Source organism: Vitis vinifera, chromosome 9 (assembly GCF_030704535.1).
Source record: "Vitis vinifera cultivar Pinot Noir 40024 chromosome 9, ASM3070453v1".
In the NCBI taxonomy this organism is placed as follows: Eukaryota; Viridiplantae; Streptophyta; class Magnoliopsida; order Vitales; family Vitaceae; genus Vitis; species Vitis vinifera.
This window is the reverse complement of record NC_081813.1, coordinates 6,472,830-6,544,918: the sequence shown is the minus strand read 5'-3', so window position 1 is coordinate 6,544,918 and position 72,089 is coordinate 6,472,830. Positions and strand designations below refer to the sequence as shown.

At 30.9% G+C, this 72,089-nt stretch overlaps 3 protein-coding genes and 2 pseudogenes across 3 annotated transcripts; 4 read left to right on the top strand and 1 right to left on the bottom strand.

Annotated features, from left to right (window-relative positions):
* Positions 1–14,437: 14,437 nt before the first annotated feature.
* LOC100259292 (probable polygalacturonase At3g15720) lies at positions 14,438–17,207 on the top strand. The gene is made up of 9 exons (XM_002266507.3): positions 14,438–14,548; positions 14,646–14,780; positions 14,889–15,041; positions 15,129–15,152; positions 15,837–16,044; positions 16,142–16,223; positions 16,528–16,636; positions 16,738–16,851; positions 16,977–17,207. The coding sequence occupies exons 1-9, from the start codon at positions 14,438–14,440 to the stop codon at positions 17,205–17,207; spliced, it is 1,167 nt and encodes a 388-aa protein (XP_002266543.3).
* Positions 17,208–24,664: 7,457 nt separating this feature from the next.
* Positions 24,665–30,730, top strand: LOC104880316 (probable polygalacturonase At3g15720; annotated as a pseudogene).
* A 3,759-nt stretch (positions 30,731–34,489) lies between these two features.
* Positions 34,490–37,549, top strand: LOC100255950 (probable polygalacturonase At3g15720). The gene is made up of 10 exons (XM_010656477.3): positions 34,490–34,561; positions 34,691–34,828; positions 35,351–35,488; positions 35,643–35,825; positions 35,925–35,951; positions 36,105–36,312; positions 36,424–36,505; positions 36,704–36,812; positions 36,922–37,035; positions 37,254–37,549. Exons 1-10 carry the CDS (start codon positions 34,547–34,549, stop codon positions 37,482–37,484), a joined length of 1,245 nt encoding a protein of 414 aa, XP_010654779.1. The 5' UTR covers positions 34,490–34,546; the 3' UTR covers positions 37,485–37,549.
* Positions 37,550–39,588: 2,039 nt separating this feature from the next.
* LOC104880315 (uncharacterized) lies at positions 39,589–52,521 on the bottom strand. Its single transcript, XM_019222076.1, has 19 exons — positions 52,410–52,521; positions 48,078–48,112; positions 47,825–47,956; positions 47,446–47,580; positions 47,096–47,251; positions 46,826–47,004; positions 46,634–46,751; positions 46,434–46,553; positions 46,257–46,331; positions 46,109–46,191; positions 42,697–42,784; positions 42,325–42,459; positions 42,008–42,160; positions 41,679–41,886; positions 41,447–41,528; positions 41,255–41,372; positions 41,060–41,173; positions 40,749–40,955; positions 39,589–39,666 (listed from the first exon to the last, which is right to left on the bottom strand). Exons 1-19 carry the CDS (start codon positions 52,519–52,521, stop codon positions 39,589–39,591), a joined length of 2,328 nt encoding a protein of 775 aa, XP_019077621.1.
* Positions 52,522–58,302: 5,781 nt separating this feature from the next.
* On the top strand, positions 58,303–59,954 carry LOC100245657 (crocetin glucosyltransferase, chloroplastic-like; annotated as a pseudogene).
* Positions 59,955–72,089: the final 12,135 nt, after the last annotated feature.

Below are 72,089 nucleotides of genomic sequence, written 5' to 3'. Positions count from 1 at the left end.
ATTTTCACACTTTCTCTAGGTCTTGGGCCTAAATAGTGAATTTATATGGACCAAAACTTAACTTTTGAGCCCAACTAGGTCCCAAAGACAATGTCCCTAAAATCAATAGATTATTTTCATATTACTTCAAATTCATTTAATTTATTTAATTCTTTTATATAAATATTATATATTTTTTAAATATATCAATTTATTACTAATTTTAATTATATTTGACTTTATGGTTTTTTTTTTAATTATATTTTGTTCATGAAATACAAAATTTTTTTTTCCTAAAAAATTATACAACGTGCATAGGTAAAAATGTCATACAGAGGGTATATTACACCATCAAGCTATGATAAGTTTAATTGAAACCTAATAAGGGGTAAACTTGCCCCAATGATAAGTTTAACTGAAACCTAATATTGTTTTCATAGCCTTTGATACGTGATATATTGAGAAATTTTCATCTGTGGTTGTATGCCCTTGGAGTCTTGCAAGTAGCTGAACAAAATTGATGTGGGTGGTTTAAATAACATCGCAAATGTATTTCCAACAAAATATTTTTTCTATGTAAACGACTTGGTTTAAAGCTTAGGGTCATACCATAATTGGGTCTTTAAAGCATTGTAATATGTCGCCTTTTCCTGCAAAAAGTATAGTATGTGATCAACCAATTTCATACTATCCAAGGCTTTCCTGCTAGAAGTATGACATGTGGGCAGCCATTTTAATTTGGAAAGTAACATTCGAAATTATCATTCGTCATTTATTTTCCTATTATGTATATGGATAGTAGTTTGTTACGATTGACTTACATTTTCATCTAACTTAGATTCCTATTATTGCACATCAAATTTTACTGATAATCACAGATATATCGGTACTTCAATTTTACGGATATATGAGATATATTGGTAAATATTTTGAAAAAAAATTATCGATACATCTAAAATTGATCAAAATTCATAAAAATATAAAAAAAGCTTTATAAAAATGTAATTAGAAGTATAATAGATATTTTCAAGTTTTTTTATTAAAAGATTTGATATGTATAATATGGTTTATCATATTTGATAATAATATCGTATGCATCGATAAAAAAATATGTATATTTATTATTAAATTACATTAAATATTATTTCATAATAATATTGTGATATTAGATTATAATGTCTAATTTTAAAACATATTTAATATTAAATTATGATCCATTTAATTTAATTGTATTAAATGATATAAAATAAATTATGATATATGTATAATTTTTTTAATATTTAATTAATTTATTAATGATATTAAAAACACTATAAAGAAAATTATCATGATAATTTTTATATTTTTGATAATCAATTAAAAGAAATTTTTGTATTTAATTATAAAATAATTATAATTAATTTGTTCTTTAGAATATTCTTTTAATATTTTATTTATACGATGACTTTGAATATATATATTTGGTGTAATATATTTAATAAGGGGTAAACTTGCCCCAATGATAAGTTTAACTGAAACCTAATATCGTTTTCATAGCCTTTGATATGTGATATATAGAGAAATTTTCATCTGTGGTTGTATGACACTTCTCACGGTACCTGCTCGCCATTACACTTGATCTCGAGTACATATGCCCTTGGAGTCTTGCCAGTAGTTGAACAAAATTGATGTGGGTGGTTTAAATAACATCATAAATGTATTTTCAACAAAACATTTTTTCTAGGTAAACGACTTGGTTTAAAGCTTAGGGTCATACCATAATTGGGTCTTTAAAACATTGTAATATGTAGCCTTTTCCTGCAAAAAGTATAGTATGTGATCAACCAATTTCATACTATCCAAGGCTTCCTTGCTAGAAGTATGGCATGTGGGCAGCCATTTTAATTTGGAAAGTAACATTAGAAATTATCATTTGTCATTTATTTTCCCATTATGTATATGGATAGTAGTTTGTTACGATTGACTTCCATTTTCGTCTAACTTAGATTCTTATTATTGCACATCAAACGCACCCATAATATTTATAGATAATAATCCTTATTATGAATGATATAACATGGGTGTGGTGCTATGAAAATTTAAGTCTAAGGTTAGGGTGATAGGTGAGTGCATGTGATCTTAAGAAAGAAAACAAGTGGGTGTGTAGAGACATTAGACAATGTATTTAACCTTTCTCTTTGTTTTGATAAGATTTTTAGGTCTCTTACTTATGTGACTTGTATATGTGCACTTACTTGGAGATGATTGCATATGCTTGACCCTTGGGTTTTGCATTTGAATTAATCATCTTAAACTAAACTTTGTTGAAAGGACAATTTTAGGGAATTTTACTCTATTTATCTATGAGTTTTTCAAGTGAAAAACCAATTTTTTTTTGTGAGTGTGACAAAAAGCACCAAGAGGGAATTGGGAACTAAGTAAATAGTCCAAATTAATGATTTGAGACTTAATTTTTTGAAACCATAATTATTAATTAATTAAATTAACTTGTCCAATGTGTCTAGGAATATAAAAAAAATATGGATTATGAATAATCAACCATATAATAGATAGTAGATACATGTTGAAACTACCTACATAATTTCAATTCAAACCTTTGCAGATTTAAAAACATGGGTCTATGGAACATAAAATCAATCTACTAAATATGAAAGAAGGATTATGCACAAATTTACCTAATCCGAAGACTACCTATTCTCATGAGATATTTACTCGTTAATTCACACACTTCTTTACTTCTGCAACACAACACGCTTCGATACTCCTTAGGGATAATCTCAACATTGTATCAAGAGTTAAACAACTCAAATCTTTTTTCCTACTTGAAAAAGACTTTTAAGTTCTCAATTGAAAACTTTTTTTGAGAGTTTCATAAGAAGGATAAAGTAACAATAAATCTTCTATTTTTCTAAAGCTCTTTTAAAAGATTTTTTTTTTTAATTCCAAAACCCTAAATTTTTTTAGTCATGTTAGATTAGTTATTATTATTATTATTTTTAATTTTTTAAGAAAATATGATATTTTTCCATAATTTTCAAAATAAATTTTGGAGAAAGATTGTGTTGGGCACTTGAGTGCCTTCCAAGGTAATGCACAAGTGTCCAAGGGATTTTGAGCACTTGCCATTGGATGTTCGAGTATCTTGTTCTACTTGCTTTTGTGTCAAACTTTGCTTGATCACTCCCAATTGCTTTCAAGCATCCTTTGCATACATCTTTAGCTCAATTCAAGCTTGAAATATACTTATATACGGCTTTAACTATAGAGTCATTAACTTGATCATAAAATAAATTAGAACCTATTTAGGAGTGATTCTAGTTAGAGCATTTTTAGTATGTAATGCTTTTATTAACAAGGCTTCTAATAGTTGAGAAAACCATAAAATTCTATTGATTAGGAAAACCACCCTACCATGGAGGTAGAGCATAGCATACATATATAGAAAAATCATCATAAAAACATCAATATAAAATGGACACTTTGTACACCTTAAAAATTCTAAGAGGAAGACAAGGGATATAAGGAATAATAGAAAACAAAGAATATTCTTGTTGTTGTAGAATTTGTTGGTGAGGCTTGTGGACCACGTGAGAATGCTAAGCTAGAGAGAAGAGTGAGCCTTGTGGTTATATTCTAACAGGGATAAAAATAAAAAAGGTCCTTTAGTAGTGTTTTATATAATAATATATCTATATATATATATATATATATTTTAAAAATCACTTACTAAGTGATTATCTTTGAATCAATTATATCTATAATTTTTATAAGGAAGCATTTTAGGAAGTCTTTCCAACCCTCTCAAAATCATTTTTCAAACGAGATTTAAGAGTGCGTTAGGTAGTGATTTTATGAAGTGTTTTTAATATTTCTAATACTTGAAAAATAAAAAATTTCAAGTATTAAAAAAAATGGTAGAAACGCTTTTTAGAATCACTGTCAAACATAATATAAGTCTCATTGGAGGTGAATTATTTTCAAATTAGTGATTGTTGGAGCAAAAATGTCAAATTGACAATTACAATAACATTGTTTTATTAGGGAATAAATCTATTTTAGTTTTCCTTAAGCTTGACTAACATAAACCTAATTTGAAAAATTTCAGTTAAAATAAGGTAAAAAAGAAGTTGCTTAGTGAAATAGTTTGATAAATTTGCCTAGCCTCTTCCATAGAATGATTGATTTTCTATTCTAGAGAGACATTTACAAACTGCATGCCTTCAAATAGTTAATGGGTGGTTAACCGATTAAGTGACTAGGAGCTCCGAGGTTACTCTAAATGCTTTAGATGCCTATTCAAGTTGACTTGCTAGTTCTTCACAAACTTATTTCTAACACCTATTTTTGACCAAGACCATATAAATTCACTAGTTATTGCATTTAATGTTAGAAAAACTCAAAAAGAAAAAAAATTCATTGATAATGAAAATAACATTTACCCAATGATCTTCACATTAGAGGCATGAATTCATAAATAAGAAGTAAATTATTTGTTTTACCTCACTTTGGTTTCATAAGTGCAAAATCCTCCATAAACTAACATACATGCCATTCTAGCCTTGTACTAGAGAATAAGAATTTTCACTGAGGCAGAGAAAGAGATTGGGAGACTATCTTGCAACAATTAAAACTTAAAAGCATGATGCACTTTCATCTATTTATAGCCATATATAACAGTAAATTATGATACTTTATTAACTTTTGTCTTAATTAATTCATTATAAACTTATAATTTTTTGTAACTTTACAATTCATTGTATATTACAATATTTTAACTTTTAAAGTAAATGCCTATGATTGATAAACTCATTTGTATGTTATAAACTCTTCATATTTCAAAGTCAATTGTTTTTTCTCAATAAGCTAAGGTGAGGGCATATGACTTGGGACCTTTGTGAGATCTCTACATCTCTAGTAAGTTTGTTCCAAATAAACTTATAAATAGTAATTATATTAAAAACAAATTGCAATTTCACCCAAAGAATAAGAGATATATAAGTGAGTTCCCTTCTTAAATATTACTCCTTCTATTAACTAATATTCCTTACAAGTTTATTGGATTGGACCAAGATGATTGTTTGTACTTGACTTTCAAGGTGTATCACCTTTTATAATTAGACATTTTTAAGAAACGATTTAGAAATGCATAATATACAATATATTATATAAACACATCACTTTGTAAGAAAATCATTCTAAATTGATTGATTAGTATTTCAATCCAATTTATACGTGACACAATCTTAAACCTTCTCCTACTATAGGAGTAATGGATCCTTTATCAAATATCCCCTAGTTTTCATATATCATTTATAAAGTCCAACATGTCCTTATATAGTCTATTACTAGGCATCAACGGTTGACAATATTAAAGTTATATAAATTCAAATACAAAACTTACTGACATTATTAAGTCAAAGGACTTTATGTAATATTTCTTAGAACAAGTCTTAACAGGATAATAAGAGATCCAAGAGTTGTCTTCCAATGGTCCAATTATATGATTATTACTTTATGGTCGCCCATGGAGTTTGCTTAGAGTATTCATTGTAGTGATTGAGATTGATCACTCAATTACATATCGTAGTACAACTCATGACAACTTTTAATAAGGTTATTGATTATGACAAGCTTACAAGCTGTGAACATATTTTAAGATTATAAGGAAATTATAAATCATATCTCATTATTGATAATATCTATTATCAAGATGATTTCCATACAATATAATTAAAGGAAAAATTTAATCAATTATGACATATATAATTTGTATCCATGAAATGTATGAAAAAATTATTATCTATTGGCTTTAAAGATTATACAATTTTTTCATTTATGAGCTACAATACTTGCGAATTTTTATCTTAATCTCTAAGTACTTAAGACCTTTCTTTTCACTCCACAATTACATTTGCACAATTCTCATTACAATGCCCTTATAATAGAGCCTTAAAATACATGAAATCCACTATTTTAGTGCTTTCCTTCTTATAATCAATTTCTATCTCTTATGAGTTTGCTAAGAGTGTGAAGCATTTGAGCATTTTAAAGATTGATTGATACTTGAAGGTTAAGTGTATGATTGCAAGATTATTTGATTAAAGGATCCCTTGACTAATGGAGTAGTTATGATAAAACTTTGTTGGCAATATCTTTATTCTTATCTTCCTTTACATTTATGTCGTTTAATCAATGTTGTATATTGTCTCATCTTTGTATTTATTTTGGGAACAAAAAATTTCATACACCCAATTTACTTCCTTCTAGGTGTTTTCTACTTTTACATTTTCTTTTATTCATTTTTCAAATAATTTTATAAAAGTAGCTTTAGATGTGTATTTTATTTTGGTAATGTTCTAGAAGGTAATTTATTTATTGTAAATTTTTTGTTACACAATGTGTTGTTGTGTGTCCATAACAACTATGTTAAATTAACAAATCTATTCAAAGGAAACAATATTTTCATATATTTATATAGGTGCCACTTTAATGTAATTGTGCTATAGGCGTTAGCGACATGATCCTAACCTTAACAAGTGTCATTCAATTTTTTTTTTCATTTTGGACTCGTTTATGGAGAGATGTTGACTTTCAGGTTAGGCTATTTTTTTTAGTGATATGCCCTTTGTCCCTTCCTAAATTGCAACTTTTTAAGAAATAATAGTCCCTATCATAGTTAGGTCATTGTTTTTTGTTTTTTGTTTTTGTTTTTTTTTAGTGCATATGTAAGGAAACAAATCTAGGGTTCTTTAGGTAGAGTATTCAAGGTGACCTTATTTTTATCCTCTATAGTATAACCTTTAACTTTTTTTTTCCCCTCCAGAAAGCAACCTTCTTCTCTCTATTTTTTATTTTTTATTTTTAACTAAAGATGTGGTTTAAAGTTTTTAAAATTTGTGGCTTAGCAATGATGATTGGTAGGAGTTTCAAATGAAGCACATGTTTTGAGATTTTTTGGTGAACTTCCCTACATGTTTGGTGATTACTTGTCATTTTTTTAACCGCAATAGTGAAATCATTTTATGATAGACACAACTAGTCAAGTGTGTCATTCCTTGAGTACGATAATCTTGATACTGCAAGTCATGGAAATCCTCTCAGTTTTTCTTGGTTAGGATCACTACATATAGTTTTGATAGTGTTACTATTAGGATTTAATATCCTATTGGCTCCAAAGAGTAATGGAAGCATGATAAAAATAAAAACTTTGGCTCAATTGGGTGTGTTAGGAATCATACCTATGGTGCACTTGTGTAAAGTGACTACATACCTTGAAAGAAAAGAGAAAATGAGGCTAGGTATCTGGAAGACTACTAGTTTGAAAATTAGACTTTTAACTTTAAAATCTATGGGGTTTATACAGATTTTTTTGTGGGCTTAAGTGATTTTGACATAATTTGGGCTTAAGTTGCTTAATCTAACTAATTGAGTTCTAATTAATTAGTTAGCTATAATGAGACTAGGTAATTTATTAATCCAATCTAAATATCAAAATTAATTAATCATAAAATCCTGAGCAACCTTGCACTTTTACCAAAATACCCTTATGCACATAAATAATTAATTCTCCAAAAATTCTCATAACCTTTATGCATGCTAACAAAGAATATGAGCTCGAACAACGACTATTATGATCCATAGGAAAATGTTGACTTTCTCAAAATTCAATTTTGAATTTGACTCAATATTTCACTCAGAAGTAAACTACACTATTTAGTATCTTATGTTATTACACCGAGATAAAAATTGATTAAATCTAATTTAATTATTTCTTTGATCTGTGACCAATTATCCACTATATACAAACTTCCTATGAATTGACATATGTAATCTAATGAGATGAAAACTATCAACCTCTTAAAATTATCTTTAACATTGTTGAGTCTCAAATCCTCCTATTTTGTGATAAACTAATATACTCAAATCCATAAAGAACTGTCAAATCTCATTTAAGGAATTATTATGGTGCCACACATTTTATGATCACAAGTCTTTAAGATCATATAAGGGGACACATTATCTTAATTTAATAAGATATCATGATGCTTTTATTGAGAATATCTTTTACCCTTAATTAATAGTGACCCAATATATAGGGAATTATATGACCACTTTAGGTTCTTATTCGTAAGTCAAAACCATTGAAGACCTCAACACTACCCCAATATTCTCTCAAGGTTAAGAGTTCATACAAGTCATATGAAGAACTTTTTAACCAAACGACTTCCTTTGTTACTTTGGAAGTAGTAACAAATGTCACTTAAATGTACACATACCTAGAAGTAGATATGATACGGTCCTTATCAGAATGAAAGTCTGAATCCATATTGCAAAGACACTCAAACATATAATCTTTTGTTCTCCAAAGATACTTGACTATATGCTTGACATTTGTCCAAGGCTCTGTTGTTGGATTGAATTGATATTGACTGATGAGAATTGTTGGGATAAAGCCCTTAAAAGTAAAACACGATGCAATAAAGTTAGACTGGATTTTCCACTTTACCATTCTTGTTTGCATTGATGTTATGTTGAACATTTAAGTTTGCATCACTTGCATTGTATGTGACTTAGGTGCATTGGAAGTTGTACAAAAGATCCAAATCATGGGCTTATTGCAATATTGACTAGTTGTTCACAATTGGTTCATGGAATAAGGCAGTCCATATAAGGCCGTAGTACACTACCTCCTAATTGGAGGGATGATTAGTCTTGGTCATTAGGATGAATTCCTATGATGAATGCACTTGTATATATTATTACACATTGAATAGGACTTATGGAGAATCATTCATAAAGCTGCTATGCTGCATGAACCCTTAACCTTGAGAGGATATTAAGATTATGTTGAAATCAACTGAAGACTTTGATCTATAGGTGAGACCTTATGGTGGTCATATATTCCCTATTGATTTAGTTACTATTGATGAAGGCTGGTGGAAATGAGTATTCTCAATAGATGTACCATGATATTTTATGAGATTGAGACACCGTATCCCCTTGGGTGATTGTAAGGATGCGATCATGAAATCTATGACATCGTATTAATTTCTTAAGTGGAATTTGACATGGATTAGAGTATATTAGTTGATCACAAAATAGAAGGATTTGAGAATCAATAATGATAAAGATAATATTGAGAGGTTGATAGCTTTTACTTCATTAGATTACAAACGTTAGTTCATAGGAGTTTTCATGTAGTGGATAATTGGTTACAAGCCAAAAAATTGATTAAATTAGATTTAATCAATTTTTATTTCGATGTAATGACATAGGATATTGGAGAGTGTAGTTTACTCTTTTGTGAAATGTTGAGCCAAGTTCATAATTGAATTATGAGAGAGCTAGTATTTTCCATGGGTCTTCGTGGTCTCTTCTCGAGCTCATATTCTTTATTCACACAAAGGTTTTGAGAATTTATGGAAAATTAATCATTTATGTGCATAAGGGCTTTTTGATGAAAACACAAGATTGTACAATATTTTATGATTAATTAATTTTGATATTTAGATTAAGCTAATCAAATTAATTGAATCCCATTATGGTTAATTAATTAATAGAACGTAGTGGGCTAGATCAAGTGACTTAAGCCCAAGTTGGGTCAAAGTCACTTAAGTTCATAGGAGAGTCTATATACCTCATGGGTTTTAAAGTTCAACTAATTTTCAAACTAGTAGTCTTTGAGATACAATCTTATTCTTAAGAAAATTCATATTCTTTGATAAGGTCCACATCTCTTGATTCCTTGAACCAACCCATAGTTAATTTGGTGATGACCCAAATTAAGATGAGTTTGATCTTGAAGGTTGTGGTTTGTTTAAGGCCCTTTCCATTTGATCTTTTAATTTGATTAAGAGCTTTATAACTTTAATAATTACCTTAATGAATAAATTATCTTTTATGAGAATTTAAAAAAATATTATTTTATAATTGGAAGCCAGTGTAATAGGAGAATGACATATTGAAAAATTTAAAATTTCTATGAAAGTATTTTATCCACAAGTTAATTTGATAAGAATCTCTCATGTCAAATTTTAAAATTTATTTTCATAAAATTCTTCTTTGATTTCAATTAAATAAATATTTTATCTTAAAAAAGATTCAAAAAATATTTATTTCCATCAAATTACGAAGTTTATTTAAACTTTTTTTTAATAATAAATGTTCTCTTATGAAAATTTTCAAAATATTTATCCTTCAAACCAGAAACTTCAATTTATCATTGATGCAAATTTTGAAAATTTGAAAGCAACTTATACCATAAGAAAATATTTAATTCTTCAAAAGATTTTCATAAAATAAATTTAAGCAACATATTTTAAAATTCTTAGAATAATTTTACAAAAGAAAACTTTAACTCTTACAATTCGAAATTCCTCTTCCATAAAACTTACTTTCCTTATTTCACACTTTCCTATTGCAATTCAAATTTGATCCTTAATTATCTCAAAGAAATTTTAAAAGAAAAAAAATTGCTCTTAACCTTCAAAATATCTTTCCATCACTTTCCTCATTTCATGCATATTCCACAAATCATAGAACTATTTTAGAATAAATATTTGTAAACATATACTTTCACATTTGAAAATGACATGTAACTTACTGAATAATTTGAAGGTGTTATTTATTAGCTTGTCCTAACATGGAAGGGATTTGGAATTGGTCAGCGGCTTTGGGAATAATTTTTTTTTAAATTTTAAATTTTAAATTTTTGGTAAATAGATGATGATATTCTACGCATTCCATATGAAGGAACAAGATTTGAATGTATTAAGATTATAAAAAGAAATTTAATGGTTTGATTGTTCCTTTCATTCTTATAAAAATGGTATAGAAATAGAAAAAGAAATTCAATGATCGATTTGATTGTTCCTCTCATTCTCATAAAAGAATCTTCAATTATAAGGGAAGAAATGGTCTTTTTCTAAACTTGAGATGAAAATTAAATTGAAAAGTTATTGCATATAAAGTTATTTATCAAAACATTGATTCAATCATTTATCCATAATATTGGTATGACTTTGTTATAAATATATAATTTATAAATTATTAAATTTAAAAATCATTATAATTTATTTTACATAACCCAATATTGATTTAGTATACAATCAAAATGATATCCCTTAAAAGTACCAAAAAAAAACAAAAAAAAACACACACACACACACACACTCAATAGGTTTGAGATTTGGAATATTATATGGTTCAACAACTTTGGAAGGAAATTTTTTCAAATGGATTAATTTGAGGAGAAGGTTGATATGCTTGAGTTTTTCATAGGTTTAAAAATTTGGATTTTCTCATTAGTGAAGATTTGAAAAGAAAGAAACCTTTTCATGAACATAATTTTAGCATATGATATATGGAAAAATAAGATTTTGTACGTTATAGCTATAACTTCATAAATATCATCCATAGGTATCTACATATCCGTAAACTATATGGAGAGAAGGACATCATAAATAGATGTTTAAAAGAACATAAAGAAAAATAAAGAAAAATAGTATAAGGAAAGAAAAATTAAAAAAATGAAAAATTGATTTAAAATCAAGGGACAATTGTCTTTTGGACCCAACTGAATAAAAAAAAATAAGATTTGACCTATAAAAGTTGCATAATTGATGGAGAGGATATAAAATATGAAAAGACCTATCATAATGTTTGAGAAACTTTTTTATCTTAATTTTTTTTAATAATTATTCTGAAAATTCATTATTTTTAGAAAACTATTTTTTAAAAAAATATATCATTTAAAAAAAATAAATTTGACATATTTTTAGTTATTTTTTATATACACAATTTTAAAAATATATATTTTCTAAGATGTTTGATTTTTAAATAATAATAATTGATTTTTATTTTTTTGGAAAATGGTGTATTTTTTTCCAAATCACTAAATTATATTAAATTTTATTGAGGTTTGCAAAATAAATAAAATTTAAATTAATGTTTTTCTACTTTTTTTTTCATAGTTAATAAAAGTATTTTTTGCAAAGATAAAAAATTCATATTTTTCTTCTCAATTTTCACACTTTCTCTAGGTTTTGGCCTTAAATAGTGAATTTATATGGACAAAAACTTAATTTTTGGACCCTAGGTCTAAAACACAATGTCCCTAAAATCAATAGATTATTTCATATTACTTCAAATTCATTTAATTTATTTAATTCTTTTATATAAATATTATATATATTTTTAAATATATCAATTTATTACTAATTTTAATTATATTTGACTTTATGGTTTTTTTATATTATATTTTGTTCATGAAGTACACAATTTTTTTTCCCTAAAAATTATACAACGTGCATAGGTAAAAATGTCATATAGAGGATATATTACACCATCAAGCTATGCCTGCATCTCTACAAATGGAGGCATTTGAAGGCTATATATATACACATCATTAAAAAACTTTAAAATAAATATAGCTTTTTTATTTTATATTATAATATTTTAAATGTCAGAATAATACAAATAAAAGAGCTAAAATTTTTGGAGATAATAAAACAATAACAAATTAAAATAATCAAATCTTATTTCATCTTAACAATTAAAAGTTACATATTTAATAAGATTAAATATAGATGATTAAAATTTTTAATTATTTATTTGTTTTCTATTTTTTTTGTTATTATTTGTAATTTTAATAATTTATAATTTATATATTTATAATGTCATTGATTCAAATTGTTCAACTATGTTCGACCATTGAATTCTAAATCAATAACTTTTTTGATTCAATGATTGGTTCAATTCTAAATATATTGTCACTAACTCATGATAGTATTGCATTTCATTAACCATCATTAGGTTAAATTTAGGCTACTCTATTATTCTTCTTTTACTTTTGTCACTATTTCTATAGGGTCTTCTCTTTCGTTTAGGGTTACAACTTAGATGGGTTCGATTGATGGCTAATTAGAGCCATACTGTAGTTAAAAAATAATTAATCTGAGTCTAATTCAACCCTATCTCTTACACGAGGTACTCAATTCAACATCATCTTTTTACACTTGGATTGAGCTTAGGTAGGTCGGAATAGACTCAATCCTTGATCTAATTTTATTTTAAAATTCTATATATTTATACCAACACTTAAATAGTAAATGAGAGAAAATTTTAATATAATAACAAAAATATAAAAATAAATTTATATGTATTTCTAAAAAAATAAAAAATTATATTGTATAAAATTTGATATTTTTCTTCAAAATTAAAATAAACAAAATGAATGGGACAAAACTTAAGATAATAATAAAAATAAGTAAAAAAGAAATTTTTATATATTTCTAAAAAATGAAAAAATGTATAATATAATTATAATTTGAATTTTTTTTGAGAAGTTAAAAAAGAGAATAAAATGAATGGGACAAAATTTAAAATAACAACAAAAAAGTAAAAATAATATTTTATATATTTCTAAGAATTGAAAACGTATATAATATAATTATATAAAGTAACTTTATCTATATTTCTAAAAAAAACATATAATATAATTATACTTTAATATTTTCCTTAAAAATTCAAAAAGAAAATACATAAAAGGAATGGGACAAAGTTTCAAGATTGGTATAAAAAAAGTAAAAATAATTACATATATTTTTAAAAATGAAAAATATATAATATAATTATAATTTAATATTTTTTCTTAAAAATTTAAAAATAAAATAAATGTTGTTATATAGAATAATATAAATTGGGTTTGGATTAAACTTGGTTATTTAAACTTTGATTAGAGCCTAATCCCAATTGAGTTTGGATTAAAAAAACTTAACCCAAACCCAAACCAAATATTAAAAATAGTTGTCCAAGCTTGCCCAAAGGATTAATTCAACCTATTTTATAACGTTTTTGAATTGGATTTATATTTTCATGGCTAGCTGTTCTTTTTTCTCTAAAACAATATTTTAGGGCTGCGAAGTTTTGTATTAAATTCTGTATTGTTTCTCTTTTCCATTGATTTTGTTTTCCTTACATTTTTATAAAACAATATTTCAGGACTGATGAGTATTATATTAAATTCTATATTGTTTTTGTTTTGCGTTGATTTTGTTTTCCTTCCATTTCTTTTAGAACCAAACAAGGAAAATGAATTATTTGGTAATTTAATGTACCTCCTTTCTTTTTAATCTTGCTTCACAATATTTTCTTTCCTTATAATGTTTTTAGGAACCAAATATAGGCTAAATGAAATTAATTTAAGGAATTCATAAATAGACGTAAATACTTAACAATAAGATAAATTTAAAACGATTTGTATATAAATAAATAGATGATGGCTATATCATTTGTCTTGTGAAACTGCTTCTGATCTTGCTTTCCTTCTCGGATTGATAAAATGGTGAGAAGAATATCTCTCTTTTATCACTGTAGATCATGTTCTATTACTACTGTATTCACATTACATAGAGATTTTCTTATGCAGGAGCTTTTCACCATTTTCTTGGTCTTATGCATGGCTGCAATGGGAACCTGCCGTTCAGTCGATTTTAGCTTACTCCAGGGGGGTCAGACTAATGTGATGAATTATGGAGCTGTTGGAAATGGAGCTACAGATGATTCCCAAGTATATAAAATAATTTTTACTATTTTCTCTTGATTATTACTATTTTTTTTTTTGTTCAGAAATGAGAACTTTGGACTAATTTATGTGAAACGCACAGGCTTTTATGAGGGCATGGAGGGACATTTGTGCAGGTAAATCATATCCCAACCTCGTCATACCTGGAGGAAAGACGTTTTTGTTGAGGCCTGTGCAGTTCTACGGCCCATGCAAACCCTCTAAAATTTATGTTGAAGTATGTTAAATTTCTGAATTATTCTACTGTTCTCTCCCATCTTCCTAGTTCAATTTTACCTGAGGAACACTGACTGCAGAAGGTTTTCGATAATGTGGGGGATTACAGGTATATGGCCGTATCGTGGCACCGAAACTTTACGACTATGGTTCTAATAACTTAAATTGTTGGATTGGCTTCTGGCATGTGAATGGACTCACTGTCAAAGGAAATGGACAAATTAATGGCCGGGGTGCTGAGTGGTGGCAAGCTTATACATCTGTGAGTTAGCCCAACTGATTTCCTAGAAACTTCTTTAATTTCCTTCTTCATCAACTCTGGATTCTCATGCCTGATTTTGATGTTCAGGGGAAGATATATCAGAGACCTACTGTAAGTTGAATGCCTCAACACCTTCAATTGTTTTTCATGTATTGATTTTATCATTTGGCTTTTTCTAAATAATTATAGGATTGATTTTATTTTAGGCTATCCTTGATTCCTTCAAATTTTGATGGAAAAAACGTAAGGGGAAAAATTGTAATTTTTTTTTTTTCTAAATACATTTTTCTCTTTTCTTGATCAAACATGATTTATTATACATCATGCATTTTTCAAAAGGAAATTGTATGTAAATAGCAAAATTAAATCAAAAAAATTTCTTGATCATATCCCTTTATTTTAGCAATCTTGCATGGGATATATATTAGATGCATGGACGTCTCCTATGTCTTCAAGAAGTTTGTCATCTCAATATCTTCTTTATTGAGATCTCTCAAATGGTCCTTTTAATCAATATCATAGTTTTGAAACCTTTATTATTTAGAACTACATATGGTAGTAGCCATACTTTTAGAAGTAGACATACATGTATTAAAATATTGTATGTTCTTTCATATATATTACTACTGATTTCATTATGGAGTTTCAACACATTGTTAGTGAAATATTATTGAAATCAACACATACTCATACAAGTGTTCATTATATCATATGATTCAAGACCTGAATTTTATCATTTCAATTAATCTCTTAGCTTACTTATAGATTGATACATACTCCTACTGTGAATCATAGGCCATGGGATTCTATAGTTGCAACAACCTTTTACTCCAAGGATTAAACTTCATAAATAGCCAAAGAAACCATATCAGTGTATCAGGCAGCAATGGTGTTACCATCTCCCACCTCACCATAACTGCTCCTGATTCAAGCCCCAACACTGATGGCATTGATATTTCCCACTCAAAAAACGTTCGAGTTTCTGACTCCACCATTGGAACCGGTATAATTTCTTAAAGTTTTGCTCCCATTCCTCGTCTTCTTTTCGCCTAAGCCTTGCATGTTATTTATTTACGAGAACACTGTTACTGGATTTGTAGGTGATGATTGTATCGCTTTCGGTGATCAAACCTCCCAAGTTTTCGTCAAAGGTGTGGCATGTGGTCCCGGTCATGGTATAAGGTGTGTCACATATAATTAAGCTCTAACCTTTTCTAAACATGCTTAATAGGGAATATGATCCAAGCTACCCTATCATTGTCCAAGAAGGAACTGAAAAAGAAATGCATACAGTATTTGTAGAGAGTTAACATTCTTACTAAGGGGAAAAATGGAAGAACATCCCTCATTTCCAAATTTTTTATTCAAACTGTACTTGAGGCTCCATTACTTCTGAATTTTATCTCTTCCCCCATTTTATATGAAAAAAATCTAAAATATATTTAAAAGGCTGAATTGGGAAGATCAATATGTATACTTCTTGTAGTATTGGAAGCCTGGGCGTGGGTGGAGCAAGTGCCCAGGTGGAGGAAATACATGTGGACAGTTGCAGCTTTAAAGGAACTCAGAATGGAGCAAGGATCAAGACATGGCAGGTAATTAAACCATAATTGTTCTCATTGAGACAAGTAGCTTGATTCAAATTAGGGTGCATGTTTAATTCTTATTTAATTTTGTGGATCTTTTTCTTCACTAGGGAGGGTCTGGATATGCCAGGAAGATTACATTCAATAACATTAAGCTCGAAGATGCTGAGAATCCCATCATCATCGACCAGTATTACTGTCCCCATTCAGTATGCCAGACTACGGTAAGAGTAATCAGTACTTGTTGAATCTGGTAAACAATGAGCTTATTAGTTGATTTTTTCATTAAATATGATGGCAACTACAGACAGAGTGCTGACAAACATATTGGTTTCACAAACTATTGCAGACATCTGCAGTCCAAATAAGCGATGTATCATTTACTGGATTTTTGGGAACATCTGCAACAGATAATGCCATCAAGCTAAGCTGCAGTGAAACTGTGGGTTGCACCAACATTTCACTGGACTACATCAACATAAAATTAGCATCTGGGAATGGAAATACTTACTCCTCCTGTATCAATGCTCATGGAACAGCTCATAACACATTTCCTTCTCTGTTGTGTTTAAAAAACTAGCTTCACATTTCTTCCAGTAAACAGAAGTTGTTTATCAGAATAGTGAGGCAGCAACCTTTTGAACCAAATCAAAATTATGTTTTTATGAATTTTCTAGTATTTGATCAATCTCTTCTGTGGCTTTTTTGCTTGTTTTTTTTTTTTTTTTTTTGCCGTAGATTCTCTTTGTTTCAGTATTTGAAGAGTAATGTGCAAAAATAATATACTTATCCAATATTTCTTCTATTCATGGCAAGAACTTTATATATTATGATATATTTCATATATACTTTTGGTAACCACATTTACCCGAGTCTGAAGTAAATTTTTAATCCTAGCTTCTACCATCTATTGGTCTATCAAACTTTCAAAACAAGGGAAGCAGCCCATTGCTCACAATTATATCCCTTATGATCTCAAGCTTTTCACCCTCTTCACCAGCACTCAAATCTCCATCAGCAGGTAAAAGACCTGACACAGTGCACAAATATGGTGCCACACTGACAATTCTGGACAGATAATGAATTTCCAATGCTTCCTTCTGTTTCTGCTCTATTCCAAGAAACCAAGATCCCTAAGGTGCATTTCCCAATCGTTTTATGCACCTTGTCGAAATCATTGAACCTACAATATATATGGGCCAAAGCATTCCCAACGTACAAGTTTGAGCCAAAAACCAGCTCCAAAACAGGTTATGAACGCTCTTAGCTATCCCAAAATCAAAAGAACCCGACTCTAGTTGACTTAATACATGGGTTGATTTGAAACCACCAAGTTTTCGCAACACTGAATAATTTAAATTTGCATGGCTAATTGTGAAGTTTGAGTTTATATTATATAATTAATAAAGCAACCTTTCACCTTTATTGTGGAGATATAAAACAAGCTTACTTACTAATAAAGCAGCAACAGGCATCATCTTTCTCAAGGTCAAGTTTCTCTGCTTGACTTTAGTTTGAAATGAGGCTTGCGCAGGGGCGTTCATGTTTTTTGGCTCCTTCCCGCCTGGAAGTTAGCTTCTGGTGACTAGCTTCTATTGCTAGCGCTTGGACTTGGAAGCAAGCTACAACTACCTTGAATGAAAGAATGAAGAGGAACCGCTTACCGAGGAATAGAAAGGGGGGACAAGTTGGTTTGAGGACCCATTGGTCAAAGGAAAGGGAAGATCCTTCTTCTGGGATGGAGCCGTATGATGCGAGTGTCACGTACGATTCCTTTGAGAAAGGTGTGATACCACTGTTGGATTTTAAGGGTATGGAAACACAAGACTAGCCCAAAAGACACAAACAAAGAACAAAATGAATAAAAAGAAAAACTTATCGGTTGAGGCGTGACAAACACTGTCCTTGAAATAGATTTAGCCTCCTCGAAGACGAACTCGATGCACTAGGGTGCCAATGGTCTACCTTCAGGATTCAACAGTTAGATCTCGTCTTGGGTGCATTCTGTAAGCGAGATGTGTACAATTCAAGTTTTGAAAAAATTCATCCAAATAGATGTATGGAAATACTCCCTGAAAAATTCTCTGAAAAATTGGTATATTAGTATAGAGAGAGGTGATATGCTTTTATAAGCCATTAAGGCCCAATGAGAATCTACTTGTAACTAGAAGATGACACAAAGTAGAAGGCGATTCTACTTATAAAAGGAATGAGACTCCACTAGCTCAAAAAATATAATACTAATAAAATAAAATAAAATATAATAAAATAAAAAGTAATTCTCAATAGGACACTTCCCAAAAATATAAAACTAATAGAATAAAATAAAATAAATTAAAAGTAATTTCCAAAAATAAAAATAGAAATTATTTACACTCTTCCTACAACCACCACCTATCAAGCTTGATGAGCGGTCCACAGAGCTCCATCCTTACTCACCTTGTCCATGTACATTGCTATCTCTAGGATGTTTGCCGTGATAGAATAAATGTGGACCGACAATATATTAAACATTGTCCAGGATTAATCTATCTTTTCACATGCAATTTATGATTTAATCTTGAGTATGGGCCACGTAATGTGTAGAACCCAATGCCATCACGGGCTTTAGATGATGAGCCTAAGGCCCGTGAGGCCCAATAACCAATGGGTATGGTCCCTAAGGTAGGAGGGTATAAAAGGGCTTTGGCTTGTGTCTTTTGGTATAATCACATCTTTTGAAAAGATCTTAACCGCTTTCTCTCCCGCTCCCATTGCCTGAGAGAATCCAGAGGTGGTGCCCTCCATCAGTCTTAGAAGATTCATACCGTCTTCATCAAACACACAAATGGAATCAGGTTGGTACAATTTTAATAGTATTTATGACATAATTTCTTCATGTGATTCAACATATGATCCTGTATGATCATTGAATAAATAGAATATGAAATCTCACAATTGGTATCAGAGCACAATGTTGAATCACTTAGAATTGGCATATAAGGGCAATAAAATTGTACTGGCTTGTTTTTTCCTTTTAATTGGATTCAGACGCCATTTCAAGCGTCAATTTGCAGTGGCTTGTTTTTCCTTCTAATTGGATTCAGACACCATTTCAAGCGTCAATTTGCAGCGCCCCTGGAGGCGCACTTCAGGCGCCTTTAGAGGCGCCACTCAGACGCCTGTTTAGACGCCGTTAGGGCGCGCTTCAGCCAGCGCCATTGAGGCGTGGTTCAAGTGCGTTTCAGGCGCAGTTCAGGAACCACTCCAGCACCATTAAGGCGCCGTCTCCGGCGCGGTTCAGGGCGCTGCTTTAGGCGTCGTTTCTGACGCTGTTAAGGCACCAACGGAGGCGCCGTTATGGCGTCATTGCAGCGCCGTTTAGGCGCTTCAGGCGGCGCACTTCAGGCGGCGTGCTTCAGGTGTGGCCTATGCGCGCTGCAAGTGCGGTCTCCGACGCCGTTCCGAGGGGGCGCTTCAGGCTCGTTGGTGCGTCGTTTAGGCGCGCTGGTGGCTGTTGGTGCGCGCTGTAGGGGTGGCCTCTGACGCCGTTCCGGGGTCGTGCTCTAAGGCGCCACTTCTGGCATCGTCTCCAGCGCCGTTGAGGTGCGGTTCAGGCGACCCACTCTGGCGCCATTAGGGCGCTTTTCCAGGCGCCGTTGAGGCGCCATCTACAGCGCCGTTGAGGTGCCATCTACAACGCCGACAGAGTGTTCTCTGGGCACCATTCTCGGTGCCGTTAAGGCGTAGTCGTCGGTGCCGTTAAGGTGCAGTCTCCGGTGCCATTAAGAAGCCGTCTTAAGCGCCGTTAAGGGCGCACTTTAGGTGGCGTGCAGTTGCAGGCTCCCAACGCCATGAATGGCGTTTAAAAAAAAAAAAAAAAAAAGGTGGAAAAATAATAAGGCCACCAATGGGGCTCGAACCCACGACCACATGGTTGGAAGCCTTGTGCTCAACCAACTAAGCTATGAGAACTTTGTGTTTATATATGATTTTATACCATAAATGATCATGATTTTGATAAATTTTTGTATTCTCTTCTCTATACCATGTTAAATATAGAGAATTTACCATTTCTTATTACATTTGTGTTTTATATTTTAAAATAAATGAATTGTGTATGTCGGTTGCCAAAGTGACTTGTATTATATAATTTATTTATTTTATAATATGTAAACATATTATTGTTATTTAAAATAATCGGCCCAAAGGAAGATTATTTTGAAATAATAATAGATAAAGTAGTCATAAATATGTGATATATACTGTTTATCTTGCATTGATATGTTAGTCCAAAGACAAACATATTGTGTTTGATTTTATTGTCAATATTTATGTATTAATTTTGTATAAGGATACCAATTACAAGTTAATATTTTTGTCCAAAGACTGAATATTAATGTTTGTGCTAGGTATCTTGCATGATGTATATTTATTCATGTATGTATGATGCTTATGTGACTAATTGTGAGCTTTATTATTATGAATTCAACATCTTCTATATCTGCAAATGTTAATAACATTCCTGTGCTTAACGGCACAAATTTCAAAAAATGGAAAGAGCACGTTATAATTGTGCTCGGGTGTATGGATTTAGACTTTGCATTAAGGGAGGATCGCCCATCAGATCTTACTAGTGCCAGCACTGCTGAGCAAAGGTCTACTATGGAAAAATGGGAACGATCCAATCGCATGAGTCTAATGATTATGAAGCACTCAATTCCAGAAGCAATAAGGGGTGCAATACCTGAGGAAACCCAAGCCAAGGCATTCTTGGACCAGATAGCAAACCGATTCGCTGCAAACAAAAAGGTTGAGACAAGCACTATTCTTAGTAAGCTTGTCTCTATGCGGTATAAAGGGAAAGAGAATATCAGGGAGTACATTATGGAAATGTCTAATCTTGTGACGAGACTTAAGGCACTAAAGTTAGAGTTGTCGGAAGACATACTCGTGCACTTGGTCTTGATCTCTCTGCCTACACAATTCAGTCCATTCAAAATCAGTTACAATACACAAAAGGAAAAATGGACTTTGAATGAGCTTATTGCTCAATGTGTGCAAGAGGAAGAGAGATTGAAGCAAGAAAAGATAGAAAGTGCTCACTTGGCTTCCACATCTCAGGGATTTGGTACCAACAAAAAAAGAAAGATGGACAATAAAGGAAAACAAACTGCAGTTTCTAGGACATCAAAGCAAAAGGAGCAAAAGAAACAAGATAAGGAGATCACTTGTTTCTTTTGCAAGAAGGCTGGTCATATGAAGAAGACATGTACCAAATACGCTGCTTGGCGTGAAAAGAAAGGTACACTTCTCAACTTTGTTTGTTCAGAAATTAATTTAGCTGTAGTGCCTACTGACACTTGGTGGATAGATACGGGTGCAACTACTCACATAAGTGTCACTATGCAGGGTTGCCTAAGGAGTCGAATGCCAACTGATGGTGAAAGATACATCTATGTGGGAAATGGCAACAAGGCTGCAGTCAAGGCTATTGGTCTTTTCAGATTACAGTTAGACTCTGGATGTACATTGGATTTGGAAGAGACTTTTGTAGTACCGTTGTTTAGACGAAATTTAATTTCTGTTTCATGTTTGGACAAATTTGGATATTGTTGTTCATTTGAAAATGGAATGGTTAGTCTTTATCTAAATTCAAATATTATTGGTACAGGTAGTCTAACAGACAAACTATATAAATTGAACATAAAGACCACTAATGGAAATGAAACCTTGCATTCAAGTAATTATGGCATTAAGTGAAAATTAATGAATGAGAATTCATCAATGTTATGGCACAAGCGTTTGGGTCATATTTCAAATCAACGAATACAAAGACTTGTGTCAGATGGAATTCTCGATCCACTTGATTTCTCAGACTTTCAAGTCTGTATAGAGTGCATTAAAGGAAAACAAACAAATATGAAGAAAAAGAATGCCAATAGGTGCAGTGACGTCTTGGAATTGATACATACAGACATTTGTGGTCCATTTCCTACCCCTTCATGGAATGGACAACAATATTTTATCACTTTCATTGACGATTACTCGCGTTATGGCTATCTTTATTTGATTCATGAAAAGTCTCAGTCATTGGATGTATTCAAGAATTTCAAAGCTGAAGTTGAGAACCAACTAAGCAAGAAAATAAAAGCCGTCAGATCTGACCGTGGAGGTGAATATTATGGTAGATATGACGGATCCGGAGAACAACGTCCAGGGCCATTCGCCAAATATTTGATGGAGTGTGGTATCGTTCCTCAATACACCATGCCAGGGACTCCGAGCCAAAATGGTGTAGCAGAGAGGCGAAACCGTACTCTTAAGGATATGGTAAGAAGTATGATTAGTCATTCCACCTTACCAGAATCACTTTGGAGCGAAGCCATAAAAACTGCAGTTTATATTTTGAATAGAGTACTAAGCAAAGCAGTAGCCAAAACCCCATATGAGTTATGGACTAGCAAGAAACCTAGTATTAGGCACTTGCATGTCTGGGGTTGTCCAGCTGAAGCTAGGCCTTACAAACCAAATGAAAAGAAATTGGACTCCAGAACAGTGAGCTGCTACTTTGTAGGGTATTCTGAAAGGTCAAGAGGTTTCAAATTTTATGATCCCTCAACTAGATCCTTCTTTGAAACGGGCAATGCTAAGTTCATTGAGGATGTTGAGTTAAGTGGGAGAGAGCCATTAAGAAAGGTGGTCTTTGAAGAGGAATTTGTTAATATTCCTATTATTACGACTGGACATGGTCATATTATGTTTAATGACACTATTCAGAATGTACAGTCGATAACAGGGATTCAAGACACACCTGAGATTCCTCCTGCTCAAGTTATGGAACCAATTCAAGTTCATCAAGAGGTAACTCAACAACCTCAAGAACCTCAAGTACAAGTGCCACTAAGGAGATCCACTAGAGAAAGGAGAAGTACAATTTCAGATGATTATGTTGTATATCTCCAAGAACATGAGTTTGACATAGGTCTAGAAAACGATCCAATTTCAGTAAGTCAAGTCAAACAAAGTTCTAATTCTGAAAAGTGGATAGAAGCCATGAAGGATGAGATGAAATCAATGAAAGACAATGGTGTTTGGGACCTAGTAGAGTTGCCTAAAGGTGTAAAACCGATTGGTTGTAAATGGATTTTTAAAACCAAGCAGGATTCAAAAGGCAATATTGTTAGGTATAAGGCATGCCTAGTTGCAAAAGGTTTCACTCAAAAGGAAGGCATTGATTATAAGGAGACATTTTCACCAGTTTCATCAAAGGACTCCTTTAGAATCATCATGGCACTTGTAGCTCATTATGATTTAGAGCTACATCAAATGGACGTTAAAACTGCGTTTCTTAATGGCAACATTGATGAGACAATATACATGGTGCAATCGGAGAACTTTGAGTCTAAAGATTCAAAGCAACTTGTATGCAGATTAAAAAGGTCCATATATGGTTTAAAGCAAACATCCCGACAATGGTACCGAAAGTTTGATCAAGTGATTACTTCATTTGGTTTTAAAGAAAACATTATTGATCAATGCATATACCTTAAGTTCAGTGGGAGCAAATTCATTATCTTGGTGTTATATGTTGATGATATTCTACTTGCAAGCAGTGATGTGGGACTTTTGCATGAAACCAAGCGATTTTTGTCTAGTAAATTTGACATGAAGGATCTTGGTAATGCATCTTTTGTGCTGGGTATACAGATCCATAGGGATCGTTCTAGAGGTATACTTGGGTTATCACAAAAGGCCTACATCGATAAGGTGTTGAGTAGATTTGGCATGAGCAATTGTGCACCAGGAGACACGCCTGTAGCAAAAGGCGATAAGTTTAGTTTGCACCAATGTCCGAAAAATGAACTTGAGAAGAAAGATATGGAGAGATTTCCCTATGCCTCGGCAGTAGGAAGTCTCATGTATGCACAAGTTTGTACGCGTCCGGATATTGCGTACATTGTTGGAATGTTAGGCAGATATTTAAGTAACCCAGGTATGGATCATTGGAAAAAGGCAAAACGGGTTATGCGGTATTTACAAAGAACTAAAGATTACATGCTCACATACCGTAGATCAAGTCACTTAGAGATCGTGGGATATTCGGATTCCGATTTCGCGGGATGTCTTGATAGTAGGAGATCCACTTCAGACTACATTTTCATGTTAGCTGGAGGAGCAGTTTCATGGAAAAGTGTTAAACAAACACTTGTTGCTTCTTCCACCATGGAGGCAGAATTCATAGCCTGTTACGAAGCATCAAACCATGGGATATGGCTGCGGAATTTTGTCACTCAGTTACGAATAGTTGATGGGATTGAGAAACCATTGAGAATCAACTGTGATAATAAGGCTGCAGAATTATATTCTAAGAACAACCGAAGTTCGTCAAAGTCCAAACACATTGACATCAAGTTCTTGGTTGTGAAAGAGAGAGTTCAGAGTCTTCAAGTATCGATTGAACACATAAGCACAAACTCCATGATTGCGGATCCGCTCACTAAGGGTTTGCCACCCAAAGTATATCATGAGCACGTCACACATATGGGTGTTGTACATATTGATGATGTGTCAGAATAGTGGGAGTTTGTATTTAGATTTTGTGTTTATTTTCTTGATGTGATATTATGTTGTGTTATCTGTACAGACCTTGATTTTAAAGACTATTGTATTTGAACACTCTGAATTGAAATGATGACTTTCAGAAGCAGTTTAGCATCAAGTGTTGAAAGTGTTATTTGACTATTTTTTAGTCATAAAATAGGACCAATTGGAAATAGACATATTAAAGATCATATTCTATGTAATTTCCATGCTACACATCCATACTTGATCCATGTTGCTAATTTTGTTAATGTTGTGATTGATGATAGGTCAAGTTATAATTATGATTAACGAAGGCCTCTTTAATCCTATGTTAGCATAATTAGTAGACCGGATTGTTTAAGGATATTTTGAATAAGATAGCAAAGATGAGCTCAATAAAGTATTATCATGAACATTGTTTGTAATATATATGTGGTCCAAGTGGGAGATTGATAGAATAAATGTGGACCGACAATATATTAAACATTGTCCAGGATTAATCTATCTTTTCACATGCAATTTATGATTTAATCTTGAGTATGGGCCACCTAATGTGTAGAGCCCAATGCCATCACGGGCTTTAGATGATGGGCCTAAGGCCCGTGAGGCCCAATAACCAATGAGTATGGTCCCTAAGGCAGGAGGGTATAAAAGGGCTTTGGCTTGTGTCTTTTGGTATAATCACATCTTTTGAAAAGATCTTAACCGCTTTCTCTCCCGCTCCCATTGCCTGAAAGAATCCAGAGGTGGTGCCTTCCATCAGTCTTAGAAGATTCATACCGTCTTCATCAAACACACAAATGGAATCAGGTTGGTACAATTTTAATAGTATTTATGACATAATTTCTTCATGTGATTCAACATATGATCCTGTATGATCATTGAATAAATAGAATATGAAATCTCACATGCCGCCTATCCTAGATCTTCTCATTTCCAAGAAGATCTCGGGCTCGATCTGGTGTAGTATCAAGGTAATTCTGTTTCCGTTCCTATATATATATATATATATGGGTCCGTTCAGCATTTACATCAATTAATGGGACTTGGCCGGAAAGTGTTCTTGCCTCTATCATTAGCTCGGGTAGTCCCTGTTTCTGGTCTTTTAGTAACCTTTCAATGGCTCTCTTAATATGTGTGAGGATTTGCCCTCTTTAGTAATGGGAAGCAGGCTCGTCCCCGAAAATGCTTGTTCGTTTGTTGTGTCGTTTGGGGGTAAAAATCTTCCTTACTCGTGCCTAGGAACTCAGTAACGTGGCCAGTAAGTTAGCCGGCAGGGGGAGGAAGTGTGCAATTTGCAGTTTGCAATCCTGTAGTTTTCGTGCGTGTAAGCCTTAAGCATAGTTCCTTCCTTATTTGTAAGCGCTCTAAGGAGAGTGAGGTAGCCTTGAATGAGAGGACTTTAGTATTGTTGAAGTTTAGGCTCTCAGTTAACGCTTTCAGTTATGAGTAGAACTAGCTATAAGCCTTTATTTAACAAAAACGCGAGTTTATTGAAGTGGGAATGAGATATCACCCTTTGTTTACCGGAAAATTTTTAACATCTTCCATTATTGGAAACTAATAATATATTACATTTTCGTTTGGGGGATGGATTAGATACTGAAGTTTCTTCAGAAGTCATCCGCCCAGCCACCTTTTTTTATGATGCAACATGGAAGGTATATTTTTGTACCAGAAGAAGCTTTGATTTTTGAGAAAAATTAATGACAAGGGGCGAAGCATATTGCTAAAGAAAGCCAACCGTTGAGTTCAAAGTTCTCTAGACAGATTTTCCTGTTCCTATGTGGATATGGAAGCATACGGGAGAGATCTGTTCCAACATGTGGTTCCTGTAAGAGATTGGTATTTAAGCAGGGTATCATAAAGCCACGAACCCTCCGATGGAGAAGCTGACTGAACAAGAGGTTCAACGGATTTGGAAAGAAATGTGGAATCTTTTCAATCAGACATTCCACTGGGGTATCCAATATATTACCAGTAAGCAAAAAGAATGGAGGGATTAGTTTGTTTCTAGATTTAATAGATCTTAATAGACACGCGATCAGGCATCATCCTCCTCTCCCAGTGACAGATGGGCCTCTTGCATCTGTTAATGGAAGATAGCCATAGCCCATGTATTTCAGTTGCCAGATTACACTAATGAAGTACACATGCACACGGCAGACAGTTGAACTAGTAAGACTTTGAAGCCTTATGACTATATGAAGTGAGGAATTTTTGATTGCCATGTGAGAGTCACATTCGGATAACACATAGAGGGGGATGAATGAGTGTATTTAAAAAGATACGATATAAATTTTGAATATCATAACCAAATTTTGTCCTGTGAAATATCAGAGATAAATAATATAATCAAAATACTCAAGAGACACTAAGTTTAAAACCTTTAATCTAAATCCACTATATAAAATTAACTTATATATATATATATATATATTTATTTGACTCCTTTACTCTAAAGGCTTACTTTCCATGCCTATAACTTGATCCATATCTGCCATGCAACAAATTTCAATTGTTGTAATGAATACACTTTAGCCCTGTTCAAACAACCCTAGATTTAGCGCTTGAATCCTTTCATTAGAGATTGATCAGAATGGTGTGCTAAGGTAGACTTATTCCCATGAAAGTGTCCAACACTAAAAGGGTTATAATGGAGTAATATAGGCATAGAAGCTTTAGAGAATCAGTATCTCAAAGTTTCCAAACTCGATTTATATGAATAATTAAATTTTTTTGCCATATTCTAGCAGATTTTGCATGAGTGTGAGTGCACTTAACCACTTAAGCGTGTCGAGCACTTGAGTAGTCTTGCAAATTTTGAAAAATTAATTTTAAAGTTTTAATTCAATAAAAACTAAACTAATGTCCTTTGATCAACTACCTTGCCACAAGCTAAACCATTTTAGATATACTTATGACTTTCTGGTTGAATGAACAATAATCTTGAATCTTTAATGGAGAGTAAGTTATTATCTAAAAATATTCCTAAATTAGAAAATAATATGTGACAAAATCACCAACATGCAATAACGACTTGCTATCCTAACTTACAGGTTTTGAAATGTGAAAAAGTGCAAACGGTTTTTGATAATGAGGGGAATTGCAGGCGTGGGGACGTATTGTAGCACCTTCGAGAATGTCAGACTACGGTTCTAGTCACTTAGATTGTTGGATTCGCTTCTGGCGTGTGAATGGACTCACTGTCAGAGGAAATGGACAAATTGATGGCCAGGCTGCTAAGTGGTAGCAAGGTTTTACAGCTGTGAGTTTGCACAACTGATTTGCTTGAAACTTCTTTAGTTTCCTTCATCAACTTTGAATTATCATGCCTGCTTTTGATGTTCAGAGGAAGATACATGAGAGACCTACTGTAAGTTGAATGCCTCAACACCTTCAATTGTTTTTCATTTGGCTTTTTCTAAATAATTCTGGGATTTATTTTATTCTAGGCCATCCTTGATTCCTTGAAATTTTGATGGAAAAAAGGGGAAAAATTGTAACATTTTTCTCTATCTAATGGTTCATAAAATAGTTGAGAAAAAATTATGGATAAATACATTTTTTTTTTTGAGGAAATTGGAGAGGAAAAGCCTCTCAATATCTCTCATTCTTTGCTTCATCCACACCATTTTTTTTGTTATTAAAATTATTTTTCGAAATATATTTTTCTCCTTTCTTAACACCTTTTAGTGTTCAAACATAGTTTATCATGCATCAAGCATTTTTAAAAAGGAAATTGTATGTAAATAGCAGGATTAAATTAAAAAACCTTTTTCATCATATCCTTTTTTTTAGTGATCTTGCATGGGATATTTATTAGATGCATGGACATCTCCTATGTCTTCAAGAAGTTTGAGATCTCAATATATATCTTATTTATTGAGATTTCTCAAATGATCCTTTTAATCAACATAATAGTTTTGAAATCTTTACTATTTAGAACTAGATATGTTAGTAGCCAAATTTTTAGAACTTAAGTAGGCATGTATTAAAATATTGTATGGTGACTGCAAATCCACATTGTTTGTCAAATATTATTGAAATCAACACATACTCATAAAAGTTTTCATTATATCATACGATTCAAGATCTGAATTTTATCATTTCAATTAATCTCCTAACCTACGTATAGATTCGTACATAGTCATACTGTGAATCCTAGGCTATGGGATTCCTTAGTTGCAACAACCTTGTACTCCAAGGATTAAAACTTCATAAATAGCCAAAAAAACCATGTCAAGGTATCAGGCAGCAATGGTGCAACCATCTCCAACCTCACGATAACTGCTCCCGACTCAAGCCCCAACACTGATGGCATTGATATTTCCGACTCAACTAACATTCACATTTATGACTCTACCATTGGAACTGGTATAATTTCTTAAAGTTTTGCTCTCATTCCTTGTGTTTTTTCTCCTATGACTTGCATGTTATTTATTTATGAGAATAATCCATTACTGGATCTGTAGGCGATGATTGTATTGCTTAAGTAATCAAACCTCCCAAGTTTATGTCAAAGGTGTAGTATGTGGTCCCGGCCATGGTATAAGGTGTGTTACATATAATTAAGCTCCAACCTTTTCTAAAGATGCTTAATAGGGGTTTGATCCAAGCTACCCCACTATTGTCCTAGAAGGAACTGAAAAAGAAATGCATACAAGTATTTGTAGGGTAACATTCTTACTAAGGGGAAAAATGGAAGAACATCCCTCGATCGTTTCCAAATTTTTTATTCAAACTGTACTTGAAGCTCTATTACTTCTGAATTTCTTCTCCTTTCCTCCATTTTATATGAAAAAAAAAAAATCTAAAATACATTTAAAAGGCTGAATTGGGAAGATCAATATGTATACTTGTTGTAGTGTTGGAAGCCTGAGAATGAATGGAGGAAGTGCCCAGGTGGAAGAAATACATGTGGATACTTGCAGCTTTAAAGGAACTCAGAATGGAGCAAGGATCAAGGTATGGCAGGTAATTAAACCATAATTTTTCTCATTGAGACAAGTAACTTGATTCAAATTAGGGTACATGTTTAATTCTTATTTAATTTTGTGGATCTTTTTCTTCTCTAGGGAGGGTCTGGATATGTCAGGAAGATAACATTCAAAAAACATTAAGCTCGATAATATTGAGAATCCCATCATCATCGACCAGTATTACTGTCCCCATAAAACAGATTGCCAGTCTATGGTAAGAATAATCAGTACTTGTTGAATCTGGTAAACAATGAGCTTATTAGTTGATTCTTTTCATTAAATATGAAGACAACTTCAGACAGAGTGCTGACAAACATCTTGGTTTCGCAAATCATTGTAGAAATCTGCAGTCCAAATAAGCGACGTATCATTTACTGGATTTTGGGGAACATCTGCAACAGATGATGCCATCAAGCTAAGCTGCATTGAAACTGTGGGTTGCGCCAACATTACAGTGGACGATATCAGCATAAAATCAGCATCAGGGAATGGAGAGACCTACTCCTGTATCAATGCTCATGGAACAGTTAATAAAACATTTCCTCCTTTGACGTGATTGTTGAAATAGCTTCTAAACACCAAAATCTAATAGGCTGACACCAAGATATGGGTGAATGGGTGTACTGAAATTTTTTTATCAAATAAAGATTATTTGTTATACCTAATTTTTCCTTGTGAGATAGTAGGGATAAGCATACTATTCAATCAATCAATATAATCAAGAAATACTCAAGATAATCAAGAATATTGCTATGGACAAAGAGATTTTTATGTGGAAAACCTCCATACTAATTATGAAGATAAAAAAACCATGAGGTCTAAAACTGCCAATCTAAATCCACTATATGAGATCATGTTACAAAGATTTACCTGACCATTTTACCTTTAAGACTTATTTTCCAGTATTTACAACTTGATCCATGTCCATGATAAGGTAACCTCTAATTGCTCCAATGAATACTCTTTAGCCTCGTTGAAGGGATGTGGGTCTTTAATCCTAGATTTTTTAATGAAACATTCGAATGAGAGATTGAGAATGGTGTGACTTGTTAGGCTTTCTCTCAAGGAGACTCTCTATTAATCCCAACAATAATAAATATCTCCTTAACCCTAGAAGGGATATAATGGGGTATATATGTATAGGCCTAGAGACTGAAGAGGGTTGGTATTTCAAGGTTTCTAAATAGTATTTCCCAAAAAATCATAGGTGGGTGTCAGTAGATAGCGCAACTAGTTGAGTTTCGTAGTGGTGGCAACAACAAATTAATTTGTATTCAACATGTTAAAAATAGATGTTGCAATAACATTTATCTTCGATCTGGATGGATTCAAAGAAGAGACTAATGGCAAGCTAATATCTAGTGTTAATGATGGAAAAGTAGCATAGGAGCATATAATATTTCAGAACCTAATTCAACATATGGCACATGAGGCAAAGTAGAAGGTAGAGTTGAGGGCAGAGTTGATGGTGATAAAGAAGTAGAGAATAAAATAAGGGAACTGGTATTGGTAGAAAGCAAAGAAGAAGAATAATGGACATGAAGAAATAACAAAAGATAAAGTTTAACACATAATTAGCCAACCCAGTGAAAATATCATAAAAAAATATAAATATAAATGGAACTTTCAAATATAAACCTCAAAACTAAAAAAAGCAATGAAAATGAAAAAGAATAGCGATTGACAAGAATGACTTTGAAAATAGAAGTAGTATGGTTGGCAATGGTTTAAGATTAGAAGAAGAAAATTTTGGTAGGTTTGAACAAGATAGATTTGGAGTTTCTAGCTGTAAATATGCATTGGAACTAGGATATTACAATATTCACGGTGGTAAGGAAGGAGGCATTGATAGACTAGGTGGAGTTCGAAGCAAAGATTGTTGGTATAAATGAGGAAGCCTATTTGGTGGGCCATAGTATCCTTGCCAGTAATGGGCATAGCCAGACCTTTACCATTTGTGGCAGGGAAAGGCAATGTAGGGCCCCAAGATCCTCAATTTGCTTCATGTTATAATGACAAACTTCGATATCATATAGAGAAGGAAAGAGATTGAGAAAATATCTATATACAATTAACATTTGAGAGGATAAACCTCGTCTCCTACTCTAATTCAAACTAATAATAGTCTTCAACTCTAAGTTAAATTAATAATAAATAAATACTAATATTTAAATTAAGGATAAATATTAACTTTGGGATTTTAATGGTGATGACTACTTACCATATTTTTAGTTCATAGTTCATTCTCTAATGGTGAATTATGTTGGATAAGTAATAAGTTAGGATAAAGAGAAGAGTTATGTCGGGCTCATGAAATTACCCTTAAAGATTGGTTATACCATGACAAATTCAACTTATGACTTAGACTTTGTTATACTTGAATGGAAAACTCATCTTCGATCGATGCTTAGGAACTAGAGCTCAAGAATCCCTTATGGAGTATCTCAAGTCCTTAATGGACTAGATCAATTATCTTGACTTGAGACAACTCCCAGTAAGCTCCTAGTGCTATGGTTTAGCAAGCAAAGAGGATGCAAAGGATTTAGAGACTTGTATCCAGAGTACTAATTCGTAAGGGTGAGTCATTTGGAGATATTTGAGAAGGGCTTCTATTGAATACTCTCCATTTAAGAATACCTAGAAGTAATCTTGATTGTATCAAATTGAGTAGAGGACATGTAATGGAAAGAAGGGAGCTTAAGCCACCACCAATCCTCAACAATTTTTTTTTTCAAAATGTTTTTCATTCAGTTTTAACTTTAGTTTATTTCAATTTCTCCCATGTTTTCAACAAGATTAATTATCGCATTTTCAATAAACATTTAAATGAAGATTTTGTCCTAAGAATGTCCATGCATTCTTTTAACCTTTCCATTTCCTCCTATGCCCTTAAGGTCACCTCCCTGTGGGTGATACTTATTCATTGGGACATTAAACTACAATAGAGTCCTTATACTTGAGAATTTCATACCTTGACATACATACATACATACATACATACATACATACATTCATACATACATACATACATACATACATACATACATTCATACATACATACATACATACATATATATATATATATATATATATATATATATATATATATATATATATATATATATATATATATATATATGTATGTATGTATGTATGTATGTATGTATGTATGTATGTATGTATAAAGAATTAAATTAAAAGAAAATATTTGAAATGATTTTAAAAAATAAAAAATAAAATTTAACTAATGAAATTTAGCAACATATCAAATTTTAAACTATTAATTTCTTCTTAATAACTAGTTATATTTTAGTAAGAATTCAAATACTTTGTTTTCTTCTAATAAATGATTAATTTTATTTCCATTTATAATTTGAATTTGAATTAAGTTACTTAACCAAGAATTGCGTTTTTTGGGTACAAAATTCTTAATGCTACATTTTTGAACCATAAGAGATAATTAATGGCATAGTTATATTAGATGTTTTAAAAAAATTGAGGAAAGATAGGGGGAAATTAAGTGAGGAAAAAAAAAGACATGAAATAATTTACATAATTGACGATTCAAGATGTTAAAAATTTTTTAATTTGTTTTTAATTATTTAATTATTATTTTAAAATGTATTTTCACTCTTAATTACAATGTTTCATCAACAAAGTTTGTTTGAAATATTGGTAAATAAACAATAATGAGAGATGATGTGGATTCATACTAAATTGTAAAACAAAAAGTTAAGGGATGTGAAGTAAATTTGTGAGTAGGTATTGATTGATAGTGCATTGATAGAGTCAAGCTAGAAGAGGATTTTTTTCCATTTAAAGACAAGAAAATATATAATCCTTAAATGAGAGTTAAAGATATAGCCATGAATTAAATTTTATTAATTGCATAAAGATTAAATAAGCGACTAGAAATTAAAGATAAGAGTCAACTCTTAACATCATCACAGAAAAAGTAAATTTTTATCACAATTTTATGGCCTTTTTCGTCCATGTATTTTTTTAGTGAGCTGTGTGATACTCATCCATTACAAAGCAGTTTTCTTTAATAATTTGGCTATAAATGCAAATATTAAAATATATATGTGCTCACCAAAGAGGAAATGACTCATTTAATGGGAGATTACAGGCCAAATATCATGCATTTTTGTCTGTATTTTAAATGGAGGTAATAAAACTTTAAAAATCTTCAAATTTGGAAAGTAACATTAAATTTTTCAATTGGGAATCCAAGGTTTGACTGTAACAATATTATTTTAATTTGAAACTGCTGAAGTCAAACTTTTGAAATTTCTAAATCACCAATATATATAGAGAAGAGCATGCATTCACATAGATGTAGTCTTATCTTCTTAACTAACTCCCTTTCACTATGATTCACATCATGGTACGAAGGAATGCTTCTGTGCCTTGGCAGGCCAAAATTGGCCAAAATGTTTTATCTTTTACTTCTAACTAGTTGATTATCATTGATTTTTCCACTGGTGATTCTCACATTTGCAGATATGCTATGCAGGATTTTTCTATCTTGATTTGCTTAATTTTGAGCATGGCCTCATCTGGATCAAGCAATGTTGCACTTAATGGTAGAACCACTACTTTTAATGTGCTAGATTTTGGAGCAATTGGAGATGGAGTGACAGATGATTCTCAAGTAAGTTCTAGATCTCCACAACTAGCTATGCATTATAATTAAGGTTATGTTTGGTTCTTAAAAAATTTTAGGAAAAATGTAAGGAAAAGAAAATAAAGAGGAAAAGTTGAAAAAATAAAAAATAAAGAGAAAAAAATTGAAATTAATAAATCATCTTTATATGTTTCTTCAAAACCATTTTATTTTATTTTTTCATTATATAAAGGTTAAATAATTTTAAAATGTATAAATTTCCAACTAATTTTAAATATATGTGATTTTTTTTCTTCATATTTTTCATAGTAAAACAAAACATAAGAAAATCATTTTTTTTAATATTCTTTTCTTTCTTTAATACTTTATTTTTCGGGAACTAAACATAACCTAAATGTGAATGTAAAGCTAATTAATGACGCACTACACAAATTTTCAAGTATAGAAATTAATAGTTGACTATCTCTCTTTACGTGGGAAATAAATTTCATGTACTTTCAACACGTAAAAACAGTTACACATTAGCTTCTGTTTTCATTAAATGTTCAGGCTTTTCTGAAGGCATGGAACGCAGTTTGCACTGCCCGAACAACCAGTGCCATGCTTATAATTCAAAGGAAGAAGACATTCTTGTTGAGCCCTACGGTCTTCAGCGGCCCATGCAAACCTCCTCAAATACATGTTCTGGTACTTTATCATTAGAAACTGATGATTAATTAATCTATTTTGTTCAATGGTTCGCTCACCCTATGTTTAAGTTCTAGTAAGAAAAGAAAAAAAAAAAGTGGAAGCCAATTTTCCCATGACAAATTTTAACAATAATTTCCCATTTGAATGGCAGGTTTTAGGAGATATTACTGCACCTAAAACAAGATCAGCATGGGGACGCTCAAGTTATTGGCTCATTTTCCAGTACATAGATGGGTTTATTATCAATGGAAAGGGAACACTTGATGGGCAAGGGTCTAGTTGGTGGCCATCACTCTATTATAAACAGGAACTACTGAATGATACTAATTCATATGTGGGTTAACAGCAATGCATCAGCTACTTTCCCTTCTTTCAACATCATTATTTATTCTTTTTCTTTATTCATCTAACACTTATGTTTTTTCATGTCTAGGATATGGATGACGTAGCAAGACCCATTGTAAGTAGAGGCTTTGGCTCTTATCATTTACTTTTATCATCTTGCATCTGAAATGAATTTTCTGCTCTTGTTCATTATGTTGTACACAACACCAGCCCCAGCCCTAGGATATGTATGATTTTCCACAAATAATATATATTTGTTGGTGGACAGGCATTGGGATTCTCTTTCTGCAATAATCTTCAAATCTATGGACTAAATGTTATCAACAGCCCTAGTAAACATGTTAAACTATTCAGATGCAATGGTGCAATTCTCTCAAACCTTAACATAAAGGCCCCTAAAGAAAGCCCTAATACAGATGGTATTGTCATTGGCGAGTGTAGCCAAATTCAAGTGCATGACAACAACATTGGAACCGGTATTTATTCGTTCTTTCATTTTGTAATACAATTATAATTATCCTGCTTCTATAGTTAATTTATTTACTTTAGTTAATTCATTGATTCATTTATTGTGACAATGGTTATAGGTGATGACTGTGTTGCTATTCTTAAGGGGTCCTCCAATATAAACATTAGCCGTGTAGCATGTGGACCTGGCCATGGTATAAGGTTTGTCATATGCTCCTTATAGCCTCTAATTTAATGTGTTCGGCGGATTAGAATTTTACTCAAGTTATTTTCTTCATCATGGTCACTAGGCATACCAGTGGGTGAAATAGATAGTTTAGTTTTTTCATTTAGGACGCCTGATTGACTATTTTAATTTACCATTTTTCTTCTCTTGAACTGGAAAATGCTTTCATGCAGCATTGGAAGTTTAGGAATGAATGGAGCATATGATACTGTAGAAGAAATACATGTACAAGACTGTAGTTTCACCGGAACTCAGAATGGAATAAGGATCAAGACATGGCAGGTATGAGGCTTCAGTCCAAAACCATTTATTAGACTTTTCTCATGAATCAATTCAAGGGTACACATTTCCATTTTTTGTCTTTTTAATTTATTTTTTTATAATTGTTCAGGGAGGGTCTGGATATGCCAGGAAGATCTCATTCCAGGGTATTACACTCAATGCAGCCGAAAACCCTATCATCATCGACCAATATTATTGTCCTCAGCTTCACTGCCCAAACAAAGTAAGAACATTAAGTTTTGTCATGGATATTTAAACACAAAAATTGACATCAAAACCTTAAAATGGTTTCTATCGGCCCATACATTATGGCCTATTAACAGGGAACATAAAATTTAAACCTATGATCTTCAATTTGTTTATGTCCTATAGTAATTGAAAATTTATTGCCTTTGTTTATTAATTTATTTTACTTCACTGTCTTCATTTATAATACTGAAGACATCGGCAGTTAAGGTGAGCGACATTTCATACGCTGGAGTTCAAGGGACGTCAATGACGAAGACTGCCATAAATTTGAGATGTAGTCAAAGCATGGCTTGCACAAACATTGAGCTGAAACGAATCAACATAACATCAGTGGGGCAAAAATTTGTAACTTCTTCATTTTGTCTCAATGCCCATGGAAGAGCTAGTAGATCCATTCCGAATTTGCGTTGTCTAATGAAATAACTCTATATTTTGTTGATTCCAGCATGGATTTATAATAATACTTCATGGGTATTGTTTGGATGAAATTTTAAAACCTTTCATAGGTTTCATATCATATATATGGTGAGTGAAGCTTTATGTCATCAAAAATATGCTGCAATATGTCCTGTGGTTAACTTGTTTAATAACGAGAATAAACTTTCATTGTGGATCGAAGAAAAGTTGATTGCATAACTATGAAATCAATAATTAAGGTATTGTATATGCAATTTTATAAAAGAATTACTATAACTTTTTTGGCAACAAATTAATAAAACCGATATTCAATCGCTTATATTTTTTATTTGTTTTATTATTAAAACTACATATAAGTAGATTCTAAAAATTTAGAAGTTTTAAACATAAGAATAAAATTAAGAAAATTACAAAAATATTTCAGGTTTAAATTGATTTCATTTTTTTTTTTCTATTTCTTCCTCAAATGCCATTACCTTAGGATTAGAATGATAGTGTATACCTATATTGATACAAGTTTGTATTTCCTCCATGATATTGGTGTGCGCCCCCTAATACCTGCACGCACACTAAATGTGAGCTTTATCCCAAACCAACAAGTTCCCATACCCCATCCCACCACCTTAGAGGCACCCATTCTTAACATCTTGACTCTTTCTCTTTGTCCCCCCTTGAGTATCTTCCTCCATCAGTCAACTAAATAACCCCCTTTTCTGGCATTCCTTAATTTTTGGCCTAAAATCTCTTTTGATTTTCTTACTAATTAATTCTGTACTGATTTTCTCCCAAGCTTGGTCTTCTTTAACACACATGTTGTTGCGATGTCAAATGTTCTGTCTTAGTAATGGATTTTTTTATCGAAACAAATACCCCTAAATGCCTCTTAATGGTCCTTACATGAGAGGCTTATTTTTTGGTGTCATCTCCTTCATAACTAATGCCCATAACTATGCCTATAACTCTAGTAGCATAAGTCACGTACTTGCTGGTTTTTGGCCACATTTCCCCTTTGTTCGTCTTCCCAAGTATAAATTTAATTCATGGCTTCAGTAGCCCTCCCTCAATTGCCCTATGCTTTGCTGCCTCATTCTCCTTTAAATCTCATTGCCTTTGCTCTCGACAAAAAGAAATCTCATGTTAGCCCTAGCCTCTTTGCTACTCCAATAGACAAAATTGTGTTTCAATCTCTCTTTGGGTCTTTCTCTCCCTGATTATTTGATTGTTCACCCTTTCTCCCGACTAAAACCTAGGGATGGCAACGGGGTGGGCTTTTTCGGGTACCCGCCCTGCCCCGCCCCTAATGGGACAGAGTTTAAATTTAATAAACGGGTTTGGGACGGGTATGATATTTTTTTTTAAACTCGGGGCGGGTTCGGGTATTGCCTCATTCCGCCCCGTTTACATATAAAATTAATTTTAAAATTAAATTAAATTTTAAAATTAAAATTAATTTAATTTAAAATTTTATTTTGCTATTTTTAATATATAAAATGTTAAAATGTTCCAAATTTCACAAGATGTTCTTGATGAAGCAATAAAGGAACAGGATAAGTAAAAATAGTGTTTGCAATGACACTGAGAATTAATTAGTCTTGTCCAACACAAAAGGAATAATTTGGATTTGGAATTTACCATCAATGGTATTGATAGTTGAAGAGAGATAAGGATGATTTTTGTCATTGATTCCATACAATCATATCCTATAAGAATGGTATGAAATTGGAAGCACCATGATGATGGTAGAAGCGTTTATGGAGATAAGAGTGTTCAGGGCATTGACCATTTTAGAAAGATTGAAGATTGAGGAAAATGGGCTGATCCATTTTTTATTGAGAGAGAACATTACAATATTCAAGATTGACTTGAAGAGGAAAAGAATAATTTTCTAAGCACTAATTTTCTAAAGTAATGGAATTACCAAAGACTAAAATATTTACATAATATTGACAACTAACAAGAAAATATATTGAACTAGAATATAGAAATTACCCAAAAATAAAATATTTACATAATATTTTCTCAAATCATTGACTATCTATTTCCTTATTAGTTGACAGATCACTTTAGTACTTAAGCTGATCTTCATTCAGGACAACCACAAAAACCGCGATTAGCTTGAGCTGTAGTAATCTTCATTCAGGACAACCACAAAAACCGCGATTAGCTTGAGCTGTAGTAAAAGCATGGCCTGCACCAACATCTTATTGAATCATATCAACATAAAATCAACATGCTCAAAAGATATTGTTTATTCATATTGTATCAATACCAATGGAAGATTTAGCGAAGAGTCACGGTTGGATTTACAAAAAAGTTTTTTTTTATTTTTTTATTTTATTTAAGAAAAGTTTAGGCAAATGAGATTTTTAATTTTAATTTTATTCATATCTAAAATTAATTAGAAAAGCACTTGTTGGAATAACCACGCCCTAGATTTGTTTATGCGGCCAAAAAGTTTTTGCTACAAAAATTTTGTTCCTTGACTTGTATTTATTTTTATGTTGGGAACCAAGAGTTTTTGCTACTAAAGTGTTCTTCCTTCACTTATATTTATCTTTGTTTTAAGAACCAAAACACTAGCACAACTCTCTTAACAAAATGAATCTAATAAGTCATATATGAAGAGAATTGGAATTGGTTACACACATTTTAATTACGCCTACATTTTAGTTCTTTTATCTATTTTTTTTTCTTTTTCAATTTTGGAAAAACATTATAATTAATGGTATTGATTAAATATATAGCAGTTGAAATGTGTATAAAATTGAAAATTGTTTTTGTTGTAGTATATATTATCCTTAAGTGTTTATAAAATTAGAAATATTTATAAATTCACATTTTATCCTATATATATTCTTATAATTATTTCTATTTTTAATAATATAATCATATATCATAATTCGATTACTATACTTAAACCAAGTTGGACCAATAAATCATGACCCAATATTGTTTCCATTAATGAATTGTAACCCAATATCATTTTTGGTTCAATGAGTGGTTTGACTGTTGAAACAATATTAATGATTCCATAAATTTTATATAAATTAGAGAAATTTGTTTGCTTTTCTTTCATAAGAAGAGAACAAATAATTGTTGGATGAATCCAGCCGTCAAAACCTTATTATTTAGATACAACATAAGATTCACTGCATGAGACATGCAATAAATATCATGCGACAACTGGGCTAGCTCTAAATTAAAACTTAACTAAAACAGCTCAAGAAAGGTTGCTCAAGAACCCATGCAATTGAGAAGAGAAGGTTTTACATGGGATGATATTCCCTTAACATTGAGACAATCAGCAGAAGCCGGCTTCGTTGAATCCGAGTTCTTTATGTGGACATTATCAAGCACAATATTGTTGCAGGAATTTTTGTCACCGCAACGCAAAGATATCGCGGGGTCGTCTCCACTTGACGTCCCACCCATATTGGTGTATGATACATCGCTTATTGCCACTGCACTGGTACCCGTCTTCAACATTTTGAGACAATGACAAAAAAAAAGATCATCAGCAAATTATGTCTCAAACTCGATGGAATAAAATATTAAAAATTAGGAAGGGTTACGCTCCTTACATTGTTTTGGCAGGCATTGTTAGGACAGTAAAATTGATCAATGACGATTGGTCTAGCGATATCGTAGAATTTAATGTATTCATATGTTATATTCTTTACTTCTCCATGCCCTCCCTGTAGACAGACTCAAAATTATAAAAAAGTTAGTGCTTTCAGCTTTAAGTTGCCAATCAAGAACTATGTTGCAATAACAACCTGCCATGTCTTGATCCTAACTCCAGTAGTGTTCTTTCCTATAAAATCACAACTCCGCACATGTATTTCTGACACTGTGTCGTAGCCACCATCTACAGGATTTCCAAGTGATCCAATGCTGCAAAAACGTGAATTTTAGTTCTTAATCTGCACTTCATTATTCTAGAATTTGAATATATGTATTCCACCTACCTGATACCATGGCCTGGTCCGCACGTGACGTCTGTGATATTGATGAAGGAACAATTTGTACCAATAGCAATGCAGTCATCACCTACCAATTAAGATAATAATGATGAAAATGTTAATAAAGTGATTATTAGAAGAAAAAAAAAACTCTTGGTGGGTTAGAGTGGAGTGGGTGGGGGGATGAAGATGAACGACATAAATTGAAGTTGTAGAGCTAAAACAATTCCAAACGTACCTGTTCCAATTTTGGAATTCTGGATTTGAATGTGGCTTGAGTCACCAATATCAATGCCATCTGTGTTAGGGCTATCTTCAGGGGCGCTTATAGTGATGTTATTGATGTTTACTCCATTACAACCAGTCATAGAGATATGGGCTTTTTGGGGATTGGTATGTGTCAATCCGTTGATTTCAAGGTCTGTGATAGAAAACAATTGCAGTGCCTGTCCCAAGACATGCCAAATCTTATTGTTAAGCATTGTATATATAGAACTTTGATTTCTATACAACATTTTCTATCCCAGAAAATATGATTGGAAAATAATGAAAACGTCTTCTACTTACGGCTACTCCCTTTCGCTCTGGCCATGAACCTGCCCCTTGACCATCTATAGTTCCACTTCCAGTCAAAGTAAGCCCTCCCAAATACGCGAAGTGGAGCCAATAATTGTTCGAGTACAGGGATTGATCAGTGTTTGCAATAATTTGTCCTGCTACCTATGGAGAAATTCATGAAAAAAGAGAAGACCAATTTCCATCAATTATCTTCTAAATTCAGGTTTTGAATTCTATCATGCTGAAAATTATCAAAATGCATACCACACTTCATTAATTTGAATAAAACATTGTTTAGTTCTCTATAGTTTCAACAAATTAATAACCTGAATATTGATACGGGTTGGCACACATGGACCCCAAAATTTGGCAGGATTCACTAAGAATGTCTTTGCTGGTATATTCATGGTAGCATCCGGTGACTGAGCTTTGCACGTTTCATTCCACGCCTTCAGAAATGCCTGTACATTTATGGAACATAAATGATATCTTTTCTATCTTTTTATCCTCTATGGTGAAGTCTCCCATATAATACAAACAAAAAGAGCTCAAAGTGGAGTATCCATTTGTCTCCAAATTCTTCATAAATAGTACTAATGGGCATATAAAGATACGACGATATTGCTAACTAAAAGAATCATTTACCATCCTCTTCTAGCTAATTCTCAGTACCAACACAGAGAGAAAGGGATGATTACCTGAGAATCATCGGTTTTTCCATCACCAACAGCTCCATAATCCATCACATCAAAATAAGGCGAGGTTGCATTTGTAGAACTGCTCAAGCTGGATAATATTACCATGCATAAAATAAAGAAAGAGAAACGATCCTGCATGCATAAACCGTTAATATATATATATATATATATATATTCTCACTTGTAAGAATTCAAGTAGTCCTTGAAACATTTGAAATTTAGAAGCGGTAAAGATAAAACAGAGCTGAACATGTAAGGTCATTCTACTATGTACCTTCATATTGGTGAGAAAGATGCTCACCATTCTATCGTCACAGTAAACTACACAATCAGTAGTACTAGAAAGTTTTACGTTTGGGTTCTAACCCCTGATGTTCCTTTCTATATAATAGGTTTTCAAGTCGTATTTTCAGTATAAAAAGATTATGATATCCGAAATATATACAATGTTTTTTTAAGGCATGAAGTGTGGTATGGATGGATGATATTTCCATAAATATATGAACAAGATCAATGTATATAAGGACATTGAACAACATTTACTAATTTACATTTGTTACTTCCTTCCATTTTTATAAGATATTTGACACATTTCTGTCTACCCATTTACTACTTTTTGTTATTATTATTGATACCAATCATTTTTTTTAATTAGAGATTTTCTTTTAAATTGAAATAAAATGTCTTTATTTGGATCATTGAAAGTTTAAAGGAAAGAAATCCCCAAAAAGAAAAATAGAAAAAAAAAAGTACCAAAAGAAAAGAAAATATAATTTTTTTTTTCTTTAATTTGGTTGGGTAGAAAGTTTTTTTTTTTTTTTTTTTTTTATAGAAAAAAACAAAACTTGCATTCCCAAAGAATGCATTCTTCTTTACTAGATTTGTTGAAAGAAAAAAAAATTAAAAAGACATGAAATAATATAAAATGTACAAACACATTGAAATCACTAGGACATAAGCTGACCCTAACTTAACTAAGAAATAATCAACCTAAGCCCAGTCTAACTCAATCACTAACTTGAAATACACTCATTCCAAACCTAATCCATCATCATTTTTCTAAGCTCAGGTTGAATTTGGTTGATCAAGTTGGTCTTGTTGATCAAATTATATGATTCAAAATTCATTCATACAATTTTTTAAAAACCTTTTATATGCCAAAATTTTAGAATAGTAGAAAAAATGTACAACATTTTGAATATGTTTAAATCATAATATAAGGGCTTAAATTATTTAATTATGTGTCAATTAGTACTAGATTAATTCATAATAAGGACACTATACAAAATATTCAAAAAATACAACCAAAACAAAAGAATTTACAACATAAATCCAAAAGGTCAAATTATTTAATTTTGTCCCATTTAACACCAAATTAATTCACAATAAGGACATTATATAGAACAATCAACATATGACTGGAACAAAGGAACTTACAAAATAAATCTTAAAATAATATCTAGAAAAGGATTTTCATAATAACAAATTTGGACAATCTCCTATGTGTCACCAAGTTATGTAATTAGGTCCCATTTAATACCAAATTAATTCAAAACCACATTGGTAAGAAATAAAGCAAATTTCAATAACATATCAAAATGAATTTATTTGACTACCCTAGAAATATGATAAAATCAAGAAAAAAAATTATAAAATACATTCAGTATGTCTATATTACAAGAAAAAGAGTGACATGATTAAATTGTACAACGAGTATATTTAAAACAAGCTAAACCGCCCCTAACTATAGAACATGTTAATGTAGTAGGTGAAGGAAAAAAAAAATTCCACTTGGAAAAATGTTTTTTTAACAAAACATGGTCCTAAAACTAACTTTAAGAAGTGTAGATTAAAAGAAAAAACAAACAAAATTAATGAAGTTAAGAAAAAAATTTAATTTTGTAGAATCCATTCAAGTACCCAAAATAGGGTCAAAATGGAACCTATGTAAAAACTAATTTAGATCTCTTAATTGAACAATGATGTTAAGTCCAAATTAAATTTGTTTGACAAGTTTAAGAAGTTAATTATACAAACATCAAAATATTGTTAGGACATTGAGTGCTTTGATTCCATTTTTTTCATCACAAAGGTTAGCGAGTCAAGCAAAGTGGAAGTAGGTTTTTGTTTGGAAACAAGGAGTAAAATAGATCTTAGGCATAAACAATCAATCATCTTCAATAATCATCCAATCAATGAATATTAACAATCTGTGTAGCCTATACTTCCACACTAACCAAAGATAATTTCGATATCAAGCAAAATGGAAGAAAAAGAGAGAGATGGAGAGGTGATCATAATCAAGATGTGAAAAAAAATTAAAGAAAACATACTTCTTCTTAGCAAAGGGTTATGGGTTCGAATCATCGGAGTAGAAGAAAACCTATTTGTTATTCAAGAAAACTTTAGGCAAATGAATTTAATTTTTTTTATTCATATCTAAAATTAATTAGACACGAACATGTTCAAATAACCATGCCATGGATTTGTTTTTATGCTAAAATAGTTTTTGCTACAAAAGTATTCCTCAACTTATATTTATTTTTGTATTGGGAAACAAAAGTTTTTTCTACCGAAGTATTATTCCTCAAGTTACATTTATTTTTGCATTCAAAACCAAAAGTTTTTGCTACAAAAATGTCCTTCCTCCTCTTATATTTATCTTTGTTTTGAGAACAAACACTTGCAACTCTCTTAGCAAGATGAATATAATAAGTCATATATAAGGAGAATTGAAATTGGTTAGACATTTATAATTTAATTATACCTAGATTTTTGTGTTTCTATTTACTCTTTTGTCTTTTTTAATTTCGGAAAAACACTATAAATGATCTTGATCAAGTATATAGCTATTGAAATGTGAATGAAGTTATATAATAAAATTTGTTTTCATTGTTGTATATATCATACTTATAGTAGCATTTAAAAAATAAGAAATATCAATACATGCACATTCTATCCTTAGGATGATTTGATTTGTAAATGTTAAATAAGGTACATTTCTAACTTTTCATAATTATTTCTATTTTTAATAATATATAATTATGTATCACAACTCGATTATTGTAGTTAAACCAAGTAGGACCAATGAATCATAATCCAATATTGTTTCGACTAATAAATTTAACTCAACATCAATTTTGATTTAATGAGTGGTTTGATTCTTGAAACATTATTAATAATTCCATAAATTCTATATAAATCAGAGAAATTTGTTTGCTTTTTGTTCATAAGAAAAAAAACAAATAATAGTTTTATGAAACCGGCCCTCAAAACCCTTATCATTAAGTTACTACATAAGAATCACTACATGAGACATGGAACAAATACCATATGCAAATGGGTTCTAAACTAAAATAACTCTTTACGTCCATGGAGTCCTAAATGAATGGTTGCTCAGGAACTCAAGCACTTATCAGCAGAAGGTTGTACATCGGATGCTGTTCCATTAACATTAAGACAATTAGCATAAGCCGACTCTGATGGATCTGAGCTCTTTATGTGGACATCATCAAGCACATATTGGTGCAGGAATTTTTGTCACCGCAAAGCAAAGATACCACCTTGTCTCTACTTGACGTCCCGCTGATTCTGGTATATGAGACATTGCTTATTGCCAATGCACTGGTATTCATCTTCAACATTTTGTGACAATGAGAAAAAGAGATCGTCAGCAAATTGTGTCTCAAACTGAATGGAATTAAATATTAAAAATTGGGAAGGGATCCACGCCTTACATTGTTGTTGTGTTTGCAGGCACCGTCAGGACAGTAAAATTGATCAATGACAATTGGTCTAGCGATATTGTTGAATGTAATGTCTTGATATGTTATATTCTTTACTTCTCCATGCCCTCCCTGTAGAAGTACACCAATGTATAAAAAATTTGTGCTTTTAGCTCTAAGTTGCCAGTCAAGAACCATGTTGTAGTAACAACCTGCCATGTCTTGATCCTAACTCCAGTAGTGTTTTGTCCTGTAAAATTACAACTCTGCACATATACTTTTGACACTGTGTCGAAGGTACCTTCCGTAGGGTCTCCTAGTGATCCAATGCTGTAACAATGTGAATTTTAGTTCTTATATTTCACTTCATTGCTCTAAAATTTGAATATTTGTATTTCACTTACCTGATACCATAGCAACTAATATCAATGCCATCTGTGTTAGGGCTATCTTCAGGGGCACTTGTAGTGATGTTAGAGACGTTTTCTCCATCACAGTTGTGCAAAGAGATATGGGACTTTTGGGGATTGATATGTGTCAATCCTTTAAGTTCAAGGTCTTCGCAATAATTAAATTTCAGTGCCTGTCATGCCATGTATATAACTTTGATTTCAATAAAATATTTCTATCGAAGAAAAAATGATTGAAAGATAATGAAAACGTCTTCTACTTACAGTTACTCTCGTGTTTTTCTCTTCCCATGAACCTGTCCCTTGGCCATCTGTAGTTCCATTTCTGGTCAAAGCAAGCCCTTTCACATGTGAGAAGCAGAGCCAATGATTGTCTGAGTGTAGGGATTGATCAGTGTTCACAATAATTTTTCCTGCTAACTGTGGAAAATATCATGAAAAAAGAAGAGACCAATCTCCATCAGTGACCTTCTAAATTCAGGTTTTGAATTCTATTATGTTGAAAATTTAGGGTACATTTCAAATAGAATTTGAGGATGATCGAATGCATACGATGCTTTATCAATTTGAATAAAACATTATTTAGTTCTCTATAGTGTCAATAAATTAATCACCTGAACATTGATACAGGTGGGCGCACATGGACCCGAAAATATGACAGGATTCAATAAGAATGTCTTTGTTGGTATATTAAGGGTAGCATTTTGTGATTGAACTTTGCAGGTTTCATTCCACGCCTTCAGAAATGCCTGTACATACATGGAACATAAATGATATCTTCTCTATCTTTTTATCCTCTTTGGTTAAGTCTCCTATATAATACAAACAAAAAGAGCTGAAAGTGCAGTATCCATTAGTCTCCAAATTCTTCATAAATAGTACAAACGGGCATATAAAAATATGATGATATTGCTAACTAAAGGATTCAATCACCATCCTCTAGATCTTCTAGCTAAATTCTCAGTACCAACACAGAGAGAAAGGGATAATTACCTGAGAATCATCGGTTTTTCCATCACCAAGAGCTCCATAATTCATCACATCAAAACAAGGCGAGTCTGCATTGGTGGTACTGCTCAAGCTGGATAATGTTACCATGCATAAAATAAAGATGGAGAAACGATCCTGCGTTCATAAGCCATTAATACATTCTCATTTGTAAGAATTTAGGTAGTCCTCGAAACATTTAAAATTTAGGAGTAAAGATAAAACCTAGCTGAATATGTAAGGTCATTCTACTATGTACCTTCCTGTTGGCGAGAGGGATGCTCACCATCCTATCTTCACAGTAAACCACACTATCAGTAGTACTACAAAGCCTTACGTTTGTGTTATAACCACTGATATTCCTGTTTATATAATAGGGTTGGAAGCTATGTGGTTGTGGTATACATTAGATGTTTCCATATATGATTGATTTTGTACATTTTCCTATTGTCAATGATTGTTAGTACACTATCTAATTGACATTTCAATTTTGTAATTTAATACGTATTTAACATAAAATTTTTCTCTATATTAATTGTTTCTAGAAAGTTATTTGAATGTCCATACCTTCTCCTTTCATTTTGTTGAGCTAACTAATATTTAATATTTTAATTTTTCATAAAACGTTTGACATAACTTTTGTTTGGTATTCATTATTTGTTGAAATTATTGTTATAAGTTATTTTATTATTATATTATAAATGATAATGATAATAATAATAATACCAACAACAACGATAATAACAATAATAATAATAATAATAATAATAATAATAATAATTTTTTAGTTAGTAGAGCATGGTATATACTTGGAAGAGTAGAACGAATATCTGACATAGTTAGCTATCATGATTGCTAATACTGATTACTATATCGAATTTGATAACATTTTATTATATAGAAAAATATTCGAATATTTTTAATTCCATATTTTTTTTGTTTTACCTTATTGTTGTTAATATCCATATTTTATTATGTGGTAGATATCTTTTAAATAACCATGCTTTAATTGACATGTTTTCCATCTACAAAGATTATTGGAGATCATCATCATATAATTTTTTTTTAAAAGTTGTAGATATTTCCAAAAGGATGTAAAAATATTTGCTAATTGGCATTTGTTGTTTCCTTAATTTCATGTTTATAAGATATTGAACACATTTCTACTACCCATTTACTACTTTTTGTTATTATTATTGATATCAATAAATTTTTTATTAGATATTTTCTTGGGAAATCCCTATAAATTGCCTATATTGGGATCCTTGAAACTTTAAAGGAAAGAAATTTGGAAGGAAAAATATAAATAAATAAATAAATAAAAGAAAGAGAGAGTATATATAACTTGGTTGTGTAGAAAAGTTTTAAAAAAATTTACATCCCTAAAGAATGCATTCTTCTTTATTAGATCTGTTGATGAAAAAATTGAAATAGAAATAAAATAATATAAAAAGTACAAACATTTTGATATGGCTATAACTTAAACCAACCTTAACTTCACCTCTAACCCAAAGTACACTCAACCCAAATCCAATTCAACATCTTTTTTCTAAGCTCAAGTTGAGTTTAGTTGATCGGGTTAGTCTTGTTGATCAAGTTATATGATTCAAAATCCATTCACATTGTTTTTTAAAAACTTTTTATAAGATGAAATTTTACGATAGTAGCAAAAAAGTAAATATAAATTTATATAACTTAAAAAATGTAAATGATATATGATATAGTTATAGTTTGATATAACTTTTATTAAAAATTTAAAAAGAAAATAAATATTACATAGGATAATATATATTATAAATATAATAAAAATATAAAATAAAGTTTGAGTTAGGCTCAAGTTCAACTGAAATTGAGTTCGAATTTAAAAAAAAAACCTAAATGCAACCAAAGTAATAAAAATAATTATCTAAACCTGCTCAAATGTCAAGTTAGGTTCGGGTGGAATCCAACCCCACCCAAGTTGCACCCCTAAAAATAACTAATAACCCCAAATTCTTCTTTCAAATTTAAGATTGCATTTAGTTTAGAAAACATTTTTCTTAGTTTTCTTATTTTTATTTACCAAAAGAGTTTTTAGTTTCTATATTTCTTTCTTGAAAATATATTTGATCTCTCAAAGTGAAAATTGTTTTTAAAAAATGAAATCTATTTCTTCCATGTAAAAGAAGTTATATATATATGGATACTATATGGTCTTTTATGTGATTTATTCTTTTTTAATTTTTGATATTTTCACTTTTCTAAAAGTACAAAAAAACAAATTGGAGAATATGTTTTAGTTAGGCCATGTTTGATAACTACTTTTCAGAACAATTTTTGTTCTTCAAAATTAAAAAAAGGAAAACACAATTGGGGACCAAAAAACATAAAATAGTTTTCTATTCTTAAAAATAAAAAACAAAATGCTTTTAGAGAACATATTTTTATTGTTTTTAGTTGTTTTATCTTGTTTTTGGATAGTTATTTTATAAAATAATTGGATAAATATAAAAAATGGCTAAAGTAATGCACTACATAGAAAAATTATTTTTTAAAACATAGAAAATAAGTTAAAAGAACATTTCAAGTTACAAACAGATTTTTGTTTTAGAAAATAACCTTGAAAACTGTTAATGTGATATTTTGTAGAACAAAAGTCTATTTGGAAAACTAAAATGTTAATAACTTGTTTTTCTATGTTTTAAAATATATTTTGAAATAAATTTTGCATATAGTATTTTATTTTTAACCATTTTGTAAATTTGTATAATTATTAAAAAAAAAAAAAACCCTTTAAGAAACAAGTGAAAACAAGAAGAAAAAAAAATGTTTTATGAAAACAACCTATTTTCTAATTGCAAAATATGGTTTTCTAGTTTTTTTGTTCAGAAAACTATATTTTAAAATAATTACCAAATAGAGTCTTATTTTCTATATATTTTATTTTTCTAAAAAAATGAGTTTAAAAAATGAAAATTTTGAAAACAACGATTTGGTGTTTTCAAAATATGGTTTATGAAAAACAACCTATTTTCTAATTGCAAAATATGGTTTTCTAGTTTTTTTTGTTCAAAAAACTATATTTTAAAAATAATTACCAAATAGAGTCTTATTTTCTATATATTTTATTTTTCTAAAAAAATGAGTTTAAAAAATGAAAATTTTGAAAACAACGATTTGGTGTTTTCAAAAATTTCTTAAGAAAAGTAGGACTATTTTTTAAAAAAAGAAAAAGAAAACATAGAGGTGAATAAAATAATTTAACATATATAAAAGGAATGCATATATTTATCAATAATATTACAATATTATGGTCCTCTTCTTTTTCTTAAAGGAAATATATAAAGCGAATATAAAAATATTGTATATATACTATTAAAATAACTAATAGAGTAAATAAAAAAATAATAAACAAAAACAATTTACTTAGTTAATTATTTTTCATATGAAAGCATCAATACCAAAAAAAAAAAAGCACAAATGGTCAATTTCTTTATCAATTATAGACATATTATAGTTTTTATTATATTATTAGAATAATTAGTAGAGAAAAAAAAAAGGAATAATCAACAAATATAATTTGATTAATTTCATTATTTTTTTCATGTAAAACAAATTAGTAATAAAGGTTTCCCAATTTTCATTTAAAAAAAAAATCATTTTTTCTAACAAAACATATTTTGAAGGAAAGAAAAATATAAAAAATGAAAATTATTTTTTTAAAACAAAAACTAGAAAATATTTTCTAAACCTAACATAGGCTAATGTTTTTACTTTTTTTGTTTTTTTTTTTGAGCTCAATTCTCCACAAAATCAAAATGGAAAAATACCATCCAAATATATTTTTGGTATATTTTGAAAATAAAAATAAGAATAGTCTAAAACTAGGGTCAACACATTTTATTTGCACCCAAGAGTTAATTAAAATAGCTTCCAAAGAAATATGAAAATTGAAAAACTGGAAGTCCAATAGAAAACACCCAAAGGGGGGGTGTTGGTGAATGGGTCATTTAAAATTTTTTTGTAAAGATTTATATGTTATACCCTATTCTTTTACCCTGTGAGATGTTAGGAACAATCTTTTTCTATTAATTATAGGTAATTCAAACAGAATATCAAATATAGAAAGTATAAACAATAAGGTATTGGATTTTTCTGTGGAAAACACTTACACTAACTATGAATAAAAAACCATGAGGTTTAAGACCTACTAATCTAAATCCACTATACGAAATCAAGTTACACAAATTTATCTAACCACTTTACCCTAAAAACTTACTCTCTAGCACCTACAACTTGATTCATGTCCATGATGCAACAACCCTTAATTACTCTAGTGGATCACTTCATTTTCTCCAAGGGATGAAGGTATTCAACCCAATATTCAAATAACTAATCCTTGAATGAGAGATCAGGAATAGTGTGATACTTTAGGCTTTTCTCTCTAGGAGATTCTTTCTAAAGAAAATAAGGTTTCTCAATGATCTATCTCCAATCTCTAACCCTTTAAGAGCTAATGAGGGGGTTTTTATAGGCAAAAGCCCTAAGAGTTTTGGTTTTGGAAGAGTTCTAAACCAAATTTGGTAGAAAATCAGGGTAAAATCTACATTACCGCTTGAGCCAACCTGCCCATCGCTTGAGTGCCTCAGGAGCTTGAGCAGTATGGCTCGCTTGAGCAGTCTTGAGCGCTTGAGCACTAGGTCACTTAAGCGATCTTGCTCCATTTCAAAATTCATTTTTAAAACCTTTTAAGTTCAAAAACAAAATCGATCCTCTTATTACCTCAACTTAGCCTAATTTGCCACATGTCAAACCTCTTTTGACATACCCGTGACTTCCTGTTAGACGAATAACAATCTTTGATCTTCAATGGAGAGCAAGTCACTATCTAAAAAGACTTCTCTTAAACATTACAAGTAACAAAATTGTCAACATATAAATAAGACTCAATATCCAAACAATCTCCCCCATTGGTAATTTTGTGACAAAACATCGTCACATAAACTCCCCTAAACTCTCATAATAGAGTTTACATAACATACATTAACGCTCAATTAAAACCAAACTAAAGAAATGTTTTGCATCACTTTGTAGTGCTTATCTTCCAGCCCTACAACCTGCATACATACAAAAAAACTATATCGATGGTAAAATAATATATGGGATAAGATATGATCAAGAAAACAAAACAAGATAATTGGAGATTTTTCTTAATGCCTTGTGAAAGCATGAAAAATGAACAGATTCCTATAACAACTCTAAGGTATAAAGCAAAGCTTGAGAAGAATATACATGTATGCAAATCAACCAAATATAATAGAAACTTGATAAGACAATAGATCAACAATAATGCCTAAAGGTTTATCTCCAACCTAAAAATAGACAGTGAAAACCATGGGAAGAAGCTTCTATGAATCAGAATAATTCTAGAGAGATAGACAATTCAAACATAAATATCTTGTAAAAAATATCCATGTCAAGTATATTTCTTAGACTTCTAAGTTATGCTTTCATCGACTGATTTGGTCTTCTCCAATGTCTTAGCCTTTAGTATTATTACAATAGAAATTAACGGTCAAGAAAATGGCATCAATGTTGAGGATCAACATTGTTTACTTTCTTTTGGTTGAAAAAACTAATTGTTTGTTTAGGTATAATATTTATATTTTGTTGCATTGTTTAAGTTTTTGCTAATGTATTATGAGTTATGTAATGAATTATTATACTAATCTTATACTTGCATATTGTTGGCACTTAGATCTAAGTAACTAAAACAATACCAATTTTTAAAAAATTGATCTTTTAGGGTTAAAGTACTAACTTTTAGGTTTTGGATGTTCCCAAACCTTATATTCTAAGTATTGAAGACGACTTTGAAGTCGTTGGAAGTCTCGTAAACTCACAATCTTCAGCCTAATGACTCAACCTTGTTCTTGGCACACTTCTAGGGAGGAGAAAAGAAGGGTGGAGGCTATGGCTCTCTTTCTCTCTAGATGATATTGGAAGACCAAAAATGATGGAAACCCTAAGCCTTATGGCATATTTATAGGGTTCCTAACTAGGCTTAAGTAACTTAAGCTCACATGGACTTAGGCCACTTAATCTAACCCAAAATGAGTCTTAATTGATTAATTAACCTAATAGGGTTTACTGATTAATCAATTAGCTCAATCTAAAGACCTTGTTCATTGACCCCTGTGCAACTTTGTGTAATTACCAAAACACCCTCATGCACAAAAGTGAACCTAAAGCCAATCCAACTCTCATAATTCATGCCAACAAGGTACATGTGCTCGAAGCAAGGACCACTAGGACCCATAGGAGTACTGGTTCACTCAGAATCCAATTTTGAAGTTGATTCAACATCTCACTACAAAGAATCAACTGAACTCTAGTATCCTGTGTAAATAACAATGAGACACTACGTACTCGGGACTGTGACCTACCATCAATTACGTTTAGTCTCCCCATAGACTAGTGTCCATAGTCTAACAAAGTGAATACTATCAACCTTTCAATACTACCTCTACTATCCTTGAGTTATAGATCCTCTTATTGTGTATTCAACTAATATGTCTTAGCTCTAAAAAAACTTATGTTAAGTTCCACTTAAGGAACTAGTATGGCCATAGTTTTCATGAACACACTTCCTTAGGATCATCCAATGGGGACACACTATCTCAATCCTATGAGATATCATGGTACCTCTATTGAGAATACCTATTGCTATCAGCTTCCATCAATAGTGACCCAATCCATAAAGAATATATGATCAACTTACGATCTCACTCGTAGATCAAAGGCACTACTAACTTTAGCACAAACTGAATATTCTCTCAAGGTTGAGAGATAACACAATGAAGTAACTTGGTGAGGTCATGCCTGCTTGATAGCCTTAAGTCATAACTCACCGTAGGTCCTATCCAATGTGTAACCATACACATTAGTGCACTCACCATAGGAAACCCATCTCAATACCAAAGACTAGTCATCCTTCCAATTAGGAGGTGGTGCACTACAACCTCTAACAGGTTGCATAAACCCACAAACCAGTTGTGAACAAGTCATCTATTTGCAAGAAACCCATGACTTAGTTTTTTTATACAACTCCTAATGCACCCAAGTCACGTACAATACAAAATATGCAGGTCATAATGCTTAAAATATAATACATGGAATAAGGATAGATAAAAGTAAAATTGGAACATCATTAAATAAATAATGAATTTCAAATTTATTACATCATGTCATGCTTTTAAGGGCTCTATCCTAACACCTATTTCAACCATCATGAATTAATTTTCTCAGTGAATTTGATAGAAAATTTTTGTTAAAAATGTCATATGGATATTGACCAATGTTGGCTAAGATACAAGGGGTTTGTAGATGATAATCAACCAATTAATGTATAACTTTGGGAGATTTTTGAAAATTTTTATAAGTGTTTAACTCCTCAATCTCACCAATTCCTAAAGAAAATTTCTTGATAGAACACCTGAAAAGTGTTTGAGTTTTTCAACAGTTTTATTGGAGGAAATTTAGAAGGTGGTGGATAATCAAATCCAAAACATAGTGATGAGCAAACTAACTCGTGGGGAAAGGAAATCCTGGAGTTTTCCTATGCTCAAGAACATTCATATAAGGATGTTGAAATTGCTCCAAGCAATCAACAAATTTAGATGAATTTCTTAAAGGATTCAAGTTTCAATGAAAATAAATTGAAGCCAACCTAAGTGAGAGCAATTCCTAACTTTATCAAGCTTTAGATGAAATCAATGCTAAGATAGTTGATATTTTCTTCAAGTTGAAAATAAGGATGTAAGTATCAAATTAAAATTTAACTTTGACCAAGAATTCGATGAATTTGATTGTACAACCTCCTCATTATTGCACAAGAATTTAACCTTGACTACTATTTTAAAAAATTGTGCAAGATTGCATTGGTAATGAACATACTAATCGTGGAAGTAGTGGTCAATAATCACCAAATTCATTTTTAGCATACTAATGATAAGCCTTGTGAGTATTATGTTAAAGGTAAAATTGATAGAAACGAGTTGTTAATGTAAAATCAAATTGCAGAACTAGTTTATCATAGCTTGATGATTTCAACCTTGAGGAAATTTTAGATTTTATGATTTTTTTTTAGATAGTTTAGTATCTATAGATTTTCATAAGATTAGTTTAATTATTTTCTTTTATGTTGGCTAGTGCATTACCTTTTTTTTTTTTTTACTTGAACCAATTGTAAAACATTGTGATTTGGTCATCCCATTTGTAATGGATTAAGAAGGTATAGGATAGGTTATTGTCTCACCCACCGTTGGGGTGAGGTAGGCCTTGAAGCTTAGCTCATCGCTTTTTGTTTAGGATTGAGTAGGTTAATTTTCCTTTGTTTTTGTTTCCATTTTTTTAAAAGTCTAGAAAATAAATATGTGGCACTTTAAAAGTTTTTCATGAGTAAATTATGTCTTTCCATTTCAACCTTGCATATGAAGTTATTATGCATGCACACATTTGATACCTTGCATAACTAGCTTAGGTTAACGGGAGTGAGTATATATGTTGATTATCTTGTGGGAAAAATAACGAATATATAGTTGGTGCGCTAATTTAGGTTGAGATTTTAGCATGGATGAAAATTTCATAAAAAAATAGCCGAAATTTCATCGAAATTTTGTGTTTCGGCTAAGGGTGATACAAAAAAACAAGAAGAAATATCAGAAGGAATAAATGTTAGAAAAAATCAATAAAAATCATCAAAAAATCGGATTTTTATCAATTTATCAACGTTTTTGCCTATATTTCGGTTTAGTCAACACGCGATCAAATGGTCAAACCCTCCAAAATATCAAATTGAAAAATGGTCTTGGACGACCATAAGGCTAACTTGCCATTTGTTAATATATCAACACCAAATAAATATATAGTAAAACTATCATAAACAAAATATTAAAAGAATATTTTATAAACAAATTAATTCTATTTATTTTATTTTTAAATTTTATTTAATTAATTACTAACAATATAAAAACTTTTGTTATAATTTTCTTAATAGTTTTTTATATCATTTATATATTAATTAAATATAAATATTAAAAAAAAATTATGTGTATATCATCATTTATTTAATATCATTGAATACAATTGAAATTAAATGGATTATAATTTTAAAATTAGATATATTGTAATCAAATATCACAATATTATTGTCGAATGATATTTAATGTAATTTAATAATAAATATATATTTATAGAATTCATATTTTTTATCGATGCATATGATATTATTATTAAATATGATTAATTATATCATATACATATATATATATATATATATATATATATATATATATATATATATATATATATATATATATATATATATTATAAAACAACTTTAAAATGTTTATTATTGTTTATTATATCATTTTTAGAGTTTTTCTCAATATTTTCATAAGTTTTAATCAATTTTAGACCTATAAAAAAAAATTCAAAATATTTGTCGATATATCTCTAATATATCCGTAAAATCGAAATACCGATATATCCATATTATCAATATTTTCATCATTGGATTTTAGGTACAATGTTAATTTGATTTGAGTTGATAAGTATTTTATGGGTTGAATTGAGAAAGGAATGTCCTTACATATTTTTGAATGAATAGTATAATATTAAATGTTTCAAATCTTTTGAATCTCAAATTCACTTGCTATCACACTATACTATTTTAAGATTATAATTGGTTGAGTAGGATAGCCAATTCGTTCAAACTACTTTCTGAAAAAAAAAAAAAAACTACTCATCGATGATGGGTGATATATTTGCATTAAAGTTGAAGGTTTAAATTTCTTTTTTAACTCCTTGTTACTTGGAGACTTTTTCGAGTAATTTTGAACCTGAAACTGAGTTGTAAGGATGCATAGCTATCTTATCTCCATTGAATTCACTTGTTTGACCTTGTGTTATTTGTATATATGCTAATTTTTTATTTTTTTTTCACCTTTTGAGATGCATGTTTGGAGACATTTCCCTTGACTTTAGAACAAGAATTCATCACTGGTTTGAACATTAGGAAAGATCTCCAAAGTCAAAGTATATACATAGCATCTCTTTTTTCTAGGTAGTGGCTAGGTACTAATTCCTTCATAACAACAGTCGAATCACATCACTGTCTTCGTATGAGCAAACAATTTACTCAAAACTTATGGTGAAAAAGTCAATTTTCCCATCTCACTTCATGCAACAACCAAAATAAATGGAACCCCACATTGTGCCCATACTCTTCCCACCATTCTTATATTGTTCACGTGCTAACCTACAAGGTTTTGTGCATTGATTGTTGGGTGAATGGGTGAACCCCCACATTTCTATAAGTGCTGTGAATGGAGGTTAGGGATTTCAACACACTTCACCCACCAAATTTGTGGTGGATATGAACATTATTTCTTTTTTCCACTTGAATATTATTGTGTTCCCTGTCTCCTTATTTAAGCATCACCTCCAATGCAAATCCGGACATTGAATCCTAAGTTCTAACCTCGAATAGTCCAGTATTACAGATCTTGTTACTTACCTTATTTCATTACTTCACTTTCCACCTGAGACACCCAATTTTCCCTCTGCTACAATGGCGAATCCTCACCCCCATTTCCTCATTATAACTTTTCCAGCACAAGGCCACATCAATCCAGCCCTAGAATTAGCTAAGCGCCTCATAGGTGTTGGTGCGGATGTCACATTTGCCACTACCATCCACGCCAAGAGCCGCTTAGTAAAAAACCCAACCGTGGATGGATTGAGGTTTTCCACATTCTCCGATGGTCAGGAGGAGGGTGTGAAGCGGGGTCCTAACGACTTGCCGGTGTTCCAGCGTCTTGCCTCTGAAAATCTGAGTGAGCTCATCATGGCCAGTGCTAATGAAGGTCGCCCCATCAGTTGTTTGATCTACTCTATCGTAATTCCTGGGGCGGCGGAGCTGGCACGAAGCTTTAATATTCCATCTGCATTTCTTTGGATTCAACCTGCCACCGTTTTGGATATCTACTACTATTACTTCAATGGCTTTGGAGATCTCATTAGGAGCAAGAGCAGTGACCCTTCCTTTTCCATTGAATTACCAGGCCTGCCTTCGCTCTCTAGGCAGGACCTCCCGTCCTTTTTTGTTGGCTCAGATCAAAATCAAGAAAATCATGCACTTGCAGCCTTCCAAAAGCACCTAGAGATTCTTGAACAGGAAGAAAACCCGAAAGCACTGGTAAACACCTTTGATGCATTAGAACCTGAGGCACTGCGAGCTGTGGAAAAGCTTAAATTAACGGCTGTTGGACCCCTTGTTCCATCTGGTTTCTCTGATGGAAAAGATGCGTCTGATACTCCATCGGGAGGTGATCTTTCGGATGGCTCAAGAGACTACATGGAATGGCTCAAGTCCAAGCCTGAATCTACTGTTGTTTATGTGTCATTTGGAAGCATTTCCATGTTCTCGATGCAACAAATGGAGGAGATTGCTCGCGGGTTGTTAGAAAGCGGAAGACCTTTCTTGTGGCTCATAAGAGCAAAGGAAAATGGAGAAGAAAATAAAGAAGAAGACAAACTGAGCTGCCAAGAAGAGTTGGAAAAACAAGGGATGCTAATACAATGGTGCTCTCAGATGGAGGTTCTGTCACATCCATCACTTGGATGTTTTGTCACACATTGTGGGTGGAATTCTTCCATAGAGAGCTTAGCTTCTGGGGTGCCTATGATTGCATTTCCTCAATGGGCAGATCAAGGGACAAACACTAAACTGATCAAAGATGTGTGGAAGACAGGGGTTCGTCTGATGGTGAATGAAGAAGAGATAGTAACGAGTGATGAGTTAAAGAGGTGATTGGAATTGGTTATGGGAGACGGAGAGAAGGGCCAAGAAATGAGAAAGAATGCCAAGAAATGGAAAATTTTGGCCAAGGAAGCACTGAAGGAAGGTGGATCTTCGCACAAGAATCTCAAGAATTTTGTGGATGAGGTTATGCAAGGTTATTAATGAGTGGCGTTTGATGTACTGAATCATTAGCGGTATACGGTTTGCAATGTAGTACGGAAAATATTGCTTTTCCTAAGTGAAAAGAATCTGAGGAAATATCTAACAATGGTGAGGCAATTATATCCGAAAGCACGAGTTTAATATCTTAAGCATAATTAAAATTGAATATGTAGTCCAAGCTCTATGTATCCCAAGTTTTAGTTCTCTTTTTTCTTTTTCTTTTTTTTCAAATTTTGATAATTTAATCTCAATGATTTCAGTAAAAGTAAAAAGTCAATCAACCCTGCACAAGAATTCCAAATATAACATACAAAACCCATCTATAAAGTTTTTCAAAAAACTACATAGATATTTAAAAAAAAAAAAACCACCAATCAAATAACCGCAAACAAATCTATTAAATATGGAAAGAATGTAGGCAATTTTACTTTATTTTGACACACCTACTTTTCAAGATCTTATAGTGGTCAACACCTATACTAGTCTCTCATGTCCTCAATATAGCACCCTAAGGGCCTTAGTGGACAATTAAACTCCATGTCGAGGCTAATAGACATTGACACAAAATATGGGATGAAAAATAATAAGTTCTGTATATTAGATTGAGGAGATTACAAGAGAAGAAATAGGAAACAAGAGACATAATAGGAAACTAACTTATTCCTATTAACTTATTCCTAAATCATAAAATTATCTATTTACAAAAATAGGAAACTAACATAATAGGAAAATAATTCTCCTATTCTATTTATAGCTCAACACTCTCCCTCAAGTTGAGGAATAGATGTCTTCCATTCCCAGCTTGAATACAAGATCGTGAAACATTGAACTGTTCAGCTCTTTTGTTAGAATATTAGCTAATTGATGTTCTGATAGAACATAGGACATACACACTACTCCTTCCTCCAATTTTTCTTTGATGAAATGCCTATCAATCTCAATATGTTTTGTCCTATCATGTTGTATAGGGTTATGAGCAATATTGATAGCTGACTTGTTGTCATAATAGAGCTTCATAGGACCATCCCACTTGATTCTCAAATCATCTAGAATAATCTTTAGCCAAATTAGTTCACACAACCCTTGAGCAATGGCCCTAAACTCTGATTATGCAGACGACCTTGCTACCACATTCTGTTTTTTACTTCTCCATGTTACCAAATTACCTCCAAGAAAAGTACAATACCCTGTAGTTGATCTTCAATCCACTAGGGAACCGACATAATCAGCGTCAGTGTATGCTTCTAGAGCAAGAGTATTGTTCTTCTTGAACAAAATTCCTTTCCCAGGGTTGCCTTTCAAGTAATGAAGCACCCTATAAGCAGCTTGAAGATGAGGTTCTCTTGGATCATGCATGAATTGACTGATCACACTCATCGAATAAGCGATGTCTGGTCGAGTGTGAGCAAAGTATATGAGCCTACCAACCAACCTCTGGTACATTCTTTTATCCACCACTGGTGTTTCACTTCATGTTTTTCTCTCTCATCATTTCCAGTCACTATGATGTCGTCAACATAGATTAGAAGAGCAGTTACTCCCCTTGCAGCTGAGTGCTTAATGAAGAGAGTGTGGTCACCTTGGCTTTGTTTGTACCCAAACTCTTTCATAACTTTTGAAAATCTCCCAAACCAAGCCCTAAGAGATTGTTTTAGCCCATAAAGGGCCTTTTTCAGTTTGCACACCTTGTTACCTGTGTTTTCCTCAAATCCCGGTGGGATGTTCATGTAAATCTTTTCATCTAAATCACTATGAAGAAATGCATTCTTAAAATCATAATGTAGGAGTTGCCAATTGTAGTGGGTAGCCAGTGACAGCAGGATTCTTACAATATTCATTTTTGCAATTGCAGCAAAAGTATCCTGATAATCAACTCCATAAGTTTGAGTGTACCCTTTGACTACCAATCTTGCTTTATGTCTCTCAAGAGATTCATTAGCCTTATATTTCAATGTGACAATCCACTTTCAATCAACAATGTTTTTCCCTTTCGGTATTTCAACAATCTCCCATGTTTTATTCTTTTCTAATGCACTCATCACCTCTCTCATAGCATCTTTCCATTCTCTTTTTTTCAATGCCTCAGAAATAGTGTTAGGGATGATAGTGGTGTTTAGACTCACAATAAAATTCTTGTGGGCTGGTGATAGGTGCTTAAGAAACGCATAGTGTGATAGTGGATAGAGTGGTCGGTTAGGCATTATCTGGTGCCTTTTCTGACAGCAATGGGAAGGTCTAGGTATAGATTGCATGTTGAGTTAGTGGAAGTTTCACCGGGTTGTGTATGTAAAAGTGGGTCTGATCTTACCGTGATTTCATTCCTAGGGTCTGAGTTGGATTCTTGGACTTGCTTTTGTTCTGAAATGGTCTTTTCCCTTGAATACACCTTAGGAAACTGTGGAAAAATTGCGAGTGACACTGGCTAGAACAGAGGATGACACAAGTTCTTCATTACCATGGGTTGAAACATGAGGAAGATCAAGAGGTTCAAAGGACTCACAAGGACTATCTTCCATCATTGAAATCTCCCCCTGAAGAGAGGACTTGGGGAAAAAAAATGTTTATTTTCTGTGAAAGTGACATCTGTAGAGATGTAAAATTTTCTGGCTGAGGGATTATAACACTTGTATCCTTTTTTAGTGAATGAGTAACCAAGGAAGACACATGTTATGCTCGAGGGTCTAGCTTGTCTCTATGTTAGCTATGGACATGAACAAATGTAGTGCACCCAAATACCCTAGGAGTAAGCCCATTTGAGGTTTTGAAGTGTGGATAGAAACTCTTAAGTATCTCTATGGGGCTTTTGTTGTCTAACACTCGTGAGGGAATTCTATCTATCATGTATGCGGCAGTAAGAATAGCTTCCTCCCAATAGGACTTAGGAACATTCCCTTGAAAGAGTAAGACTCGGGTTGTGTTGAGTAAATGCCCATTTTTCCTCTTGGCTACCCCATTTTGTTGGGGTGTGTTAACACATGATGAGTCATGGAGAATGCCCTGTGATTGAAAATAGGGTGACAAAATCTGGTTGAAGTAATCTCTAGCATTGTTTGTCCTAAAGCATTTTATTTTAACCCCAAATTGGTTTTGAACCATTGAGTGGAAATTAGGTATAACAATGCTAACATCAGATTTTTGTTTAAGAAGAAAGATCCATGTAACCCAAGTGCAGTCATCAATTAAGGATACAAATCAACGAGCCCCAAAAACATTAGGTATAGTCGAAGGACCCCATATGTCACTATGAATCAAATGAAAAGAATGATAACTTCTTTTATTGCTAATAGGAAAATATACATAAGTATGTTTTGCCAATTCACAAGTTTCACAATGAAACTCGGAAATATCTAATCCTTGGAACAAATGAGGAAACATGACCTTTAAAACCCTAAAAAATGGATGACCAAGACATATGTGATACAACCAAATGGTATCTTTATTTGAGGAACTGAGAAAAGACAACCACAAATTATTACTAGTTTTCTGAGATGATTCAAGGTGGTAAAGACAGCTCATTTCCTTAGCAAGTCCAATCCTCCTCTCAGAGCCTTGTTCTTGAAAAACACAATAAGAAGGGAAAAAATAGCATAACATTTAAGATCATAGGTAAGCTTTTCAATAGAAACAAGGTTGGCCGACAATTTTGGTACATGGAGGACATTTTTAAGAATAAGGGTAGGTGTGATGTATATGTCTTCGAAACCTACAACGGTAGCTAAAGAGCCATTGGCCACTGCAATTTTTTTTATTACTTGGGTTTGGGGTATAGGTATGGAAAAGTTGAGATTTGGAGGTCATATGGTATGTGGCACTAGAGTCTATTATCCAAGAATCATCATAAACCCTGTGTGAGGCATTTATGCAAAAAGAGAGTGAAGGTGTACCTGAAAGAGCCAAAAAAACAAGTTCCAGTAGGTTTGTCAAGGGATCCCAACAAGCTTCTCAGTTTCACCATTTCTTCACTATTGAACCCGTCTGTTGTTGAATTTTCCTCAGTTTTGGGTTGCTCTACCATGTGTGCTTCCTTTGTTGCCCTCCACGATTTCCCCATTCACGACTTAGTGGTTTACCATTCAGCTTCCAACACTTCTCTTTTGTGTGCCTTGGTTTCTTGCAAAAGATGCACCAGAGATTGTCCTTGTTCTCTTTCCACTGATTGTCTCTACCTAAGTGTTTAGGCATATCATTCTTTCCTTGCTCTGAATATTCCGTTTATGCAACTAGGACTGATCCATCCAAGGTTTGTGGTTCAAGCATAACACTCCTTTGGCTTTCTTCACCTCGAATTAGTGCCACCACCTCATTAAAGCATGGAACCTCCTGCTTGCCAAGAATCTAGATTCTCACTTTATCAAATTCTAGGTTAAGCCCAACAAGAAAATCATAGACTCTATCTTGTTCAATGAAATCCTTTAGAATAGCGGCATCCTCAGATCATTTAGTTTTTATCACCCTATAATGATCAAGTTCTTGCCATAAAGCTTTCAATTGATTGGCATATTCAGTAACTATTTTACTTCCCTGTTTTACAGCAATCGTCTTCACCTTAACCTCATATACTTGAGCCGCATCTCTAGCTTTTGAATACATCTGTTGGATTGCGTCCCAAATATCCTTAGCCATAGCCAAGAACATACATGTGTCGCTAATCTTAGGAGTCATAGAATTCCACAGTCACACCATAATCATAGAATTTTCTTCATCCCATGCTTCAAAATAGGGATCTCCTGGTTTCGGCCCTGTACCCATAAGATGGTTGATCTTCCCTTTCCCTTTCAGCATAGTGCGAACAAGTTGAGACCATTTAAGGTAATTTTTTCCATCCAGCCTATACGTAGCCTGAATGTTTTGCAATTCTCTGGGTTGTTGAGATCGAACAATCTCCTCCGATTGTGTTGTAGTAGTCATCTCTACAACCTCTAACATCTTCCACAAAAAACCTGATCTCTTGGGAATTAAAGCAGATCGCGAAACAAAAAAACCAGCAGCAATGAAGGCTGGTAAAAGAACACATGAATAAAAAAAATCTAGCTATGAAGGCCAGAAAAATGGCGATGGAGGCCAAAATGATGCCTAGGTCTTAAAAACCTATAGCTCTGATACCATGACATGAAATATGGGATGAAAATAATAAATTTTGTATATTAGATTGACTATACACAGTTTATATAGGAGATTACAAGAGAAGAAATAGGAAACAAGAGACACAATAGGAAACTAACTTATTCCTAAATCATAAAACTATCTATTTACAGAAATAGGAAACTAACATAATAGGAAAATAATTCTCCTATTCTATTTACAGCTCGAAAGACATGAACACCCTTTTTTCCATAGAGTTCTTTCAAGATTGCTTTAGAAAATTTGATAGGTGGAGTACTAGGTCCGCAAGGATGGCTATGTTCATGTTCCTTTGGTTTCAACTCAAAAACATCTCATATTTATATCTACTTAAAACCTAGGATAGATATTTAGAGTCAAATTATCAATAAAATTACAATATATATATATATATATATCTAAATTACTAAGAACAAAATGAAATACAACAAAAAAGAAGCTCCAACTTTTGAGCACCCCATGGGGGATGTTTGAACACTAGGGAACATGTTTGAACACCCTCTTAAACAATATTGAAATGTTGTCTTGGGCAATGTTTGAACGTCCCACAACAACAAAGTACATGATCATGGATGAAATGTTTAATATAAATGTCAAAATAATATAGTTGAAGTAAAAATGATACAAAATTTTATTTTACTCTAATATTAACTTTTGAAATGTCTAAACTATACCATCAATCTATGTTATATATCTTGAATTCATAAGTAGGAAATATATCTACGAATTATTTTCTCATAAAAATCAATACATAAATAATATATATATATATATATATATATATATATATATATATATAATAAGGAATAAAATGTAAATTTTGTCAACCCCAAATTATAAGAATATTAAAATGCCAAACAAGCTAGTGATAAATTAATTTTTATTCAATAAATATTTTTTTTATTTATGCTAATAAATAATAATTAAATAGTTTTTTATTGTTATTTGATACAAATAACCTCTTTGAAAAAGTGAAGTTTTTTCCTCAAATCTACAATTTTCAAAATTAGTGTCAATATTTAATATAAATGTCAAAATAATATAGTCGAGGTAAAAATGATACAAAATTTTATTTTACTCTAATATTAACTTTTGAAATGTCTAAACCATGTCATCAATCTATATTATATATCTTGAATTCATAAGTAGGAAATATATCTATGAATTATTTTCTCATAAAAATCAATACATAAATAAAAAAAATATAAAATAAGGAATAAAACATAAATTTTTGTCAAGGCCAAATTATAGGAGTATTAAAATGTCAAACAAGCTAGTGATAAATTAATTTTTATTTAATAAGTAATTTTTTTATTTATGCCAATAAATAATAATTAAATAGTTTTTTATTCTTATTGGATACAAATAACCTCTTTGAAAAAATGAAGTTTTTTCCTCAAATCTACAATTTTCAAAATTAGTGTCAATATTTAATATAAATGTCAAAATAATATAGTTGAGGTAAAAATGATACAAAATTTTATTTTAATCTAATCTTAACTTTTGAAATGTCTAAACTATATTATGAATCTATGTTATATATCTTGATTTCATAAGTAGGAAATATATCTATGAATTATTTTCTCATAAAAATCAATACATAAATAAAAAATATATATAAAATAAGGAATAAAAGGTAAATTTTTTCCAAGCCCAAATTATAGGAGTATTAAAATACCAAAAATTATGGTGATAAATTAATTTTTATTCAATAAATAATTTTTTATTTATGCCAATAAATAATAATTAAATAGTTTTTTATTGTAATTTGATACAAATAACCTTGTTGAAAAAGTGAAGTTTTTTCCTCAAATCCACAATTTTCAAAATTAGTGTCAATATTTAATATAAATATCAAAATAATATAGTTGAGGTAAAAATGATACAAAATTTTATTTTACTCTAATCTTAAAATATGAATTTCATTATTCACTACTTTATAAACTAAATATAATATTTTATATTTTACCTAACAATTGGCTCAATATCCAAGATAAATAAATTAACTTACATAGAAGGATAGCTAGTCATGGTTGATCATATATTTTGACCTATATGTTTCTATATGCACATTTTAAACAACCTTATTCATTATTTACACTTTTAACTTTATTCATTTTTTACACTTATTACCAATTCTAAAGGAAAATTGGTTTAATGTTTTAAATAATTTACAAAGTGGGTTTCTAAATATACTTATATATTGAACTATAACTACAATAATAAAAGAACAAAACTTTATATTTTTCATTTCATCTATAACCATATAAAGAAAATATATCACATAAATGATATTAATTTAATTTTCTTTATTTCATTTTCGCTAATTGAATTCCCTTAAAAGAATAATATATAAATTTGTGTGTATATTATAGCTTTAATGATAAATATTATGATGTATAATCAAGATCTCACTCTCGTAAATATTGGTTAGGGTTGAATAATTGGTGGTAAGTTGATAGCAACATCTATGAATTCATTAATGATAGGTCACAAATAATTCCTATTACATAACTCAAAATACAACAAAAAGCCCATAGAATATTTTTCTGTATCTAATTAATTAATAAGCAAGAAATCCTAAAAATAAATAAAATAAAAATATAAAATGGTGATAACATACCTGATTTGCATTTTTTGCAATGTTATAGAGCACTAAGGGACCATGACAACAAACGACCAATAGAAGTAGTCCACAATCAGCAATAACAGTAGTTGATGGTAGGATGAATATGGCGATTGGTTTGAAATAATGGAGATGTTATTTAAGGAAAAGCAAGATGAAGGATTTTTGTGGAAAGTTTAGGAAAGTTTTTTATTCTTATTTCTTTTTTATTTTTGTTTCCATTTAATATTTTATAATATTACTTATCAATTCTTTAAATATTTTCCAATTACGAAGTAAAAAAATTTTGGGATAGTTTTTTTTTTTTAATTTTTATTATTTTCAAAATTTTGAAGATTTCTTGATAAATACTTAATTAAATATTATTCAATTTTAAATAAGATAAATATAAAGAAATCAATTTCTTCTAATTTCATAGATATCTAGTGTTTTATATAAGAAGTAAAAATGTTATAAAAGATTAATTATTTAAAATTTGATAATTGGTTTAAAGTTTCCAAGTATAAAACAAGAAGTTTTGGGACAAGTTTTTATTTTGAGTTTTTATTCTTTTAAAAAAATTTCAAGATTATATAAAAAATACTTGATTAAATATTTTATACTTTAAACAAGATATATATATTTATAAATAGTCTCTTTTGGTCTTATAAATATATGGTGTTTTAAAAAGCAAAAATGTTATAATAGATTATGTTTAGAATTATAATAATTACTAATATAATTTATGAAAATATTTTTTTTTTCTTTGAAGTGATCCATAGCCTTTTTATATCTCTAAAAAAAATTAAGAAGAAAAATAACAAAAAAAAAAAAGAAGAATCAAAGTAAATTATTATTAAAATGTTAATTATTGTATAATAAATTCATATACATATTATAGTAAAATATAATATTATTAAAAAAAAGTATGATTTTTATTTTTTTTATCTTATACATTTACAATTAGGATTAAATTTTATATTTTTGTATGATGAAGACTTATACTATAGTTCTCACATGTTTTCATGTTTTTCTCTTCTTTTTTTAATATTATGCATTCAGAATTTGGATTTATTTTTATGTTTTCATAAGAAGACTAACAATGTTATGGTTGTACATGATAAATCTATTTTTATATTTTGTATAATCAATATAATTCAAATTCGTTTTTTAATATATATAAAGTAAAAGTTAAAAACAAAATAAATGATTTTAATTTTAATTTTTTATTTCTTTTATAATTATATATTATTTTATTATTAATTATTAAGGATAGTTTAAAATATTGACATTAAAATCAAATACTTCTAGATAAAGGCATAATATCATTTTGTGGGATGTACAAGATTACATAAATAATAGATACTTATACTATTATAGAATTAACTAAAACTTTTATAAAAGTCTTTATCAAGGATTAATTTTTAAAAATATAAATTTATTGTCTTATATAGTTAACATTAGAATTTTTTTTTTTCTATAGAATAACCATAAGAAATATCTATAAAATAAAAAAAAAAGGGAAATCAGATGATTTCATAGAAAAGATGAGTTTGGTAAAACATTATATTGTTAAATTATTAAAAGAGAAATGAGTTTTTTTTTTATCAACTTTAAGTCATATATAAATTTTTATATTTATTTTTTTTAAAATCAATTAGAAAATTAATAAAAAAAAAAGTAATTGAAATAAATTATTATTAAAATATCATTATCTTATAAATTCATATATGAATTATAATAAAATATAATATTATGAAAAAATTAATGCAAGTTACTATTAAATTTTCATTCTCTTTTACATTTAGAGTTTGGATTCATTTTTCCACTTTAATATGAAGAAGACTAATAGTGTTATGGTTGTCAAACCTCTTTTTATATTTTTGTATAATCAATTTAATCCAAATTTATCTTTTATAGATATATAAAATAAAATTTTATATACAAAATAAGTTATTTTAATGTAATATCTTTTAATTTGTTTTATACCTTAATTTAGAATATTAACATTGAAATCAAGTACCTACAAATAAAGGCATGAGATGATTTTATGGGAACTACAAAATTAGGTAAGTAATGAATGTTTATACTATTAACTAAAATTATTTTATTTGTACATTCGCAATTTGGTTTGATTTTTATCTTTAAATAACATAAGGAAGACTAATAAAATTAGGGTTCTCACACAGTAACTAAATTTTTTATTTTTGCATAATATAATCAATTTAATCCTAATTCCTAATTAAACATTTTTAAATATATAAAATATCAAGTTATATACAAGGAAATGAATCTCAATGTATTTTTGTTTTATTTTATTATATATTATTAAGGATAGTTCAAAGTATTTACATGAAAATGAAATTAATATTTAAAGAAAAAGAAAATAAGTTATTTTATAGGAAGTATAAGATTAGAAGAATAATAGATGGTTATATTATAATAGAATTTACAAAAAAATGTTATTATCTCATAAATTCATTAATAAAATAAAATATTACAAAAATAAAATATATTATGATTAGAATTTTACCATATTATAAAAATTCTAGATTAATCTTTGTACTTTTATACTCAAGAACAAGAAGAAGACTAATAATATTGTGGTCCAAACATGGTAAACCTTTTTTTTTTTTTAATTTTTAGGTAGTCAATTTAATCCATATTAAATTCTTTTATATATAATTTCAAGTTATATACTAAATAAAATAATATTTTTATTAAACAAATATTACATTTCACATATCATGAGTATGATATCCAGAATTGAAGATTTCAACATTAGCTAAAAAAATTTTAAATTCTTATTTTATTACACATAGTATTAAAAATTAAATATTATTACATATTGATATAAATATATGATATATTCTATACATATATATAAATTTTAATACTATATATATTTATATTTACATTAATATTAATATTATAATAATGACAATATCACATTATTTCTAAATAACATTTACTTTCTTTAATAATAATTGTGTTATTTTCATGAATATTAAAGTATCATGAAACTTTCTCAAAAAACAAATAAATCATGTTAAGTATTCAATAGTATAAATAAATTGAAAAATGATAAATTCATTTTGAAAAAGGAAAATGCATTTTAATAGGGATGAAATAGTTTTGTCTCCAATATTAAGTTTTTACAATAAAACAATTTCCTTCCCAATAATTTTCTTTGTTCCTTCATCTAGTGGTATTTAGGACAACATTTTTTGTCTCCCATTATTAAGATTTTTCTCTCCAAAACTATTTTACAACAACATAATTTTGCTACCTATCATTTTCCTTTCGGGACAAACACTAGGTTTCTATCTCCTAATATATTTTGCACCATGAAATATTTTGTTGTTAAAAATTATGATATCGTCACAAATAATTTAGCCTCAGTTCACATTCAATTAAAACTTTAGACACAAAATTTTGTAACAAACTCAAATTTTGTTTCCCAATATCATCTTTAGAGATGAAATTATATTCATGGCCAAAAAATTTGTGGCAAAAGGTGAAATTTCTTATATCCTTTAGGGCATTTGAATGTGTCTTGAAGATATTTTGAACATTATTCCACTTTTTGAGTTTTCGACTTTGTTTTTTCATGTTTTCTCCAAAATGTACTCCCAACAATAATTTTATAATCATTCTTTAAGGTCTAATAAGTTAATTAATGCAACATAGATCAAAACATAATCAATTCTAAAGTAAATTGAAGTTTACTAGAACTAATAAGACCTTTGGGAGTACATTGCATGAAATTCAGTGCAAAAATTAAACAATACCATCAACCTTATAATCTAATGCATTAATATCTTTGTTTTGGTATTATTTCTTTTGCTTTAATAGAGACCATAATATCTTCTTTTATTTTTTAAAACACTACAAAAAAAAAAAAAAAGAAGGATATGGTCACATAATTTTAATAGGGGTCAAAAAAAATTGGTGGCTTATATATATATTGGACTGCTACTATAGAAGGTCTTATGAGGCCATATAAAAGCAACTTTTTTTTGGGCCACCATCATAGAAGGCCATGTAGAGACAATTTTTTGTAGGTAGCGGATATAGGAGATAGAACCATATAAAAGCAAGCCCTAAGCCTATTATATCCAATGGCATCTTCACCTTTGAGAGTACCTACCCTAAACTGCTTTTTGGAACCCTAACTTTTATCTACTATAGTTTTAGTCAAGATTTTTTGCCTTACTACTCTTCGGAACCCTAACTTTCGTGTTTTCTTTTCCAGATCGCAAAGAGAGTGGATTTCTATTTTTAATCAATTTCCTTGGCCTCTAAAGGACTTCATCATTGTACTATGTAATTTTCTTTTTTGACAATTTTCTTAATTTAATGTTGTTTGGTTGAAGAAAATTGTGAACTCGAAAGTAAGCAATTGTTCTATGACATGTCTAAAATCCTAAAAACTTGAGCCCTTCGATTTTCCATCATTTTCCCTAAAAATCCTAAAAACTTGATTCCTTTTATTTTCCATCATTTTCCCTACAATTAAACAAAGCCTTCCAAATTTT

What these genes read in the sequence shown, in the direction of transcription:
- LOC100259292 (XM_002266507.3), top strand. Translation starts at nt 14,438, where the DNA reads ATGGCTGCAATGGGAACCTGCCGTTCAGTCGATTTTAGCTTACTCCAG. An exon ending in AGATATATCAGAGACCTACT is followed by an intron (nt 15,153 to 15,836) that starts GTAAGTTGAATG and finishes TGTGAATCATAG; the next exon opens with GCCATGGGATTCTATAGTTG. An exon ending in ATTCAGTATGCCAGACTACG is followed by an intron (nt 16,852 to 16,976) that starts GTAAGAGTAATC and finishes AAACTATTGCAG; the next exon opens with ACATCTGCAGTCCAAATAAG.
- LOC100255950 (XM_010656477.3), top strand. An exon ending in GAGTGACAGATGATTCTCAA is followed by an intron (nt 34,829 to 35,350) that starts GTAAGTTCTAGA and finishes TTAAATGTTCAG; the next exon opens with GCTTTTCTGAAGGCATGGAA. An exon ending in ATGACGTAGCAAGACCCATT is followed by an intron (nt 35,952 to 36,104) that starts GTAAGTAGAGGC and finishes GTTGGTGGACAG; the next exon opens with GCATTGGGATTCTCTTTCTG.
- LOC104880315 (XM_019222076.1), bottom strand. Translation starts at nt 52,521, where the DNA reads ATGGAGCAAGATCGCTTAAGTGACCTAGTGCTCAAGCGCTCAAGACTG. An exon ending in GAAAAACCGATGATTCTCAG is followed by an intron (nt 47,581 to 47,824) that starts GTAATTATCCCT and finishes ATGTATGTACAG; the next exon opens with GCATTTCTGAAGGCGTGGAA. An exon ending in CCTGCAAACACAACAACAAT is followed by an intron (nt 46,332 to 46,433) that starts GTAAGGCGTGGA and finishes AAAATGTTGAAG; the next exon opens with ATGAATACCAGTGCATTGGC.